Raw genomic sequence first — 72,089 nt, 5'->3', positions numbered from 1 at the left:
CTGACCAACGTGTCTCGGGACGCCTTTTCTGGTGCTGCTTTAGATTTGGGTAATCTGTGAGCCCGATCTATTATCAGATCCAGTTCTGAAAGTGATGGTATTATGGCAAGGAATAGTTTGCTCAAATAGGGAGCCAATTCTGTAGCTGATATCTCCTCTGCTATGCCTCGTATTAAAATATTGTTACGCCTTGATCGATCCTCGGTATCTGTAACTTTATGTTTAAGCCAAACAACCTCATTTTCCAAGGCGTTGTGGGCATCCACCAACTCGTTATGGCCGGTTGTAAAATCTCCCATCTTGCGTTCTATTAGATCAGTGCGCTCACCTAGAGCGTTAACATTAGACTGTAATTTGCTCACCAGGGATGACACACTTTTGTCTATGCCCTTTTGTAACAAGATTAGCATTCCTTTTAATGTGTCTACAGTAATGGGAGCGTCAGAGGAGGGAAACTGGTTAATATCACAAGATTCATCCGTTATTGATTGTGGCAGCGTAAATTCTTCCACCCTTGAAGACTTTTTGCGGGCAGGACTTTTAGTTGCTGGAGAAACCAAGGGGGAGAACGTATATCCCCACATGAGGCCCTGTCCCCATTTGTTGTTGAGGGAGAACCAGAGGCCCCATCTTCAAGTGAGGCTTCATCTTGTGTAAGAGCTCGTATAAATATGCTTACGGGCTGGCTCACCTCCTCTTGTAAAACGCCAGTGATTCCTGGCACTGAATCAGCTTCTTGAGAGAGGGCTGAGTTCGCAAAGTATTCTGTCAGCTTCCTAGGAGCAGTTCTACCCTTACATTTAGTCATCTTGACTGCTCTTATATTAACAGAAAAGCTGGGTGAGAAAAACACAAATCCAACCAGTGAAACCTTCCAGACCTCTAATCTCCAGACACATATAATTCAATACGATGGGGCACAGTTAAGTACAATTCGTCACAGTTCGTCGCGGCTAAGCACAGTTTAAACGGACAATTTGCAAGATACAGTCACTTAATTAGACCTTAGAGCATATTACCAGATCTCTAGAATTAATCCCTCCTGGAGTGGAACATTACAGGAATGCAGGGCACAGCACAACAAGGCACAGCACGGCACCACAAGGCACAGCACGGCATCACAAGGCACAGCACGGCACAGCACTGCACCACAAGGCACAGCACGGCACCACAAGGCACAGCACGGCACCACAAGGCACAGCACGGCACCACAAGGCACAGCACGGCGCAGCAAGACTCAGCAAGGCACAGCAAGACAACACAGCACAACTGTAGGTAAGAACCCTTCTGGCGCCAAGACACACCGAGACACGTGGTATCGAAAGTCCAGCCCTCCCTGTCAGTAAGCAGCTCATCGCTGGAGCTGGATCTTGCGCCGACTTCCTTAGCGACAAGACCCTCCACACCTGGGAGACCCAGCAGCAAGGACACAGCAGCGAGCCCCAGCAGATCCCAGCACAGCACAGCAGCAAAACTCAGCACAGTTGGAAGCTCTCAGCTGGAAGCTCTCAGCCCGTCAAACTCAGCAGGCTCAGCAGCAGTGTATGCAGCATGTACAGCAAGAAGAGACCGGCTGACGTCCGACAGGTCAAATCAATCCTCCAAATCCTCCAAACCTCCAACAGACAGACGGGCAAATGGACATATGGTAAGTTGCTGCCTTGTAGGTCTTCACATCGGTTTTGCTTATTCCTCCCCAGTGAAGAGCTATCAATTCAGGTCGGATAACATCATTTTATGCCGCTCGGAGCAGAGGTAGTTGCAGCTAACTCATTCAGCAGCCATGACCTCGGCGGCTAGGTTCCACCCCCTCCCGGCGGCTAGTCCTTATAATATGTAATCGTTTGATTCCTTATGTTTGACTAGGCTCTAATTCACATATATTGCTGTACTCTTAAAAAGTATTTCTCTATTTTATAATTTGGTGCTCCTGTATACATACCGTGTTTCATTGTTGGATATGGGCAAAAGCGACGGCTTTGCCCTTCTCCAAGATGGATACGGTGGTCCCTGGTTGTTGTGCGCATGCGCGGGGTGAGGGGCCATTCATGACGTAGTTCACGGCGCAAAATGGACTTGAGTTCTGTGCGGCTGCGCACTACTCACTTCCGGAAGCCGTGAACTGCGTGATCGAGGTGCCGCCTCTCCTCGTGCATGTGCCAGTAAACATCCTCTGGACAAGTAAGTGAGGTACACTCTCAGCTGTGTACTGCCTATATAAGTCCTCCTGTCATATTCATTGAGCACCCCCTGACGAAGCCATGTGCGAAACGCTCGTTGGGGTGTTTTGACAGTGTTGTGGCAGTGGAATGGCTCATGGTGGGTTAAGTAGTGTGTGTCATGAGGTTTTCATGGTTTATTTATAACTATTACAATTTATGATATTGTGGCTCTACTATAGTTAGAGGTTGTGTAATGTTGGCATACATATAGTAATAGGCATGGAACATGGTTTATATACATTGATATTGCATGCATAGTACCACCATTATTTGCCCTGCCCCATGTTCAACACTGTCTATTTCTTGTACTGATTGTACATTGTTTTTCTGGGTGTAAATTTTTAAAGTCTTGACTAACTGTGTTGTTTGTCTTCAATAAAAAACATTTTTGTATCTTTCTATAATACGATTGATTTGGTCTTATTGTAGCATTTAGGGACAATTTTTTGGTGTTTATTCTATGTATGGGTTCCCATATGCTAATTTATATACATTGATTATATGACCTTTAAATAAATAGGTATTCTTTTTTTGTTTAACTGTTGGTAACAGCGTGGGCACTGGGCTGTGTGCAGGTGATTGCATGCACACTGTATTTTACATAGAAATGCATGTGATCGCTATGATTGGTTGTCACAGCGATCACATGTTCAGGGACCAAAAGTACAATTTTTTTTATTAAATATATATTTCCATCTCTTTACTCTATTTTGGCAGCACTTTTGAAAAAATTTTGAGCAATTTAGAAGACTTACAAGTTTAGTAATAATTTTATACATTTTGAAGTACATTTGGTTTTCCTGCACCAAGCTAGGTTTTCAGAGGCTCATAGGTGTCAGAATGGTGGAAACCCCCACAAGTGACCCCATTTTGCAAATTACACCCCTTAAGGTATTTATTAAGGGGTGTTGTAAGTATTTTGACCCCACAGTTTTTTTGTAAGAATTCATGCAAAGCAGGCGTAAAAAAATATAATCTCACTTTTTTCATAAAAGTATAACTTTGAAGACCGATTTCTTTGTAAAGCGACCATGAGAATGAAGAAACACACCCCAAAATCTATCACCCTGTTTCTCCTGTTTTCAAAAATGCCCCCATTGTGACCCTAATGCATTGCCTGGACACACGGCAGGGCCCGAAAGGAAGGGAACACCCGGAGACTTTCAGGTCTCATATTTTGCTTGAAAATGTTTTAGGCCCCACTGTATATTTGGAGAGGTTTTGAGCTACCAGAACGATAGAAACTCCCCATAAACGACCCCATTAAGAAAACTAGACCCCTTAAGGTATTTATCTAGGGGTGTAGTGAGTATTTTGACCCCACAGTTTTTTGCTAAATTTAATGCATAGCAGGTGAAAAAAAATAAAAAATCACTTTTTCCATAAAAATATCACTTTGAAGACCGATTTCTGTGTAAAGCGACCATAAGACTGAAGAAACACACCCCAAAATCTATCACCCTGTTTCTCCTGTTTTCAAAAATGCCCCCATTGTGACTCTAATGCATTGCCTGGACACACAGCAGGGCTTGAAAGGAAGGGAGCACCCCGGAGGCTTTCAGGACTCATATTTTGCTTGAAAATGTTTTAGGCCTCACTGTATATTTGGAGAGGTTTTGAGCTACCAGAACGATAGAAACTCCCCATAAACGACCCCATTTAGAAAACTAGACCCCTTAAGGTATTTATCTAGGGGTGTACTGAGTATTTTTACCCCACAGTTTTTTGCTAAATTTAATGCATAGCAGGTGAAAAAAACAAACAAACACTTTTTCCATAAAAATATCACTTTGAAGACCGATTTCTGTGTAAAGCGACCATAAGAATGAAGAAACACACCCCAAAATCTATCACCCGGTTTCTCCTGTTTTCAAAAATACTCTCATTGTTGCCCCAATCTGCTTATTAGACGTGTGGCTGGGCCAAAAAGAGAGGGAGCACCCTTTGGCTTTCAGGGCACAATTGAATAAATTCTAGGCCCCATATCAGAGGCATTGAGCTGCCTGAACAAACAAAAAAAAACCACGCAGAAATGACCCCATTTTAAAAACGAAACCCCTAAAGGTATTCATCTAGTGGTGTAGTGGGCATGCGGACCAAAAATTTTTTAAAGGAGGAAATAATGGGTATCATTTCAGACACTATGGGTATATAATGTTTTCTTCAAACTCTTACTACATTTCCACATGAAATAGAGGAGACGTGGTAGAAGGTTATTTTGTTAGAAATACGCCACATTAATAAATTTGTGCGGCATACAGAAGAGAAGTGAAGCCGTGTATTCATAACGGATACATGTCGCTATAGACGTATTTGCATGTACTTATGACTATGTCTTGCTGAAGAAGCAGTTGGTGCCATTATGATGTCATTGTGGACAGAATTCTGTCCTAATATAAAATCAGTCAGAGAGGAAAAAATAAACTGTACTGGAGTGACGGGCAATATCTTCAAACAAATGGAGGAAAATGTATCCAACTATGTTGCAAACTCGAGTCTGTTCATTAGATAGAAGAACACCTGCAGGGCTGTCAAGACAAGGATTTTTTTTTCAGTGACTGGTTGTACAACATCTCTTTAGCTCCATCAATCCTTATGAGGGACGAATGTGCCAAGTGACGCGGTACACCATAACAGGCCCCTGCCCGGCAAGGTAGGAACCGCTATGTGCACAAAACAACCAATCACCTACAGAATATATAGAGGGGCAATGTCCAAAACCATCTATAGGAACAGTAAAGGATCACTAATCCCCAAAATGATGTCAGTATTTCCAGAAGAACCGTAACAAAGACCATGGTGTATTGATAAGGAACAGCTCGATTATTAGAGATCCTCCAAAAAAAAATATCATGCCCGTATCACGGCACAGAATTAGGAATGTAACCGCTGTATGTGGCAGGACATAGTCATAAGAAAAAGGAAATACATCCCCAATTTATTCTTGTAACCATTTCTAAAATGCACGACTTCCACTAATTCAGGGGCGGCACGGGCAATGCCCACATTTATTTTTTATTTCAAGAACGCTTGTGGGGGTCCATGTTCTGAATAGACAGATGTGGGCTCCTGCACAATAAACTGTATTCATTTGTGAGTGATCAAGTCCTGGATTTAATTGTCCAAGAATTGTATAAAAAAAATCATAAAGGGGAAATTTAGTTTTACAGTCTGAAATAAATAAACCTCCCCATGAGAATCCCTCCCTCCCTTGGAAAGCCCAGAAACTAAACAAAAAAATATGCATAAATGAAAATGACTCCCTAAAAAGAATCCCCCCCCCCACCCTACCCTTTTTGGTTTTCCCTAAATTATAGATAAAATTAATAATTAGAAACGGTGTGGTAGGTCTCAAAAGAGGGGTAGTTGCACAGGCCTGGATTTGAAGGGCACATGGGGCAGTAAAACCGGGTATCCCTCCTCCTTCCGTGTTTACTGCACACCCGGCATCTCTTTTGGGGGTATCTTTGGTTCACAGAGGCAGGGACGGGGTGAAGGAAGTGGCGCTCAGTGAGCCTTTTGACATCCTCTGACTGGAAGGAGTCTCTAGGTGCGGGGGAGTCAAACAGGAGGTGCTCTATAATTTTCTCCTGATACTGGAGGAAACTGAGCTTTCCCTGGGTCTTGTACAGCACATAGCTGTTGTAAGTGGCCATCTGGATAAGGTAGATCGCTACCTTTTTATACCAGGCCTTAGTTTTGCGCTTGACCAGGTACGGTTGTAGGACCTGGTCAGATAGATCGACTCCACCCATGAACTTGTTATAGTCCACCACGCAGACCGGTTTCCTCTTATCAGAGGTAGCGCCCCTCTCTCTCACTACCACTGTGGTGTCCTCATGCACGGTGGAGAGCATGTACACGTCCTTTTTGTCACTCCATTTGACAGCGAGCAACTGGTCACTTGCAAATGAGAGTGACGCACCCCTTTCTAGTCGCCTGGACACCAGTCGTTGAGGGAAGCCGACTCTATTTTTTCGTACCGTCCCACAGGCCCCTGTATTCGCAGCATGGAGGGACTTATACAGGGGGACACTGGTGTAGTAATTGTCGGTGTACACATGGTACCCTTTTTGTAGGAATGGCACCATGAGTTCCCAGACAATTTTCCCACTAATGCCAATATCCTCTGGGCATCCTGGGGGATTAAGGTGGCGGTCCCTGCCCTCATAAATGAAAAAGCCACAGGTGTAGCCCGTTGTGCTCTCGCACACCTTATAGAGTTTCACTCCATATCGGGCTCTTTTGGAGGGGATGTATTGTCGAAACGATAGACGGCCCTTGAAGGACATAAGGGACTCATCTACCGCTAGTTTTTGGCCTGGGGTGTATAAATTGAAAAATGAGTCACTTAGGAGGGAGATTAGGGGTCTCAGTTTGTTGAGGCGATCATAGGCTGGGTCACTTCTTGGGGGGATTTGTGTATTGTCAGAAAAATGCATGAAACGCATTAGAGTCTCATAGCGTGTTCGGTCCATAACGGCTGCAAATACAGGCGTTCTATGGATAGCGCTGGTAGCCCAATAGGAGCGGATAGAGGGTTTTTTTACTATCCCCATGTTTAGGGTTATTCCCCAAAAAATTTTTATTTCAGAAACTGTTGTGGGGATCCATCCTCTGGCATAGCAAGACCTGGGATTTTGGGTGCCAAATTGCCTGGCGTATAAATTCGTCTGCTGGACAATTAGTTCCAGGACCTGATCGCCTATAAACAAATGAAAAAAATTATAGGGACTAAAATTTGAGACATCTGCGTTGATGCCTGGAGTCGCTGTAAATGGCAAAACTTGGGGGGAGAAAGCAATTGCAGGATCCCAAATTGCGGAAGGGACTGCAGTACTAGGCCCGTTTCCTGACGCTTCACCGCTGACCGCTGCGTCCACCACCATAGGGCTGGGGGGTCCAGTGGCAGAAGCAGAACTTGTTTCGCTTTCTGAGCCAAGTTCTGCTTCTGACGCAGTGTCCGTATCACTGCCGGAACCGCTAGAGCACAGCATGGCGTATGCCTGCTCTGCAGAGAACATTCTGCGGCTTCAGCGGTTCATGTTCACCACACTAATAATTGTTTTATTTTTTGTTTTTTTAGAAGACAAACAAAAAAACGGGGGTGATTACGTGTAATCTGGGGTGATTACTGGTAATCTGGGGTAATTACGGGTAATCTGGGGTAATTACGGGTAATCTGGGGTAATTACGGGTAATCTGGGGTGATTACGGGTAATCTGGGGTGATTACAGGTAATCTGGGGTAAATTATGGACAATATTCGGATAATATCGGAACACTGGCGAGTAAGTATGTGGTGTATTTCACAGTATAATACAGCACAAGATTTGTATAGTATTTCTCTCTCTCCTCTCACAGATCAACTACAGTGAGAGGAGGGAGGGAAAGAACACAAATCTTGTGCTGTATTTTGAAAATATGGGACTATGGTCACTGTGATAGGTATATCACAGTGACCATCTGATCAGGGACCAATTATAACGGTCCCTGATCAGTTTCTATTTACAGGCAGAATAGCTGCCTTTCACTGACAGCGCATGCGTGCGCCATTTTTATTTTTTTCCGGCGGTTGGGGGGAGGGGGGCACGATCGGAGGCCTAACAAATAGTTTTTTATCTCCTCTCACCAAACATTCATGGTGAGAGGAGATAAAAAGTCAGATTTCAATGCTGCATTAATTGTAACGGCGATCGCCGGTATTCGTTGAATACCGGCGATCGCCGGTTTGGGGACCGCAAACAACGGTCCCCAGACTGTGCTCCAAGCCCTCAGCTACCTCTGGTAGCTGAGGGCAGGGAGCTATCCCTCTGCACAGCGCCGCAATCTTAATTAGATTGTGTGCGCATGCGCGGGCGCCATTTTTTTTCTTTTCCCGGCAGCTGCGGGAGGAGAAGAGAAGGGGGACACGATCGCGGGCATCGGAGGCCCTTCAGGTTAGTTTTTTTAACTCCTCTCACCAAACATTCATGGTGAGAGGAGATAAAAATGTCCATTTTCCACCGCTGCACTAGTTGTAACGGCGGTCGCCGGTATTCGTTGAATACCGGCGATCGCCGGTTTGGGGACCGCAAACAACGGTCCCCAGAGTGTGCTCCAAGCCCTCAGCTACCTCCGGTAGCTGAGAGCAGGGAGCTATCTCCTTTCACGGCGCCGCAATTTTATTCTGATGCAGCGCCGTGAAAAGGCGTATGTATCAGAATAAAGCCCGTTAGTGGCCGCCGTTAAAAGGCGTATTGGCGGTCGCTAACGGGTTAAAATGAATCCCAAAAATATTTATAACTATTAATGGAAAAAAGAAAACACATAAGATTGTCCCTCTTAAAGATGAGCATGGGAATATAATTGTAGAGGACAAAGGGAGGGCTGAGATAATAAACACATATTTTTCCTCCGTGTTCACTGATGAGCTGCCAGTACAAGATATTCAGGGGTACAGTGATAAAGGTTCCCCACCCAATATTACCTGCTTATCACAGGAGGAATTACAGCTGCGTCTGAGCAAATGAAATCTTGATAAATCCCCTGGCCCAGACGGCATTCATCCGCGGATAGTAAGGGAATTGAGCTCAGTATTGGACCGACCATTGTATCTTATCTTCTTAGACTCACTTGTAACAGGATCAGTGCCACAGGATTGGAGGACGGCTGATGTACCAATATTTAAGAAGGATAATAAGGTGGAACCGAGTAACTACCGTCCAGTAAGTTTGACATCTGTGGTATGTAAAGGATTTTTGGCCATTCTAAGAGATGAACTACAAAAGTATATAGCAAAGAAAAGTCTAATTACTGATAATCAGAATGGATTCATGAAAAACAGGTCGTGTCTAACCAACATGCTCGTTTTCTATAAGGAGGAGGAAGTGCAGATCTGGATGTTGGTCATGTGACTGATGTAATGGATTTTGCAAAAGCATTTGATACTGTTCCACACAACAGTCTTGTTCTGAAGCTACAGACACAGGGACTGGGGGAATCTGTATACATGTGGGTAAAGAATTGGTTAAGGGACAGAAAACAAAGTCGTTATAAATGGAACTTACTCAAAATCGGCTGAAGTCAGCAGTGGGGACCACAAGGATCGGTGTTAGGCCCAATTCTTGTTAATCTCTTTATTAATGACATTGTGGATGGGATTAATAGCAAGGTGTTAGTGTTTGCTGATGATGCAAAACTTTCTAGGATACTTAAAACTCAGCTTGACTATAAAATATTACAGAAAGATCTAGATAAGCTGGCAGCATGGGCAAAAAGGTGGCAGATGAAATTTAATGTTGATAAATGTAAAGTAATGCATCTAGGACACAATATTAGTATTAATTATTAGTACAAAGGACCAGGGGACATTCATTGCGTGTGGAAGAAAGAAGTTTCAGACATCAATATAGGAAAGGGTTCGTTACAGTTAGAGTGGTCAAGCTATGGAATGCCCTACCCCAAGAGGTAGTGATGGCCGATACTATGTCAGCATTTAACCCCTTAGTGACCACTAATACGCCTTTTTACGTCGGTCACTAATGGGCTTTAGGCTAGGCTGACGCCTTTTCACGTCAGCCTAGTCTAAGTCCTGCACGGGTCTCCCGTGCAGGCAGGAGCCGGGGCTCTGCTGTCTAATGACAGCTGAGCTCCTGCTCCAACGCCCGCGATCGAAGTTTACTTCGATCGCGGCCGTTTAACCCGTTAAATGCCGTCGTCAATAGCGACCGCGGCATTTAACTTTGCTTACAGAGGGAGTGAGCTTCCTCTGTCACCCATCGGCGGCCCGCGAATGCAATCGCGGGTCTCCGATGGGGTGTCATGGCAGCCGGGGGCTTGATAAAAGCCCCCAGGTCTGCCCTGGACATATGCCTGTTAGGACGCGCCGGAGGCACGTCCTAACAGATTGCCTGTCAGATTTATACCAGAGCATTATAGCAGCGATCGGAATATCGCACAGTAAAGTCCCCTAGTGGGACTAATAAAATAAGTCATCAAAGTGAAATAAAGATTATTAATAAAAAGTACAGTAAAAAAATAAATAAAATCATTTTTTTTCCATAAAAAGTGGTTTTATTTAGTAAAAGTGTAAAAAAAGTACACATATGTGGTATCGCCGCGACCGTAATGACTCCATTAATAAAGTTTATATGTAATTTAAACCGCAAAGTGAACACCGTAAAAAAAAAAATGCAAAAAACCATGGCGAAATTGCAATTATTTTCCATTTCCCCCCAAAAAAGTCATAATAAAAATGAATCAATAAGTCCCATGCACCCCAAAACAGTACCATTCAAAAGTACGTCTTGTCCCGCAAAAAACAAGCCCAAAAAATCACTACATTGATGGAAAAATAAAAAAATTACGGCTCTTGGAATGCGACGATGCAAAAGCAAATAATTTTAGTTCAAAAGTGTTTTTATTGTGCAAAAGTCGTAAAACATAAAAAACCTCTACATATGTGGTATCGCCGTAATCGTACCGACCCATAGAATAAAGGTAACCTGTTATTTACGTCGCATAGTGAACGGCGTCAATTTAAAAACGCATAGAACAATGGCGGAATTTCAGTTTTTTTTTATAATCCCACCCAAAAAGGTTAATAAAAGTTAATATAAAAATTATATGTACCCAAAAATGGTGCTATTAAAAAGCACAACTAATCCCGCAAAAAACAAGTCCTCATACAGCTATGTAGACGAAAAAATAAAAAAGTTATAGCTCTTTGAATGCGACTATAGAAAAACAAATAAAATAGCTTGGTCATTAGGGCCTAAAATGGGCTGGTCACTAAGGGCTTAAAAAAAGGCGAGATGATAATTTACTAACAAATAGTATTTCGGGTTATAATTAATCAAGCAATGAATGACATTTAATTGATTGAGAAAGGTTGGACTTGATGGACCTTTGTGTTTTTTTCAATCTATGTATGGACCTGAGTGACTTTTAAAGGGCCAAATTGTGATGTCTAGACGACTGGGTCAGAGCATCTCCAAAATGGCAGGTATTGCGGGGTGTTCCTGGTATGCAGTTGTCAGCGGTACAAGGAAGGACAACTGGTGAACCGGCGACAGGGTCATAGGCGCCCAAAACTTATTGATGTGCAAGGGTCGAGAAAGCTAGCCCATCTGGTCCGATTCCACAGAAGAGCTACTGTAGCACAAATTGCTGAAAAAGTTAATGCAGGTTATGATGGAAAGGTGTCAGAACACACAGAGCATCGCTGCTTGCTGCATATATGGCTGCCTAGCCGCAGATCGGTCAGAGTGCTAATGCTGACCCTTATCCACAGTTGAAGGCGCCTATAATGGGCACATAAGCATCAAAACTGGACCATGGAGCAATAGAAGTAGGTGGCCTGGTCTGATGAATCATGTTTTCTTATACATCATGTAGATGGCCAGGTGCAGGTGTATCGCTTACCTGCGGAAGAGATGGCCCCAGGATGGACTATGAGAAGACAAGCCAGGGGGGAGGGGCAGTGTGATGCTCTGGGCAATGTTCTGCTGGGAAACCTTGGTTCCTGGCATTCATGTGACTGTTACTTTGACACATAGCGCCTACCTATACATCGTTACAGACAAGTACACCCATTCAAGGCAATGGCATTCCCTATTGGCAGTGGCCTGTTTCAGCAGGATAATGCGCCTGCCACAGTTCAAGGTGTTGATGTTGCCTCCAAATTCCTTCGATATCAATCAAGCATCTGTGAGAAGTGTTGGAAAAACAAGGACATGTGGCATTATATACCAACTACTCAAATGAAGGTCCCTCTATGTAATGTATGGACGCCTCGGGTCCACCAGAGTGGCTTTATATTTTGGCTTATAGTGGTGCTAGTGGTGATGGTGAACTGGAGTCTCCCTCTCGAACGTTCATATGGCCTAAGGGGGGATTCACACGAGCGTGTATTCGGTCCGTGCGGGCCGCGTGGTTTTCACGTGGCACGCATGGACCAATACAAGTCTATGGGGCAGTACAGACAGTCCGTGCTTTTTGCGCAGCGTTTGTCTGCTGCGCAAAAAGCGCGACAGGTTCAATAACTCTGCGTATTTCGCGCATCACGCACCCATTGAAGTCAATGGGTGCGTTAAAATCACGCGCACCACACGGAAGCACTTCCGTGGGACGAGCGTGATTCGCGCAACAGCAGTGAAAAGGATGAATGAAAACAGAAAAGCACCACGTGCTTTTCTATTTCCGAACATCCAAACGGAGTGTCTTTGCGATGAGCGAAGCCGGACAAGCGAACCGAACTTCACCGGGTTCGGCCGAACTCGTTTTGGCCGAACCCGGCAAAAAAATTATCGGTACGCGACGTCAGGAGATAGTCACTGTCCATGGTGCTGAAAGAGTTAAACTGTTTCAGCACCATGGACCGTGACTTCCGATCCCAATATACATGAGCCTGTAGAAAAAAAAACGAAGTTCTGACTTACCGCTAACTCCCGTCTTCTTCCTCCAGTCTGACCTCCCGGGATGACAATTAAGTCCAAGTGACAGCTCCAGCCAATCACAGGCCAAGCACAGGCTGCAGCGGTCACATGGACTGGCGCGTCATCCAGGGAGGTGGGGCCCGATGTCAAGAGAGGCGCGTCACCAAGGACGCGTCACCAAGGACGCGTCACCAAGGCAACGGCCGGGAAGTTCTCAGTAAGTACGAACTTTTTCTTTTTTTTCTACAGGTTTTGCGATATTGTGTTCGGCATTCACTGTCGAGGGTGCTGAAAGAGTTAGCTCTTTCAGCACCTTGGACAGTGACGGCCGTCGACTAGCCTCATCTCTATGATGGCGGCTGCGCGAAAATCACGCAGCCGCGCATCAGACACGGATGACACACGCAGCTGTCAAATGGTTTTTGCGCGCGCAAAACGCAGCGTTGTTTGCGCGCGCAAAAACGCAACGTTCGTGTGTATCTGCCCTAATAGAGCATATGGACAGAGGTTGTATTAATGAGACAACCCCTTTTTGCTCCCAATTCTGTAAATCAGAAATACCATTTAGTGGCTACTCAAAAAACATGCCTCAACCTAATGAAGAAATAGTATTTGCCTCCTTAATTATTATGTTTAAAGGGATTGTCTTGTTTAGAAAATCCATTTTCAAATAGCCTATTAAGATATTCTGAGGTGATTTCCCCCGTTCAAGAACCTGCTTAATTAGTGGAAAGCAGCAACAAAGAGGGTCTCACGCTGAAAGACCTGGCACGTCTGTTTATTAGAAGGACAGCCCATTAAAGGGGTTGTGCAGGTTCGGGGCTGGTTTTTATACTGATGACCTATCCACAGGATAGGTCATCAGTATATGATCGGTGGGGCTTCGACCCAAACCCTGCATCAATGAGCTGCTTCGGCAGACTCCGGGCGCTGGTAGCTATGCAGTGGTTGGGGCCAGAAGCAGAAACCTCCGACCACAGTATGGTGGCCATGCGGCGTTACTGCAACTCTGCTCCTATTCAAGTGAATAGGAGCAGAGTTGCAGCACAGCACCCAATACAGTGGTTGGAGCCTTTTGCTTCGGACACCGACCCTGCATAACTTTTGGTTCCCGGAGGCACCCGTAACAGCTGATCAGTATCAGACCCCCACAGATCATATACCAATGACCAAATTTGTGGATAGGTCATTAGTATAAAAAATAGCCCCCAACCTCGACAACCCCTTTAATTTCAATGAAAACTATCGCTGGGGAAAATAGGGACCAATCATACATTTTCTCTGCCCAAATCAATGGCTGACCATGTAATACATTGACAGCTTATGTATGCCAAAGTGAGAGTTTCTATTTGTTGGCTCATAGAGATGGTCCCTGAGCTGGGTCCACCTTTACAAGGTCAAAATTGTGAACCTTTGTCCACCGCTGAAGGCGCCTACAATGGGCACGCGAGCATCAGAACTGGACCATGGACCGTGTAGCGCCCATGGCCGTGGGCCGTCGGGTTTACTCACCTCCCGACGCCCGCAGCCATGGATCTGTGAGCGCTGGCCTCCGTCTCCCTCCTAGGAGATGCCAGTGCTCACTTCCGCTCAGTTCGGCTGGGTCCCGTAGGGTGCGCGCGCACGCTTGCGCCCGGCCTTAAAGGGCAAGCGCGCGCAATTAGGAAATCGTCATCACTATCAACTGCCACGATTTCCTGGTCTATAAGAAGGCCCCTGGCCTTCTAATCCTTGCCTGAGCGTTGCTAGTCTTTCCCAGTCTGTCTCACAAATGGTCCCTTAGTTTCTCCCGTTCCAGCTGTTACCCGTGCCCTGTTACCGTTCCTGTATTCCGTATAGTTCCTGTGCCTACCAGCGTTCAAGCGTCTTCCGCCACGTCAAGTGTCATCTGCCATGACAAGTGTCATCTGCCACGTCAAATGCCATCTGCCACGTCAAGTGTCTTCTGCCACGCCAAGTGCCATCTGCCACATCAAGTGTCTTCTGCCACGCCAAGTGCCATCTGCCACATCAAGTGCCATCTGCCACGTCAAGTGCCATCTGCCACATCAAGTGTCTTCTGCCACCCAAGTGTCATCTGCCACATCAAGTGTCTACCGCTTCATCGGATACTGCCCGCCACGTCTGGCGCCACTTGCCGCACCTGCCTCCATCCGTGCTGAAGCCACAGCCACCGCCCGGACTATTTCAGGTACCCAAGCATACTGTCTGCCATTTACTTCCGCATAGACTGTGACCTGGTCAGCTGCCTCCCCGCTACGGTGGAGCGGCCTAGTGGGTCCACATACCCTGTGCCCGTGACAGACCGATTGAAGAAAGTGGACTGGTCTAATGGCAATTATGTTTTCTTTACCTCATAGGGGCAGCCGGGTGCACGTGCGTCATTTACATGGGGATGAGATGTTACCGGGATGCACTATGAGAATAAGTCAAGCCGGCGGAAGCAGTGTGATGCTCTGGGCAATGTTCTAATGGGAAATCTTGAGTCCTGGCACTGCTGTCAATGTTATTTTGACATGTACCACCACGAGCATCTGTGGGATGTGCTGGAAAAGAGTCTGAGGAGGCCTCGACTCGCAAATTTCAGGACTTAAAAGTAAAGTTAAACGCCACACACCTTCTGAAATCTTGTGGAGTCTACGTCTTGATGCGTCAGACCTATTTTGGTGGCACGAGGGAGACCTGCACAGTATTAGGCAGGTGGATTTAATGCTAGGGCTGAATGATGAATATTATGAGTAATTAGTTCTTTATCATCTTAAAAAGGAGTCTATGGGGTATTATCTGATCCCTCCTAATTGACTGAGAGGACTCATTGAGAAAGAGCATGCCCTATGTTGATGTTATATTTCAGCTTCCCCCCAAAAAAACCTCCTAGTGAATAACCCCCTACAATTGCATCTTGTTAATGGACTCATTGGAACAGATGACCTAAAACATAAGTTAACAGGGGCTTTGCTGTATTCTTAAAGGGGTTGTGCATAAGACGGCGCCACAATTTTCCATTATTGTGTCTGGTATTTCAGCATTAACAGGTTCCCGACCGCTGGCCGTATTTATACGGCCAGCGGTCAGGGTCTCTGAAGTCCGCCGTATAGACTATTTACGGCGGCACTTCAGAGACTGTGCACGCGCGATCGCGTGCACACAGCTCTGTGCCCTGGCTGTTGCTAACAGCCATGGGCACTGGGCAGAATGTCAGGGGTCAATCTTTTGGCCCCTGAACATGTGATCGCTGTGACAACCAATCACAGCGATCACATGCATTTCTGCATAGAAAACAGTGTGCACGCGATCGCGTGAACACAGCCCTGTGCCCACGCTGTTACCAACAGCTCTGGGCACTGGGCAGAGTATCAGGGACCAATCTGATGGTCCCTGAACATGTGGTCGCTGTGAAAACCTATCACAGCGACCACATTTGTTTTATTTTGACTTTTCTGGCAGTAAATCTCCTGCCTCTTTTCTTCTCCTCAAACATTGTTTCAGTTTGAGGAGAAGAAGAGACTCGGGAGAATTGCTGCCAGAAGATTACAGTTACAGTTACACAAAAAATACAGTTACACTCTAAAACATTCTCTGTATAGATAGATTTCTATCTATCTATACAATCTATCTATCCATCTATCTTTTTTTCTATATATCTACCTTTCATTCTATTAGAATAGGCAGGTAGGGAGTATATACTTATATATATATCCACATATATATAATATATAGAGCAATAGCGGTTTATTTTTTTGTTAGCGGTAGTGTAGATATATATAGCAGTTAGTTTGTGTGTTTTATATAAAAAAATAAATAAAAAAAAAACAATTTGTTTAGTTAGTGTTAGTGTTAGTTACGTTATGGCGAGGAAGTTGTTTAGCGCCGAGGAGGCATACGCCATGCTGTGGTCTGAGTCAGAGACCGCATCAGAGATGGCGTCCGAGATGGAACCTGTTTTAGGTAGTGATGATGACAGCGTCACTTCAGGTTCATCTTCAGGGGACATTGTCCCTGATGCAGTTGAAACTGCAGAACTTGAAAGCGCAGGGCCAAGTAGCGCTGTAGCACGGGACAGCCTGGTCCCTTCAGTCCAGGCTCTTGTATGGGCACCTGCCCCATCTTTTGGGCCTAGAATCCACGGATTTACTGCCACTCCTGGCATAACCGTGGACAATACAAATTTTGTCCAAATGGATTACTTCCATTTATTTATAACGGACGACATCCTAAATCAGATTGTCCACGAAAAAAATTTATATGCCACTCAATATATAAGGCAGAAACCTTCATCCACCCATGCCAGAGATTGGACGCCCACCAATTTGCTGGAATTAAAAAACAATTTGGGGCTCACCCTAAATATGGGTATTGTCAAAAAGCCCTCCATTAGGTCTTACTGGTCAACAAGACCCGCCCAAGCCACCCCAGTATATTCTGCAGTAATGCCCAGGTCTCGTTATGAGACAATAATGAGGTTCCTCCACTTCAATGACAACGCACAGGCCCCCCCCAAGTACCGATGCAAACCGGGATCGGTTGTTCAAAATAAGACCGCTAATAAATTCCCTGAATAATTTATTTCTGCAACTCTACACCCCTGAGCAGAATGTAAGTGTGGACGAATCCCTCCTCAACTTTCATGGCAGACTTAGCTTTCGCCAATATCTACCTTCAAAAAGGGCAAGATATGGCGTTAAGCTCTACAAATTGTGTGAAAGCGGGTCAGGATATACCACCGCCTTCAGAATTTATGAAGGGCGGGACCGCACAATAAATGTTCCTGGATGCCCCCCTGATCTTTCCACCAGCAGTAAGATCGTGTGGGAGATAATGCAGCCTCTGCTTCACAAGGGGTACCACCTGTACTGTGATAACTTTTATTCGAGTGTGCCCTTGTTTAGGCATTTGCATGCTGCAAGGACTGGGGCATGTGGTACCATGCGCAAAAACAGAATTGGTTTTCCACAGCAATTAGTGGGGAAGCGCATGGTAAAGGGGGACTCCTGTGCTTATGCATCTGAAGAATTGCTGGCGGTCAAGTTCAGGGATCGCAAAGATGTGTATGTGCTAAGCACGATTCATACCGCAGGAACAGTGGCAGTGAGGGAAAGGGGGGCAACATCGGACAAGCACAAACCAGTGAGCGTGTCCGAATATAACAAGTACATGGGGGGGGGGGGGTGGATTTAAGCGACCAGGTTTTACAGCCCTATTTAGTAAAACGCAAAACTAAAACCTGGTACAAAAAAGTGGCCATTTATTTGTTACAGGTGGCCATCCACAACTCATTTGTGCTCTACAAAAAAAACAGAGGCAGAGACACATATCTGGATTTCCAGGGAAAAATTATTGAAGGCCTCATTTTTGATGTTCAGGACACCCGAGAATGCCCGAAGTCTGAGGATGTCACGCGACTGACTGAAAGACACTTCATCAGTCGGATTCCCCCAACACCAACCAGAAGCAACCCTCAGAAAAAGTGCTGCGTCTGCAGAAAAGACGGGCACCGCAAAGATTCCCGATATTTCTGTCCCTCATGTCCCTCACAACCAGGCCTGTGCATTGAGCCATGTTTTAAAAAATACCACACTGTTCTGAATTATTAGATTTTAGTTAATTCGTTGAAAATATATTTGCCCTACATTACGTTTTTATTTTTCCCCTGATTTTACTCCAAGGGTGAGGGAGGGAATGGGTGGGTGGGGGGGTGGATGTCATGTTTGCATATTCTCTAAAGTTCATCTGCTGGAGAGCTCCATTTGCATAAACCTGCAATTTCTTATTTTAGAAAACCCCAAAAAATAAATTCCCATTATACCCCTAGATGAATATTTTGGGATTTCTGCTTCAAGAGCAGATATTTTGGAAGTGTTATAGAAACTCTGTTGAGTTTTGTAAAACCAGCTTTGAAAAAAAGCGATTTGTGAAATAAGCTTCTTCTATCGTCCGCCCTCCTACTTCTCTATGTGATAAATAAGACACACATATTTGGTATCCCCATGCTCAGGAGAAGTGGAAGAATGTGAAAGGAGATGAATTTTGGCCGTGGTCTATGCCGTGTGTGAAAAATGCTGCTAAAAAATTGCTAATTTTATTTTGATCCATCTTATTCAAGAAACTTTCAGAAGAAAACTGGACTGTCTAAAAATATGATAAACCCCTTGAAGAAAACCTTGTGGGGTCTACTTGTGTGAATGAAGTAATTTATGGGGTGATTCTAATCTTTCAGCAGCATTAGGCCCCCCAGAAAACAGTATGCGGCTATAAAATCAAGTGCAGAATTCCTGGACCGAAAAGGCCAAAAAGCCTCATTTTATGCCAAGCCCTGGCACATGCCCGTGAATAAAGCACACATATTTGGTATCCCCATGCACAGGAGAAGTGGAAGAATGTGAAATGCGATGAATTTTGTCCGTGGTCCATTTTGTGTGTGAAAAAGCTAGCATAAACTGACGCATTTGTTAAAAAAAAAGGTAATTTTATTTTGTTCCATCTTATTCAAGAAACTTTCAGAAGAAAACTGGACTGTCTAAAAATATGATAAACCCCTTGAAGGAAACCTTGTGGGGTCTACTTGTGTGAATGAAGTCATTTATGGGGTGATTCTAATGTTTCAGCAGCATTACGCCCACCAGAAAACAGTATGCTGCTATAAAATCAAATGCAAAATTCCTGGACCGAAAAGCCTCCTTTTATGCCAAGCCCTGGCACATGCCCGCACAGTGAATAAGGCACACATATTTGGTATCCCCATGCACGGGAGAAGTGGAAGAATGTGAAAGGAGATGAATTTTGTCCGTGGTCTATGCCGTATGTGAAAAATACTAGCCTAAACTGACGCATTTGCTAAAAAATAGCTGAATTTTTTTTGTTCCATCTTATTCAAGAAACTTTCAGAAGAAAACTGGACTTGCTAAAAATATGATAAACCCCTTGAAGGAAACCTTGTGGGGTCTACTTGTGTGAATGAAGTCATTTATGGGGTGATTCTAATGTTTCAGCAGCATTACGCCCCCAGAAAACAGTATGCGGCTATAAAATCAAATGCAAAATTCCTGGACGGAAAAGCCTCCTTTCATGCCAAGCCCTGGCACATGCCCGCACAGTGAATAAGGCACACATATTTGGTATCCCCATGCACGGCAGAAGTGGAAGAATGTGAAAGGAGATTAATTTTGTCCGTGGTCTATGCCGTATGTGAAAAATACTAGCCTAAACTGACGCATTTGCTAAAAAATAGCTGATTTTTTTTTGTTCCATCTTATTCAAGAAACTTTCAGAAGAAAACTGGACTTGCTAAAAATATGATAAACACCTTGAAGGAAACCTTGTGGGGTCTACTTCTGTGAATGAAGTCATTTATGGGGTGATTCTAATGTTTCAGCAGCATTACGCCCCCCAGAAAACAGTATGCGGCTATAAAATCAAATGCAAAATTCCTGGACCGAAAAGCCTCCTTTTATGCCAAGCCCTGGCACATGCCCGCACAGTGAATAAGGCACACATATTTGGTATCCCCATGCACGGGAGAAGTGGAAGAATGTGAAAGGAGATGAATTTTGTCCGTGGTCTATACCGTGTGTGAAAAATACTAGCCTAAACTGACGCATTTGCTAAAAAATAGCTGTTTTTTTTTTGTTCCATCTTATTCAAGAAACTTTCAGAAGAAAACTGGACTTGCTAAAAATATGATAAACCCCTTGAAGGAAACCTTGTGGGGTCTACTTGTGTGAATGAAGTAATTTATGGGGTAATTCTAATGTTTCAGCAGCATTACGCCCCCCAGAAAACAGTATGCTGCTATAAAATCAAATTCAAAATTCCTGGACCGAAAAGCCTCCTTTTATGCCAAGCCCTGGCACATGCCCGCACAGTGAATAAGGCACACATATTTGGTATCCCCATGCACGGGAGAAGTGGAAGAATGTGAAAGGAGATTAATTTTGTCCGTGGTCCATACCGGGTGTGAAAAATGCTAGCATAAACTGGCGCAATTGCTAAATTCTTGCATTTTTTTCCAATTTTGCCCACTTTAGAGAAAAAAATAAAAATGATATATACTGACAAATGCCACTAAAACAAAGCCCTATCTGTCCTTTAAAAAGAGTGTAAAATTCAAAGATGAACTTTATTCACCTGCTGAGTTATAGTCATCTAAAGAAGCGCATAGCAAAATTGTGAAATTTGCTCTGGTCATTTAGCTGTAAAACAGCCTAGTCCTTAACTGGTTAATGTAAATGGGACTGAGCTATAATAACAGACACAGCCATGGATAAGAGTGGTGCGGTTTCTTAAACAGAGGAAGGTTTTTTTTTTCTAATCTTAGTAGCCCCTTTTAGAGACTGGAAGGCTGGTTCAGTCCACAAAAAAACACGAGTGCTGCAGTCACAGCCACCATTCATCACCTCTCAGCCAGTCACCTGTAACCAACTGCTAAGTTATTCAGGTATTTGATATACTTTAGAAGTTAATATTTTGGAAGACAAAAGTTCTAAAATCCTAAAAGGGTCTGTTCCCATGGGTCCAGTGGCTGAAGCTGTGGACAGTGACATTGAATTTAGCGGATATATTTTAGTCTATAGAGGCCATGTATTATAAGGTTGTACTGAGTAGGAACCAAATCTTTCATTTGAAGTTTTCTTTAAAACCTAGGCCGAGGTTTAAGGGTCCGGTAGCTCCTCGTAGAAAGGGGGGTACTGTTAGGAAACATCCGTCCCTTTAAGATTTCCATGACTACTAGTCTAGCTTCTGGACAGTCCTGGATTTAATTGTTGAGTCTATCCCTTTTCTCTGTCTTTCTTCCTATTAGGTGTAATGATATACTATTTCACCATATTATATATTGTGTATTTCCCTGTCTTTTAGTATTTTGTTGCATAACATTTTGTACTGACATGTGGATAAAAAGGCAGGTAGAGGAAGTGACGCCAAGGCCTTGAGGAAGCGTGTACGCACGTGAAACGTCCGTAGACTAATTCCACATCCTGACCGAGATCCAGAAATAAAGAAGTTTGTTGAATATCTGGTGAGTGCCTCGATATCTTCTATCTCGTTTTATTCAAGCTATATTGTGCTGTGCTAATCGATGAGCACCTCCGGGCAACTTGGCTGCTATAATCAGCAAAGATAAGAAAAACCATTTGATATACTCCGTTTACACAAGTGATTCTGGTTCAGCAGTGGCAGCCGTTTTTTTCCATCTTCCTATTCATGATCCGTCCCTTTAAGATTACCATGACTACTAGTCTAGCTTCTGGACGGTCCTGGTTTTAATTGTGGAGTCTATCCCTTTTCTCTGTCTTTCTTCCTATTAGGTGTAAGGGTGGAGTACTTACACCTGGGTTGCTTTTGTGTCCTTTGCTTGTGAATTTCCTGGTTTCCCTGTGTTTGATCAAGCTCTGACTATACCCTGTACCTTTTGGGTTTTGACTTCCTGGAACTGACCTCAGCTTGTCTCTGGATTACCCCTTGCTTTCTAATTTGGACTTTCTGCTCTGGGCTGGTTCTGACCTCTACTATTCCTGACATCCCCAAGCTTTGTAGGTTGGATTTTCTGTTTACTGTCTGGCTGTCTTGTTACCTGTTCTGGTATTGTCTGCATTGCACCTCTTATCCAACACCGAACTCTGTTAAGACAACCTAAGTTCTATGCAGAAAAACCATAGTACCTTTATGTGGGCTCTGGCAAAAACCAGAGTAGCCTTAGACTCTGTTGATCAAAGTTGTGACGGATTTGGGGTTGTGGATTTATTTGCACGCTCAATCCTGACAATCTCCCGCAGCCTTTGGGGAATCGCTCACACCAACTCCATAAATTCCATCCTGGGAATTGCTCAACCAGTGATCCATAACAGAGAGACACCCAAGATGTTCTTAAAGTGTCTAAGGCCCCTGGAAAGTGGTTTTGTATTAGGTGTAAGTATAACAAAGAGATGGAGCCTCCTCTGGACAGTATGTAATATAGTATTAGTTTCAGGTATTAGGGAGCATTCTAATAGGGACTGAGATTTCATACGTCTGCAGGATACACTACAATGCTATGACAATTCCATCAAGTGAGGGGAATGATCAGAAATAAAACACTTTCTTTAAAGATTTACTAATGCCTGATGAAGTGTACTGACCCTTGTGCGTTTGCGGTATGTTCCAGCAGGTGGTGTTAGAAATTTATTTAAAGCAGGATCAATATACAGTAGTGTTTAAAAAAGCAAATAAAGTGCAAAATCATTATAATAACTTGTATTTGCCTAAATGCAAATGCAGTAGAAATACCATACATACAATTCTAAATCAAAACAATAACAACATTTATCAGTTTGTGTTAATCCTTTACAGAAATGAAAGAAAAAGGAATATTAAGCTGTTCAGAATAATAGCAGTGGCAGCATTTTTCTTTAAAAACTCAAAAATGTCATGTAAACTGAAAAAAAAATTCCGATTTCACTTTACTGAACTAATATTTAGTGGCATAACCATTGTTTCTGAGAAGTGCTTGACATCTGTGTTGCATGGAGTCTAGCAACTTTTTACCCCTCTGAACAGGTATTCCAGTCCAGGAAGATTGGACTACATTCCTGTAAAGGATTTGCCAGACACAGCTTCTGTGTCAACGCCCGTGGTTAATCAGCCTGCATCTGTTCCTTGGTGCGCTAGAGTGACTCGTTCTGCTACCACTCAGTCTAGTAGGCTGAGGAGTGGGAGAACATATCACAGCCTAGCCAGACGGTCCTAGCTTTGCCCTTGGTCTACTTATACCTTCATTTGCTGCTTGTCCTTTGCCTGTGATTCTATTGCTTCCTGGCTCTGCTGTTTCTACTATTTCCATTGACCTCTGCTTCATATTGACCCTGGCTTTACGGACTACTCTCCTGCTCTGCGTTTGGCACCAGGTACACTCCTGGTTTGACTCGGCTCATTCACTACTCTTGTTGCTCACGGTGTTGCCGTGGGCAACTGCCTTTTCCCTTAGCTTCTGTGTACCCTTGTATGTTTGTCTGTCATGCACATATTTAGCGTAGGGACCCTCGCCCAGTTGTACGCCGTCGCCTAGGACGGGCCGTGCAAATAGGCAGGGACTGAGTTGCGGGTAGATTAGGGCTCATCGGTCTGTCTCCCTACCTAGACATTACAATTCCACAGTTGTTTTGCATTTTTGGGTTTTGCCTCATAAAAATATTTATTTCATCCCACAAGTTAGCTATGGGATTGAGGTCAGGGCTGGGCTGGCCACTCCATTACCTCAATCCTGTTTGTCTGTAACCAAGATGTTGTTCGCTTACCGGTGTGTTTTGGGTCATTGTCGTGTTGAAACATCCATTTCAAGGGCATTTCTTCTTCGTGATAGGGCAACATGATTTCAAGTATTTTGATATATTCAAACGTATCCATGATCCCTGGTATGAGATAAATAGGCCCAACACTATAGTATGAGACAAATCCCCATATCATGATTTTTGCACCACCATACCTTCACAGTGTACTGTGACTTGAATTCAGTGATCCGGGTCATCTGAAATACTGTCTTGACCCAAAAGAAACACTTTTGCTTTCATTAGTCCACAAAATGTTGCGCCATTTCTCTTTGGGCATTCAATGTGTTCCTTGGCAAATTTTAACCTATTCAGAACATATCTTTTTATCAACAATGGGACTTGACAGGATGTTCTTGCTGGTAACTTGGCTTCACTTAATCGTCTTCTGAATGTAGCAGTACTCACTGGTAACTTCAGATCTTCTTTGATCTTTTTCTGGAGGTGATCATTGGCTGAACCTTTGGCATTTTGTCTATTCTTCGATCCATTCGAACAGTAGTTCCCCGCTTCCTTCCTTTTAGGGTTTGGTTGCCGTTTCAAGGCATTTGAGATAATTTTAGCTGAGCAGCCTATAATTTGCTGCACTTCTCTACATGTTTTTCCACCGTATTTCAGAAGGCAATGCACTAACCAACATGTGCAACCCTCCTACCTTGAATAAGGGCCAAAATTGACACCTGATTCCACAGAATGAATGATTATACCAATTTAACTCCTCACTGCTATTGTTTTGAACAAGCCCCTTTCAATTAATGATTTAATTATTCAGAATGAGCGGCATGCATGTCCTAATTGTTGGGTCTGGTTTTCTCTACTACACTTACAAGTCAATTATTTGCTATGTAGAAAGATCACTTGGTACCAAAAACATTGATTTATCAGGTAAATGATGTTAGATTGCTATTTTTTGTAACACTACTGTAGGTGAGAAAATGGACATACGATTTAGCCAGTAAATACTGTGGTATTACCGGAAAAATCATGTGGGCATTTGCCACCACATGTGGGCGTGATTTTGAGTGCCACCCCTGATTCTAATTCTAGGTCTTTAAGGTAGTGATAAATAAACTTATGACTTTTCCTTTTATGAAAAAACAACTATTTGCGATTTTTTTAATTTATTCAATTGCAAAGTTAATTTGTTAGTTTTTTTTTGTTCAAATACATAATTTTCATCTGTTTATTCTGTTTTAATTAAAGTCAAATATAAATATGTCCATATATGTTAAAAACAAAAGTTTACATTGTCCTTACTGTCCATCTGGTTTCTCCTGCAGTGTGGGTGAATTTATGAATACAGTAAAAAGAAGCAAGGTTCATGGTTACAATTCAGCTTCTATGCATGGTAAGTAAACAAGGCTATTCGTTTCTTCCTTATATCCACAATACTTTTCCTCAGGTAAATATGATTTGTTTTTTTTGTTTTTGCAGATCCAGGCCAATTTTACCCGAAAAATTAACAAACACTCTTATTAGCCATTTAATGTCTGTGAATAACCTGATATGTTTAAAATATATATATTTTTTTGCTCTTATAGCAATTCCCACATTCTAAATGAGAATATGGCTTCTTCTCTATGTGAGTTCTCTGAGGTGTTCCAAAATTTGATTTCTTTGTAAAACATCTTCCACATATAGAACATCAAAATAGCTTCTCTCCTGTGTGGATTTTCTGATAAGCCCTAAGTTTGCCTTTAGTAGTAGAACATTAATATGGCTTCTCTCCTATGTGACTTCTCTGATGAACACTAAGTTTATGTTTAGTGATGAAACATTTCCCACATTCTGAACAGGAGTACGGTTTCTCTCCTGAGTGAATTATCTTATGTCTAACAAGACTTGATTTATCTGAAAAACATTTCCCACATTCTGAACATGAATATGGCTTCTCTCCTGTGTGACTTCTCACATGTTTAACAAGACTTGATTTATCTGTAAAACATTTCCCACATTCTGAACATGAATATGGTTTCTCTCCTGTGTGAATTATCTCATGTCTAACAAGAGTTGATTTATCTGAAAAACATTTCCCACATTCTGAACATGAATATGGCTTCTCTCCTGTATGAATTCTCTCATGTATAACAAGACTTGATTTAACTTTAAAACAATTCCCACATTCTGAACATGAATATGGTTTCTCTCCTGTGTGAATTCTCTCATGTCTAACAAGATGCGAGTTTTTCGAAAAACATTTTCCACATTCTGAACAAAAATATGGCTTCTCTCCTGTGTGAATTAGCTCATGTTTAACAAGACTTGATTTTTCTGTAAACCATTTCCCACATTCTGAACATGAATATGGCTTCTCCCCTGTGTGACTTCTCTGATGAACACTAAGTTTATGTTTAGTGATGAAACATTTCCCACATTCTGAACATGAGTACGGTTTCTCTCCTGAGTGAATTATCTTATGTCTAACAAGACTTGATTTATCTGTAAAACATTTCCCACATTCTGAACATGAATACGGTTTCTCTCCTGTGTGAATTATCTCATGTCTAACAAGAGTTGATTTATCTGAAAAACATTTCCCACATTCTGAACATGAATATGGCTTCTCTCCTGTATGAATTCTCTCATGTATAACAAGACTTGATTTAACTTTAAAACAATTCCCACATTCTGAACATGAATATGGTTTCTCTCCTGTGTGAATTCTCTCATGTCTAACAAGATGTGAGTTTTTCGAAAAACATTTTCCACATTCTGAACAAAAATATGGCTTCTCTCCTGTGTGAATTAGCTCATGTTTAACAAGACTTGATTTTTCTGTAAACCATTTCCCACATTCTGAACATGAATATGGCTTCTCCCCTGTGTGACTTCTCTGATGAACACTAAGTTTATGTTTAGTGATGAAACATTTCCCACATTCTGAACATGAGTACGGTTTCTCTCCTGAGTGAATTATCTTATGTCTAACAAGACTTGATTTATCTGTAAAACATTTCCCACATTCTGAACATGAATACGGTTTCTCTCCTGTGTGAATTATCTCATGTCTAACAAGAGTTGATTTATCTGAAAAACATTTCCCACATTCTGAACATGAATATGGCTTCTCTCCTGTATGAATTCTCTCATGTATAACAAGACTTGATTTAACTTTAAAACAATTCCCACATTCTGAACATGAATATGGTTTCTCTCCTGTGTGAATTCTCTCATGTCTAACAAGATGTGAGTTTTTCGAAAAACATTTTCCACATTCTGAACATAAATATGGCTTCTCTCCTGTGTGAATTATCTCATGTCTAACAAGAGTTGATTTATCTGTAAAACATTTCCCACATTCTGAACATGAATATGGCTTCTCTCCTGTGTGAATTCTCTGATGAATAACAAGACTTGATTTAACTTTAAAACAATTCCCACATTCTGAACATGAATATGGCTTCTCTCCTGTGTGAATTATCTCATGTTTAACAAGACTTGATTTATCTGTAAAACATTTCCCACATTCTGAACATGAATATGGTTTCTCTCCTGTATGAATTCTCTCATGTATAACAAGACGTGAGTTTTTCGAAAAACATTTTCCACATTCTGAACATGAATACGACTTCTCCCCTGTGTGAACTCTTCGGTTTGTAAAAAGACCTAACATTTTTGTGAACTGTTCACCACATTGAAACCTTTTACCAACTTTCTCAGCTGTACCGGTGGTAACAATCTGTGATTTGTCAGTAGAAGGTTTCTCATGATTGTGGGAATTGAATGATAGATCTGTACTCCGAAGCCCAGGCTGTACATTAAGGGTGATGACGTTTTCTTCTGAAGACTGCTGCATGATATCTTCATCTTCTACTTTATCCCAGTTCTTACTGGGATTTTCTGTTAGGATTAAAAACAAATTTTGGGATTTTGTTTCAAAACAGAACAGTTGACAATTTTATAACATTCATATTAGGCAGGACACACAGATGCAGTGTTTTGAGCCAAAGTTATAAGTTGATTAAGTTGCAAGAAGTTTAAGCCATGCATTTTGAGTCCACTCCTGGCTTCAGGTCAAAAACGAGTGTTATTTCGACCTTATGATCTGTATAACACTTTAAAATATATTGATGACAAAGTCCAGGATACTGGTCTATACCCAGTCCTCCACTTTTCTAACAAAGCTTAACTTGCTCAAAAATTTTTTTGGGGCGAGAAAAAGGACCTTCTCTGGCAATACCAACACATTTAGCCCTTCAATCAGGGAGTTGCTAGGGTCTTAAAAGATCAGAGGCATAAGCCCAGAGACATATGTTTACCCCTCCCACCCAAAAAAAGATATATATTTTTGCATACATATCGGAGATAGCAAAGTCCTCTATAGCTACACCACTGGATAGAATTGGATGCATTGTATCAGCAGACTTTATCACATATGATAGGCTTTGCTATAGGGCCCAGCTCACTGACATTGCGTCTCCAGCGCTGGACATGGGAAAGGTAAGATAATAATTGCTTTACTTATGTGTTACTAATTTTTTTTGGGTGTGTGTGTTTTGTTACAGGTTCGGTGGTTGGACTACTTTGGATTCTAGGACTACTTTAATGACGGCGTTTTTTTATTTTCAATAAAATTATTAACGACGATTGTGTTTTTTAATTTCAAAAAATATTTTTTCTATGTCCTTGTATTTGTTTAAAACTATTACTACCGCCTTAGTAATGGCTGCTGGCTGATTGGCAGCATCCATAACTAAGGTGGGGTTTAATGTTAGCCAGTGAAAAGGCTAGCACTAACCCCCATTATTACACCGCACCCACCACCATCACGGGTGGCGGGAAGAGCTGGGTATGATCCAGTATCTGATCTTTAGTGATGGTCGGGTACTGGGGCGGCCGCAGGCTGGTGTGATTAGGCTGGGAAAGCCCTAAAACAGTGAGTCTTCCCATCCTAGTAGTGCTAGCCAGCTGCTGCTATATTGTAGCTGGCTGGTTATGAAAAATGGGTGGACCCCACATTGTTTTTTCTCATTTAAAAAGATAATGTGTCATAAGACCAAGTACACATCTCAGGTTGAATTCACAGACATGACAATGGGATCTGTATATTCTAATGGCTGCATAGTCACCGGATCTTTTTTTATAGAATATCTTTAGGATGTAGTGGAATAGACAGAGTGAGGTTATCAGAATCTCTAATAAAAGTTTCCAGCACATGGTTATATCATTCCACTAAGAATTCAGGCTGTTCTAAGGGGAAAGAGGGTCCTTTCAAGTACTAATAAGGTGGACCTAATGAAGTGGCCTCATTCAAGTTTTAGCCATGTGCCAATTTAATAGCAAGTTGTTGTTCTATTCCTTTGCCAACCTATATTTATTTGGACATAAAGGGCTTCGATCTTGTGTAAAAAAAAGAAGTGATATATTTAACTCTGAGGGAGTGGGAGAGGCGTATAGGGGAAAACTCTGCTGCACATTTGAAAACGTCCCTACAGAGATAGGTGAGGGCCAACAGGATGTTTATAGTCTATGGGCAGTTAGTAACTGGTTAAAATAGGTGCTTCCTAATAATCATGGATCTGTTTTTTTTAATACAATATAAAAAAAAAACAACATCTTTAAAGAGGCTCTGTCACCACATTATAAGTGCCCTACGTCCTATATAAGGAGATGGGCGCTATAATGTAGGTGACAGTTTTCTAAATAAAAAGCATCACTATCTATTTTAAACCACTTTATAAGCGATTTTTAGATTTATGCTAATGAGCTTCTTAATGCCCAAGTGGGTGTGTTTCACTTTCGACCAAGTGGGCGTTGTACAGAGGAGCGTATGACGCTGACCAATCAGTGACCAGTCAGCGTCATACACTCCTCTCTATTCATTTACACAGCAGCATCGCGTTCTTACTAGAACACGATGTGCAGCCACATACACAGACATTAACGTTAATCAAGTGTCCTGATAATGAATATACATGACCTCCAGCCTGGACGTCATGTGTATTCAGAATCCAGACACTTCTGAATCTTTTCTGTGAGATTCCAGCAAGCCACGCGTAATCTCGTGAGATTACGATGTAAACGAGATTTCGTTTCCCTTGCTGGAAATCTCACAGAAAAGATTCAGAAGTGTCAGGATTCTGAATACACAGAACGCTCAGGCTGGAGGTCATGTATATTCATGATCAGGACACTTGATTAACATTAATGTCTGTGTATGTGGCTGCACATCGTGTTCTAGTAAAAACGCGATGCTGCTGTGTAAATGAATGGAGAGGAGTGCATGACGCTGATTGGTCAGCGTCATACACTCCTCTGTACAACGCCCACTTGGTCGAAAGTAAAAACACGCCCACTTGGGCATTAAGAAACTCATTAGCATAAAGCTAAAAATCGCTAATAAAGTGGTTTAAAATAGATCGCATTTCTAAATAAAAAGCATCACCGTCAGCTACATTATAGCGACGATCTCCTTATATAGGAGAGAGGGCACTTATAATGTGGAAACAGAGCCTCTTTAAACTCACTTTTAAAACTTCTTAAAGACCCTTAAAGCGTACCAAATTTTTAGATGACTTCTCTGAATAATCTGTCATATGTGTGTACAGGAAGAATACAACTATTTCTGGCCATTATATGATTTGTATATGGCATTCTATTAGTAGTTTTCCCTCTGCAGGCTCTCTCTCCAATTCTCAGGTTTTCCATGAGATATTGGGTGGAGCCTAACTGCAAATATCTCTTCTTCACATTGCACACACAGAGAACCAGCTTGGTCTACTATCTCTGTGTAGCACATCTTTAGAAGCTGCAGCAGCATGGAGCATATCATACAGCAGTAAGAAGTGCAGTGGAAAATCCTGCACTGGGGTGACATATAGGTTGCTGGTAATAGTTATGTCTCCTCTCTCTACTCCCACTCTACTCTTCAAGGACTTCTATAGGCAACAGCATCTGTGTCTTTGTGCTCCTGCTCCCCCTATCCTCTCCTATGACTTATACAAGCAAAAGCGTCTGTGTGTCTCTCACCTAGTGTCACGAACACAATTTGCATGGATAAAACAGCTAAATTTTAACTTTAAGTAAATTACAAAGTTGATATATATCAGGTATACTATTAAATTAGCATAAGTTGTTTGAAAAGTTAATGTTAAAGAAGATATGTTCCAAAAGAGCTATTTAGTCTACGGCAGTGAAGAGGAAAATTAGATTTTAGCCGCCTGTTATGTGATGTATTACATTCTCAGGTTACATAGGCAATCAGCCACATTCCAAGATAGGGGGTAGACTACTCCAATAAGAATGATTAGTTCGAATTCGGAAAGGGCACAGGGGTTTGTTTTACGGAGACTAATGTGAACCATATATGGATCATAAGAAGACCACTAGAGAATCTCGAGCTATGCATGCAACTATGTGTCCAAAAAAAACTGCCCCTTGATAAAGCCATCCACGCGAAATGCGCGTCGGGGTTTCCCCTTACCTTGGAGCCACTGGACCTTTGGAGCGACATGGGTTAGTTACTCATTCACTTTCTTTCACAAACCTATATTATACAGGGTGGGCCATTTATATGGATACACCTAAATAAAATGGGAATGGTTGGTGATATTAACTTCCTGTTTGTGGCACATTAGTATATGGGAGGGAGGAAACTTTTCAAGCTGGGTGTTGAACATGGCGGCCATTTTGAAGTCGGCCATTTTGTATCCAACTTTAGTTTTTTCAATGGGAAGAGGGTCATGTAACACATCAAACTTATCGAGAATTTCACAAGAAAAACAATGGTGTGCTTGGTTTTAACGTTACTTTATTCTTTCATGAGTTATTTACAAGTTTCTGACCATTTATAAAATGTGTTCAAAGTGCTGCCCATTGTGTTGGATTGTCAATGCAACCCTCTTCTCCCACTCGTCACACACTGAAAGCAATACCGCAGACAAATGCCTCCCGATCTGACCCACTTAGACTTTTATCTTTGGGGTCATCTGAAGGCAATCATCTATGCTGTGAAGATACGAGATGTGCAGCAACTGAAACTACGGATACTGGAAGCCTGTGCTAGCATTTCTTCTGCGGTGTTGCTATCAGTGTGTGAAGAGTGGGAGAAGAGGGTTGCATTGACAATCCAACACAATGGGCAGCACTTTGAACACATTTTATAAGTGGTCAAAAACTTGTAAATAACTCATGAAAGACTAAAGTAATGTTAAAACCAAGCACAGCATTGTTTTTCTTGTGAAATTCTCGATAAGTTTGATGTGTCACATGACCCTCTTCCCATTGAAAAAACTAAAGTTGGATACAAAATGTCCGACTTCAAAATGGCCACCATGGTTAACACCCAGCTTGAAAAGTTTTCCCCCTCCCATATACTAATGTGCCACAAACAGGAAGTTAATATCACCAACCATTCCCATTTTATTTAGGTGTATCCATATAAATAACCCACCCTGTAATTATACAGGGTGTCCAAAAGGGTCTACAGTTAAACGGATTTCAAAATTATTGAAACGTTTTATCTCCTTCCCATATCTTTCTCCTTTTGATCTCCCTGAACCTACTACATCAAGGCAGGTGGGTGAAAGGGAGCTTGAGCAGTAAGAGGAGGCAGGGGGGGGGGGAGTTAACCAGTTAGTGGCTATAGTAGCTGCAAGTAATCAGACTCCCAGACAGATAATTGCAGAGAAAGAGGGGTATTATTATTGCAAACCTTTCTGTGATAATCTTGCTGGGTGGACTGGAAAATTAACACAATTCCCACATACCTGGCCTAGGAAAGGGTCTTATGAACATACGAACATACAGGCAGAAAAAGATTGCATTTTTGGACTGTGGGGTGACCCAGGATGGGATTATCAGTATATAAAGGAATGAATGAGAATATGGGAAAAATATCAAAATAAAATTGATTGCTGGTTTCTACCCTGTGTTGAGAGCAGGGAGAAAGGGGACTAAATATAGGCCCTGGCAAAATACAAATAAAGAAAATCTGAAGCGAAGCTTACCTTCCCTTTCAGCAGGGGCTAGTAAATGGATCTAGGATTTTGAACAGAAAACCTCAGGTCAAACACTAGCACTTGGGGACGTTAAAGCTGTGCTATCTGATATCACAGGGGAAAAGACTAATCAGATATTTAATCATCATTTGGACATGATCGGGTAACAACTAGAGAAGATGCATACGATAGGGCTTTGTTAAATCCCTATCGAAACATAATTTGGACAGCACTGAGACAGATGTATCCAGATAGGAGAGATTTGGGGAAGAGTACAGCTAGTTCTATGGGTAATGAGGAAGAACCTATAGTATACATTGAGAAAATACAGAAAAAAAAAAAATGGAGAGAGGAGGTAGGACAGGAATGGGATGAGACAGGAAGTGGGCATGTTTTATTTTACCAAATTACTACTAAAGGGTTTGCCTGTATAATTGCAGCAAAAGTTAAATCAAATAGCTGCATTGGAAAGCAAACCATGGACAGAAATGTAGGCCCATATAGTACTTTTCTGGAGACAGTTCGAGGAAGTGGAGGACAGAAAAACAAGCAAAAACAGATGACACAGCTGCCTATTGTGGAAGCTGCTGTTGTGACATCCCCACAAACTAACAATAACTTCACCAATAATAATCTTACAACAAATACACCACATATACCCCACCTTATGGAACCACAATATTGAAGGAATCAAAAGAGGTTAATTGCCTACAAGGGGATGGCTTAGAGGTCCCATCGGGGGGGGGGGGGGGTGACAGGTCCACCTAGAGCACAGTATTGGAACTGCGGCAGAATGGGCCACTTTGCTAGATACGGTCCAAAAACTTTCCGGGCTCCCCCTCAGCAGACTTGTAGCCAGAATCTAATGAGGAGAGGTTATTAACAACATTTTTACGGATGCCCAGAGACGATATGAGTTTTCAGTAGTAACTTCCACTAGTTCATCCAGACAGGAACCCATGGGTACGTTACTAGTGGAAGGTAAACCAGTTAGATATCTTATTGATACGGGAGCAACATTTATCTGTATAGGCAAAGATGCCCCAATGGTCTTTGTCAGCCCAAACTATTGAAACTCAAGTCTTCTCTGGGGAATTATTAACTACACCTTTCACCTAACCTGTACGGGTTACATTGGGTTCCACTACTGTGACCCAACCAATAATGTTGGCCCCACATACCCCTATCAATCTTTAGGAAGAGATTTGCTGAAAAAACCTGAATATGACAATATCTTGTACTGATAATAGTCTCGAATGTGAGGTTAGATCAGGAGCAGGCCAATGTATAATGATGAACCTGGATACTGAACTACATCTGTGTCCTATCTACCCTACAGCTCTTAAAGTAGCAAAAAAATAGGTATGATCCAGAACTTCATGAAGAAATCTCAGGACTTTATTTTATAAATATTAAACATTTTCCTTTTCCTATCTGCATATCTCTTCGTGCGATCAACTGCTTGAGGGATCGCAGACTTAGTTTGTAGCCAGATGTGAAGGAAACTTCTGAATGAAAAATTGGCTGCAGGCACTTGAGACGTAGCTGGCACAGGAAGAGGAACACGTGGATGTTGACTGTACACAATGAAGAACGGAGAAGAAGCAGCACGCTCACTAGTATGATTGTTGTTAGAGAATTCGGCCCATGGCAGAAGCTGTACCCAATTGTCTTGTTGAGCTGAAATAAAAAGACAAAAAGGTAGTTTTCAAGTACCTGGTTGATCCCCTCAATTTGGCCGTTGGACTGTGGGTGATAAGCAGAAGAAAAGTCTAATTTCACATCCAAAAGTCCATGCAGGGCTCTCCAGAACCTAGATGTGAACCGTACACCCCAATCCGACACAATATGGAGGGGGGAGGCCGTGCAGACGAAAGATAGGTTGGATAAAAAAAACTTGCCAGGTGAGGAGTAGATTGAAGACCAACCAGTTAAAGGGACAAAATGTGCCTTCTTGGAGAAGGGATCCACCACCATCCAGACAGTTGTACATCTAGCAGAAGGATGAATGTCAGTAACAAAGTCCATAATGATATGTTGCCAGGGGGTAATCAGGAAATGGCAGAGGTAGGAGCAGGCCTGCAGGCTTAGAATGGGTAGCCTTGTTTTGGGCACAGTTCGTACAGGAAGAAGCATAGTTCACGACATCTTTGGGTAGCTGGGGCCACTAGTGATGAGCAATAAAGTCCAGAGTCTTACACCAGAATGCCCAGCCATTTTGGAATTATGCCCCCAGCAGGGAAATCTTTTCCGGTCAGCAGAATGGACAAACATTTTTCCCGGAGGAATGTCCGTGATGTAGAGGGTTCACGGTAATAATCCTATAGGGATCAATGATGTGTTGAGGACTTTCTTCAGAGTCATCAGTCTCTAATGAGCGGGACAGGGCATCGGCCTAAATGTTTTTGTCCGCAGGGCGGAAGTGAAGAAGGAATTTAAATCTTGCAAAGAACAGCGACCATCTGGCTTGACGAGGATTTAGTCACTGTGCGAACTGGAAATATGTAAGATTCTTGTGATCTGTGTAGATGATGATGGGATGAGTAGCCCCCTCCAGCAGGTGTCTCCACTCTTCCAAGGCCAACTTGACAGCGAGCAATTCTCTGTCCCCGATGGAGTAGTTGCACTCGGGGAGAAAAATCTGCATGATACTGCCTTACCCGTGGTATTCTTTTGAAACAGGAGTGCTCAAGCACCAATGAATGAGGCATCAACCTCCAAGAAAAACTGAATGATGATGATGAACAGAGGCAGTGAAGGCACTCTTGCAGTTGAAGAATGCCGACTGCCTCTGGGGTCCAGTCCTTGGCGTTCACTCCCTTCTTGATAAGGTCAGAGATGAGGGCAGTAAAAGACGAGAAATTTGGGATGGACGGACGATAGAATTTAGAGAATCCGAGGAATTTTTGTATAGTTCGGAAACCTTGAGGATATGGCCATTCCAAGACGGACTTCAAATGGATCCAGAAATGGTGAAGGCCACGATCAGAAATAATATACCCCAGGAAGGGCAAGGATTTTTATTCAAAAACACACTTCGAGTTTCGCGTTTAGGTTATTCCACCTTAAATCGCAACAAGATGTCTTCCAGATATACCACCACACAGACATACAGAAGATCATGAAAGATGTCATTTACAAGTTCTTGGAACACAATTGGAGCATTACAAAGGCCAAAGGGCATTACGAGAAACTCGTAGTGAGAGTATCGGGTTTTAAATGCGGTTTTCAAATAGTCAACCTTGGGATACGGATCAGGTTATAGGCCCCACGTAGATCCAGCTTAGTGAACAACTTAGCTCCACGAATCCTGTTAAAGAGCTCAGAGATAAGCGGCAAGGGGTACTTGCTTTTGATTGTAATTTGGTTTAACCCACAGTAGTCAATGCATGGTCGAAGTGATCCATCCTTTTCTCCACAAAGAAGAGTCAAGCTCCGGCTGGCGAAGTAGACTTCCCGATGAACCCTCTCTCTAGGTTCTCCCTGACATACTCCAACATGTCCTGGGTTTCCGGCAAGGAGAGGTTAAACCCGTCCACGAGGGGGGAGAGGCTTCAGGAAGCAGCTCGATAGGACAGTCATAAGGACAATGAGGAAGGATCTCTGCCTCTTTTTTGCTAAAAATATCTGTGTAACCAGCATATTGTGGAGGTAGTCCAGAGAGATATTGAGACAGAGGAATGATGACAGGTCAAACCTGAGGCAGACAGCAGTGAAGACATCTGGGGTCCCCACTGAAGGACCTCTCCGGAATTAAAATAGGGCACTGGAGCATGCTGGCGAAGCCATGGCAATCCCAGTAAGGAAAGGGGGGGGGGGTTAATAGCTTTGGTTAGGACATAGAAAGTTATTGACTCATAATGGAGGACTCCTATCTGTAGTCTCAGAGGTTTGCTGATAGACAGGATAGGATCCGACGGAGGTTGTGCATCCACGGAAGCGACTGCCAGAGGCTTCTACAGAGGAACAGTAGCCAAGTGGAGACGGTCTACCAAGTCCTGCTGGATACAATTTTCAGCCGCTCCAGAATCCAAGTAGGCAGGCACAGAGTGTGATCCTTCTCCTGTGACAATAGACACAGGAATAGAAAGTCTGGGAGAGAATTTAGTTGTACAGTTAGATTCACTTAGAGTTGTCTCTTCAATCAACCCTATGCGCTGGAGTTTCCCGGCTTCTGAGGGAATTGACGCACGAAATGGCCCTTGTGACCACAGTATAGGCACAACCCAGTTGATCATCTGCGTTGCCATTCTTGGTCGGTCAGCCTGAGTCTGTCTACCTGCAAGGGCTCCTCCGGGGGTACAAAAGAAATAGGCAGAAGAGGTATTTGAAACTTTGGTGCCAATAGATAAGATCTCTTCTCCCGGCGTACTTCCAAAATGTGCTCTTGGATCATCATGTCGATCCGGGTTGCGAGAAGTATCAGGGCATCCAAAGTGGAGGGAAGATCACGGGCTGCTAGTTCAGCCTTTATACGTGCGGCTAGACCCTGCCAGAAGGTTGCCACTAGTGCCTCATTACTCCAGGCTAGCTCCGCTGCCAACGTACGGAAGAGAATAGAAGACTCCCCTAAATTAGATTCCCCTTGTTTGAGGCCGCTGTAGATAATGTTCGACCCGGTTCCTCAAAACACAGTGTGGAATGTCTCTAGAAAGAATGGTAAATTAGAGGATTCCAGGCCCTCTCGTTCCAAAATGGGTTCCGCCCATGCCAGGGCCTTGTCAGAGAGAAGAGAAATCATAAAAGCAATCTTGGCCTCATCAGAGAGGAAGAGATGAGCCTGTAATTTGAAGTGGATCTTACACTGATTAATGCAGCCTCTACAGGTCTTAGCATCCCCGTCGTAGCAAGGAGGGAGAGGCAGCAAAATTCCAGACCCAGAACAAGCAGGTGGATTGACAGAAGGTGAAGTAGGAGGAGCAGGCACGGGTGGAGAATCCAAACGGGCACCTATGTTGTTAACAGCGAGTAGAAGCTAATCTTGTCGTGCTCAGAGTTCACACATGTCTACTTGCAACAATTGGACCGCAGACTTGGGCTGACCAGCGAGATCGTGAGGTATGTAGACTCACTAGGCCGCTCCACCGTGGCAAAGTAGCAGCTGGTCAAACAAAAAGTCAGTGAAAGTCTTAAGACAAGAGTTCCTGGACAGGAGATTTGGTAGACTTGGCACAGATGACACTTGGCACAGAAGTGTAGTCGTCCAGGCCCATGGGCCGGCAGACAAGGTACAGATGGTAAACACGACTCCAACACTAGACTTTTGCACTGGAACAAAACACAATTACTGGATACGGGAATACAGAATACAACGAAGGCACCATTTGCTAAACGAACATGGGAAGACACAACAATGCTCAGGCAAGACGGAAGAGGGCAGAGTCCTTTTTGTAGTCCAGGGTGCGTTGGGATTGGATGGGGTTGATTTTCCTGGCAGAAGCCGAGGCAGTATAGTGTGCCAGCGTCTCAGAGGAGGGAAAAACCGGCACGAGCTCGCGGGTCCGTGGTCGCGGCCATTGGAGGGTACGTAATGCCGGCGGTCCGCCACTGCGGCCATTACAATAGTGAAGATGTAGGCCTTATAAACTTTATGGGACCTGTACAGACAAAATTAAAACTAGGCACCATCCTTCCTTAGATTAAACAATATCCTCTATACAAAGAAGCAGAGGACGGCATAGCCCCAGTTATAAATCTGGAGAAGAGAGGTGTTATTTACCAAACTAGCAGTCCCTGTAACACCCCTATACTTCCTGTAAAGAAGCGCACCATGGGGAAATGGAGAATGGTGGAAGATGAGACAAATTAATCAGATAGTGGAGGCTTTATTTCCTGTAGTGCCAAACCCTGCCATTATTCTATCCAACATCCCACCTTCAGCTAAATATTTTTACATTATTACTTACCTGTGGTAACACCTCCTGGAATTTCCTCCTCCACTTCACTCTTACACCGTTGATCATCCCTCACCCGCTCTTCTTCTGCTTCATCCTCCTCTTTAATATTAGTCAGATCTTCCCCAATTTCACATATGTAACAATTCAGTACAATAAAGCAGAGTGCGCAGAATCGAACAGATCAACATAAGAAGCCACCAAAATCTATGACCACATCTATGGCCACAGGACCAAAAAGATCCACCCCCCTCCCCCTATATAGATCTGGTATAGGGCTCAGCTTCATCTACCAGAAGATTCTCCGGGACATTTTGATTTTCCTCTGGAGAGTCCTGGGAATACAGAGGACTGGGACATCTCTCTGGTGGATTTCTCCTACTGGATCCATCTGTAGTAAACACAGTGACTGAATACATAACTACTGTATATCTGTCCATATATCAGACACTTCTCTCAACACCTGAAATTACATGTTTATTTTTGGAGCGTAAATTATAGCATTTGGGTCCTCACCAACCGTGCTTGGGTCCTAGCACTTGGTAGTGCGTAGGCCTAATATGGCCAATGGGCAAACGAGATCCAATTGCGGCGCAGGGGAAAGACGGCTTTATACGCCGCTATAATATTCAACGTACACACTTGAAAACGGGAGGGCACATCTATTTTAAGAGTGCCCTGCTAGACCAAAAAATGCCAAGGCGTTACCTGCTTATTAGCCCCTTAAGCACCGAGCCATTTTTTGCCATAAGGACCAAGACCATTTTTTTTGTTTTTGCCTCCTCATATTACATCAGCCATAACTTTTTATTTTTAAGGCTACACAGTAATGCTCCCCAGAATCAGATGTGAAAAAGGCACAACGTCAGGATAAAATTCGTTTGTGAATTCAAGTCTGCGACCGATGCTCCACCCTGCAGGCATCTAGCCTCAGGTACAATACCTGAGGAAGAGCTCAGATCGACCTTGAAATGCATTGTGCGTTCCTAATGAATCTTTTTATACTTATTCACACAACGGTGACAGCGCCTATTCTATTCCTGCTTTCTTCCGATCACTCTGGATATCGTACATAGTTATTTGACGCCTTGTTGTTTGCTGGACGAGTCAAATATATATTTTAGGAATCATTTTCGGTGAAATACATCCTGGTGCTTTCTCTTTTCTAGGTAAGTGATGCACACGCACCCGGCCTGATGTGAGTCATCAGACCAGGTCAACTGCTATTGCTCCATGCTCCAGTTCTGATGCATGTGCCCATTGTAGGCAGGGCCAGCAAACTGGGCAATTGCCAAGGGCCCCCTGGCCACTATAGCAGCCACGGGGCATGTGGGGGCCCGCGCCACCCTGCACATAACATTTATGGGCTGGGCGGCAAGGCCCACTCATGCCAGGTGGAGTCACTAACACCGGAGGGTGTCCCGGTGCTAGCGACAGCCACACTCAATTATACTTGTGTCCTCAGGACACAGATACAATTGAATACTAAAGGCTGCAGGCCACGTAAGGCCTGTAGCCTATAACGCGCTGCGAAGACTCCCTGCGCAGTCCGGCGTGATGATGTCACTGCATCATGCTGGCCTGCGCAAGCGTCACGCCTGGAGGCTGTGCAGAGCTCTGTCAGTCGTGGAAACACAGTCCAATTTTTTTTTGGGGAGGGGGGACGACGACTGTGTGGCACTATATACAAGGGAAGGGGGCTGTGTGGCACTATATACAAGGGAGGGGGTGCTGTGTGGCACTATACAGTGGTCTGGGCCAGAAGGAGGAAAAAAAGTAAAGTGAACGACTAATCAGAGAAAACATCACCTGTGAGTCACTGGATATAAATGTGCTGTAATCACTTATATCTAATGCAGAACTCCTGTGTATTACTTGAATTTACCACTATATGGTCACTACATGGTGGTAATATTGATCTTTGTATAAAAGTTTTTATTCAGTAACAGTATGTGGGTATTATTCAGTCACTATGTGGTTATGGTGTGGCAGTATTATTTGGACCTTATATTGTATTATTATCCGTAATATTGGTCTTATAATAGTGTGTTGTGTTCAGTAATAGTATGCAGGTAATACCTAAAGGGATATTCCAGCCAATCAAAATTGATGGGTCGGGGTCCGACTATCGGGACCCCTGCCGGTCAGCGGAAGCACCACTTCCCCATCATTTCTTCTTGCTCACTATGAATCTTCGACATGCATTTAGCTGTGATTCACAGGTATTGCAGCCTTTTCTCCCATTGAAGTGAATAGTGAATGTTTCAGATTTCACTTTACTGAACTAATATTTCGTGGCATAACCATGGCTTCTGAGAACTGCGTCACATCTGTGTTTGTCACGTAGGGTACGTGGACCCACTGGGCCATACTACCTTGACGGTATGGCAGTTGGCCAACAGGACAAAGTCAATAGTTCAATAGGTGTAGCTGTGGTAACTTTAGACAGTAGCTGGACAGGCTCAGACGGGACTTTGACAGCAGGCAGGCACCTGGCTTGGTGTAGCGGAGCAGGCGTAGACTCAGCGCAGCACCACTCCAATACTGCATGGCACTTGGACCAGGATAACATGGGATACAGGTTACAGGAAGCAGGAATGGGAACTGGAAGACACTTAAGGGACCATTTGCATAGACGAACGTAGGTAATGACAACAAAGCTCAGGCCAGGTAGAAAGGAGCAGGGCCCTTCTTATAGTCCAGGATCATGGGCTAATTAACAACGGATTCTGGTGCACACGCTAGCCCTTTAAGACCGGGCACGTGCCTGCGGGCGCACCCTACGGGACACAGCATAGCAAAGCAGAAGTGAGCGCTGGAGTCTGAGGAGATGCGGGTCAGCGCTCACAGGACCATGGCTCCGGCCGTCAGGGGGTGAGTAAATCCGACGATCCGCGGTCATGGATGTTAATCAAAAAATAGAAATTCCTTTTTTTTAATGCGGCGTTCACTGTTCTGTATACATTTTATTCTGCGGGTCAGTACGATTATGGCTAGACCAAATTGATATATTTTTTATATGTTTTACTACTTTTACATAATACATTTTTTTTTCAATAAAATTATATTTCTGGGTCGTCAAATTCTAAGACCCAAAACTTTTTTGCTTTTCCGTCGACGGAGCTGAGAGGGCTTATGTTTTGCAGGACGAGCTCTAGTCTTTATTGGTACCATTTTTGAGTACGTGACTTTTTTGATCCCTTTTTAATCTAATAATTATTTTCTGTAAGGCAAGGCGATCACCGTGCGTTATAAATGGCATGTTAACTCTAGTCTACGGGTCAGTATGATTCCGGCGAAAGAAAATTTATATAGTTTTATACAACTTTACGCACAATAAAATAAGTTTTCTGTAAAAACCATGTATTTTTGGTTTCGCCATGTTCGGAGAACCAAAATGTTTTAATTTTTCCGTTTGAGGAGCTGTATGAGGGGAGTTTTTTGCGGGACTTTTGTTTTTTGTCCCATTAGGGGACTTGAAGACCTGTTTTTTTAAAAAGCTATTCTAATACATTGCAGTACCTATGTAGTGAAATGCATTAACATGGTTAGTTTTACACGGACAGCAACCTATTAGGCTCCGTCTCTGGCATGGCCTTCCATATAGGGCAGACCTGGAGGTTATTGTAGGCCGTTAGTTGCCATAGCAACTCTGCCTATGGGCTGCAAACCAATTAAATACTGCGGCTGCTATTGACCATAGCATCTAAGGAGTTATTGGCAGGAATCGGAACTAGCTCTGGTCCCTGCCGTTACAGCAGGGTGTTGGCTGTAATATACAGCTGACACCCACAGCTGATAGCGCGGGTCAGCTTCTGAGCCCACGCCATCAGCTTGCCATAACTGTACGACAAAATGTGGCAACACCTTGCTGCTCATACAGTTAAACATTTGTTAACTCCTTCTTGACATTGGTTGTTGTATCTACAAACATGGTATGATGAATATGTCATATTCTGATGTTATATTTAACTTTTAAAGGGTGTTTTCAGATGTTGCGGTCGAGGTGGACATGAAAAAGGTTTTTGATACGGTTGTGATTTTTACAGGTGAAACTGCAACCGCATAGAAAACCGCAGAAAATCGCAGTAAAAACAGATGCGTTTTTTTTAAAGTATTTTATGTTTTTTGATGCGGTTTCAACCACAATGTTTGTATACACCCTAAGACTACGTAGATATATAAAGGTCTTGTTTTTTGTGTGATTAGTTTTTTTAGGGGTAGCATTTCACATTGATAAAAATAACTTTATATGTATTGTTGGCATTCCCATATTAAAAACAAAGTATGTGCATGTTCTCTACCGTTTACTGCAGTGATTTCCAACCAGGGTGCCGCGACACTCCTCTAATTCACTGCCACAAGAAGTGGAATCCCCAACGCTCTGGCCGGGAATTCCGCTCCTAGAGGGAAACCGTGACATCACTGTAGAGACATGTGCCTGTACTCTGCACTTCATGGCAATAAACGGGATCGGAGAGGACTCCGATCCCGCTCGCTTAACCCCTTAGATGCCGTGGTCAATAGCGACCACAGCATCTAAGCTGTTAGAAAGAGGGGGGAGCACCAATGGTTGTCATGGCAGCCTAGGGAGACTAAAAAATAAATAAAAGGAAAACACAATTAAACCCTTAAAGAGAACCTTCACCTGCCCAAAAACTGCATCTGACATCTCAGTTAGATTGCATGCGCCTCAAAAATTCTGCAGCTTTACATTTTTTTCTTCTAGCCCCAACCGTTGCGGAGATATCGGTGCCGTTAGTTTTGGTGCTCGATATGCAAATGAGGCCTTTGACTGGCAAGTGGGCGGGTAACACCTGTCAAATGATAAGGGGTAACTACCCACTTGACAGTAAGAGGCCTCATTTGCATATCGGACACTAGAACTAATGGTCCCAATATCTCAGGAACGGTGGGGGCTGCAGGAAAAAAACTAAATAGCATCAGAATCTGTAAAGCGCCTTCAATCTAACTCAGCTGCAGTTTTTTTGGCAGGTAAAAGGTTCTCTTTAACGCATTATGACGTGCCCATACATCATAGTGCAGGGGCAGAATTATGGAGCGGGCCCACGTGCTGAGCCTACTCCATACGCTGCGGGTATCAGCTGTGTATTACTGCTGACACCTGGGACTAACGGCCAGGAACAGCGATCGCTGAAAACTTTATGTAACTGTATTAAACACTTTTTTTAAATAATCTTTTAGCGCTGCAATCAGAAGGACGCCAGGAATAAGAGGTATAAACCTTGACAGGTCCTCCTTAAGAAACCTCCCAATTCACTTTCTAAATTCATTATTACTTACCTGTGGTAACACCTTCTGGAATTTCCTCCTCCACTTCACTCTTACACAATTGATCGCCCCTCACCCACTCTTCTTCTTCATCCTCCACTTTAATATTAGTCAGATCTTCCCCCTGATTTCACATATGTAACAATTCAGTACAATACAGCAGAGACTGCGAAGAATCTAACAGATCAACATAAGAAACCACCAAAATCTATGACCACATCTATGACCGCAGGACCAAAAAGCTCCACACCCCCCTATATAGATCTGGTATAGGGCTCAGCTTCATCTACCTGATGATTCTCTGGGACATTGTGATTTTCCTCTGGACAGTCCTGGGAATACAGAGGACTGGGACATCTCTCTGGTGGATTTCTCCTACTGGATCCATCTGTAGGAAACACAGTGACTGAATACATGACTACTGTATACAGGGCCGCCATCAGGGGGCTATTAGGGGTAGTGGTGTGAGGGGCCCGGCCAAACCTAATTGAAAGGGGGGCCCGGCAACTGCCTCGACATTCTTTTGGTAGGAAAAAACGGGCCCCTGCAATGGGGCCCGTTTTTTTCACCAAAAGAATGTCGTGAGCTGCTGCTGCGGGCCCCCTCCCCTCGTCATGGGGGGCCGTCAAACCGTCCGCCCGCGCGCACCCGATCGCGCGCACAAGGAAACTCCCGCGCGTGCGCACTCGCGAGCGCGCATCCACGAACGCCCGCATTGGAGACCGCCCGCGCGCGCACCCGCGATCGGCCGCGCGCACCCGCAAACGAAGCGCGCGCACCCGCGAACGAAGCGCGCGCACCCGCGGACACACATGGACAAAACTTACCTGGAGCCTGGCTGGAGGTGAAGGACTGGACGTCTGGACCGAAGACCTCCCCTGGAAGACATCGCCGGAAGAGGACTGGAGTGGGAGCAGCTCTTCTGACACAGTGAGTAAATTATCTCAAAGTGTTGTTTATGTATGGCCCTGTTCACACAGTATTTTGCAGGCAAAAAAAAATCTGCCTCAAAATTCCTTAAAGAATTTTGAGGCAGATTTTGACCTGCCCACACTATCTTGCCGCGTTTTTTTGCTGCGTTTTTTGCTCGCGGCGATTGAGGACAGCAGACAAAAAACGCAGCATTTTCTGCCTCCCATTGATTTCGATGGGAGGTCAGAGGCGGAACCGCGGCAAGGAAGGACGTGCTGCTTTTTCTTTTTTCCGCGACTGGCTCCCATTGATTTCAGATTAAATCAATGGGAGGCGGTTTTGGAAGTTGTTTGGTGCTGATTCTGACGCAGTGTCCGAGTCAATATCAAGGCCCAAATACTCTGCGAACTGGGCCTTATTGTTAGGGCTTATTCAGACGAACGTGTAATACATCCGTGCAACGTGCGTGATTTTCACGCGCCTCGCACGGACCTATGTTACTCTATGGGGCCGTGCAGACTGTCAGTGATTTTCACGCAGCGTGTGTCCATGTGTCCGCTGCGTAAAACTCACGACATGTCCGATATTTGTGCATTGTTCGCGCATCACGCACCCATTGAAGTCAATGGGTGCGTGAAAATCACGCCCAGCACTCCCGCAGCCGTATAAACTATGAATGAACGCAGAAAAGCACCACGTGCTACAAACATACAAACAGAGTGTCATAATGATGGCGGCTGCGCGAAAATCACGCAGCCACGCATCATACGCTGCTGACACACGGAGCTGTTATGGACCTTTTGCATGCGCAAAACGCCACGTTTTTTGCGCGTGCAAAAAGCACACGCTTGTGTAAATCCGGCCTTAGGGTAGGAACACACTAGGCATGAACACTGCGGATTTTATGCAACACATTTTATTGTGGAAAATCCGTAGCGTATTACAGTCGCAGCAGAGTGGATGAGGTTTGAACAAATCTCATTCACACGCTGCAAAAATAATGGACCTGCAGTGTGGCTTTTTAAGCCGCAGCGTGTCAATGTATTCTGTGGAATCGCCGCTCCTCTGTTGCGGAAATGCTGCGGTTCTGCCGCAAAAATCACAAAAGAGAAGAAAAAAAAGGTACTTTTTTAAATTGATAAAGTTTAGACTTGCCCCGGCCGTAGTCCTGGTGACGCGATCCTCTATTCTTAGTGCAGCTCGGCCTCCTGTCATGACGTTTCATCCCATGTGACTGCTGCAGCGGTCACATGGTCTACAGCGTCATCCCAGGAGGCGGGGCTACGTTCAGAAGAGAGAGATGCGTCACCTAAACTACGGCCGGGGCAAGTCTAAACTTTTTTTTCCCTGCAGGATTCCCGCAGCGGACATGTCTCACCAAACCTGCGCCACTATTTGGTGCGGTTTTGCTGGCAGAATTCCCTGCGGCTACCGGGGCGGATAAGCTGTGTAGTTTTACTCAGCGTATCCGCCTAGTGTGTCCCTTATGATGTCGCTCCTGGAGCTGCTGCCGGTCTCTAAATAGGCAGTTGGTTCAGTAGAATTTGGAATTATTTTTTTTTGTGAACCAGCTTAAAAAAATACAAAACTTTTGTGTTAGGGCCTGTTCACATCACCGTTCGCTTCCGCTCCGGGGTTCCGTCTGAGGTTTCTGTCGGGTGAACCCCGCAACGGAAAGTGAAAGTGATAGCACAGCTTCCGTTTCCATCACCATTAGCGCAGTCGACTGCGCTATTGATTCCGTCCGAAAACCAGCCGGAATGGTGACGAACCACCGCTCCGGGGTTCCGTCTGAGGTTTCTGTCGGGTGAACCCCGCAACGGAAAGTGAAAGTGACAGCACAGCTTCCGTTTCAGTCACCATTGATCTCAATGGTGACGCAAACATCGCTAATGGTTTCCGTTCGTCACCATTCCGGCTGGTTTTCGGACGGAATCAATAGCGCAGTCGACTGAAACGGAAGCTGTGCTATCACTTTCACTTTCCGTTGCGGGGTTCACCCGACAGAAACCTCAGAAGGAACCCCGGAGCGGAAGCGAACGGTGATGTGAACAGGCCCTAACACAAAAGTTTTGTATTTTTTTAAGCTGGTTCACAAAAAAAAATAATTCCAAATTCTACTGCACCAACTGCCTATTTAGAGAGCGGCAGCAGCTCCAGGAGCGACATCATAAGGGACACACTAGGCGGATATGCTGAGTAAAACTACACAGCTTATCCGCCCCGGTAGCCGCAGGGAATTCCGCCAGCAAAACCGCACCAAATAGTGGCGCAGGTTTGGTGAGGCATGTCCGCTGCGGGAATCCTGCAGGGAAAAAAAAGTTTAGACTTGCCCCGGCCGTAGTTTAAGTGACGCATCTCTCTCTTCTGAACGTAGCCCCGCCTCCTGGGATGACGCTGTAGACCATGTGACCGCTGCAGCAGTCACATGGGATGAAACGTTATGACAGGAGGCCGGGCTGCGCTAAGAATAGAGGATCGCGTCACCAGGACTACGGCCGGGGCAAGTCTAAACTTTTTTATAAATTTAAAAAAGTGCCTTTTTTTTTTTTTCTCATTTGTGATTTTTGCGGCAGAACCGCAGCATTTCTGCAACAGGAGCAGCGATTCCACAGAATACATTGACACGCTGCGGCTTAAAAAGCCAAAAAGTCACACTGCAGGTCTATTATTTTTGCAGCGTGTGGATGAGATTTGTTCATATCTCACCCACTCTGCTGCGACTGTAATACGCTGTGGATTTTCCACAATAAAATGTGTTGCATAAAATCCGCAGCGTTCATGCCTAGTGTGTTCCTACCCTAAGGCCGGATTTACACAAGCGTGTGCTTTTTGCGCGCGCAAAAACGTGGCGTTTTGCGCTTGCAAAAGGTCCATAACAGCTCCGTGTGTCAGCAGCGTATGATGCGCGGCTGCGTGATTTTCCCGCAGCCGCCATCATTATGACACTCTGTTTGTATGTTTGTAGCACGTGGTGCTTTTCTGTTTTCATTCATAGTTTACACGGCTGCGGAAGTGCTGGGCGTGATTTTCACGCACCCATTGACTTCAATGGGTGCGTGATGCGCGAACAATGCACAAATATCGGACATGTCGTGAGTTTTACGCAGCGGACTCGCGCTGCGTGAAAATCACTGACAGTCTGCACGGCCCCATAGAGTAACATAGGTCCGTGCGAGCCACGTGAAAATCACGCACGTTGCACGGATGTATTACACGTTCGTCTGAATAAGCCCTAACAATAAGGCCCAGTTCACAGAGTTTTTGGGCCTTGATATTGACTCGGACACTGCGTCAGAATCAGCACCAAACAACTTCCAAAACCGCCTCCCATTGATTTAATCTGAAATCAATGGGAGCCAGTCGCGGAAAAAAGAAAAAGCAGCACGTCCTTTCTTGCCGCGGTTCCGCCTCTGACCTGCCATCGAAATCAATGGGAGGCAGAAAATGCATTTTTCGCTGCGTTTTCTGTCTGCTGTCCTCAATCGCCGCGGGCAAAAAACGCGGCAAGATAGTGTGGGCAGGTCAAAATCTGCCTCAAAATTCGGTGCGCGGTTCCAGGCGGTCGCCGGTGCGCATGCGCGGGAGCTTGCGGGTGCGCGTGATCGGTCGCACGGGCGGCGGTGTTTGACGGCCCCCATGCTACCCAGGGCCGCCATCAGGGGGGGTATTAGGGGTACTGATGTGAGAGGCCCGGCCAAACCTAATTGAAAGGGGGGCCCGCAGCTCATGACATTCTTTTGGTGAAAAAAACGGGCGACATTGCAGGGGCCTGGTTTTTTTCTACCAAAGGCAAGTCGCGGCAGTTTGCCGGGCCCCCCTTTCAATTAGGTTTGGCCGGGCCTCTCACATCAGTACCCCTAATACCCCCCCTGATGGCGGCCCTGGGTACCATGATATAGTACTGGACGGAGTACCGTTAACAGGCGGTGCCACGGTAGGGGGGCCCAGAAAATGTAGCTGTAGGGGGCCCTGAAATTCCTGATGGCGGCCCTGACTGTATATCTGTCTATATATCAGACACTTCTCTCTACACTTCTAGGTTTACTGATCAGAGCCGGAATTACAATGTTGAGGCCCTTTCTCCCTGTGCGGATGTTCCTGCACCTTGTAAGCCGCAGGCCTAAAGTAGACTGTGGCCTACCAGAGTGAATAGCGGGGTGCCAACAGCTCCCTGCTCCGCCATAGTATTCAACTGTATCGGCATTCTGTGGACGCAGATACACTTGAAAGTAGCGGGACAACAGGTCGCCTCTATTTTAAGAGTTCCCTGCCAACCCCCAAAAAAGTATTAGGACATCTCCTGTATACTAGCGTCTTAAAGGCGGTGTACACCTTTATAAGCAATATTTATATTGCTTTTAGGTGATTATACACGTCTTTTTAAAGTGACTTTTAGTAAAAACTTTTTTTTTTCCAGTTCCTACGATGCAGCGGTTATGTCTCCTCTATACACAAAAGCTGGATCATTCACTATGAGTCGAATCCGGTAGTGAAGTGAACTGACGACTCGACTGAGAGCGGGTCCTGTGTCTCTAACACACAGAATCATAGTAATTACCATCACATCTAAGATGAAGAACATGGATACACAGGACCCGCTCTCAGCCGAGTCATCAGGTCACTTCACTTATGGATTTGGCTTATAGTGAATGATCCAGCTTCTGTGTATGGAGGAGACATAACGGCTGTATCATAAAAACTATAAAACAAAAGAAATAAAAGTTTGTAATCACCTGAACTAAATTTGTAATAAAAAATTTTTGGTCCTATAATAAGGTGTACATAGTCCTTAAAGGGAAGGTATCAGTATTTTTTTATTATTATTAGATTGCTTTTAATATGATATTAACAAATTTTATTTGTGTTCTCATGTTCTACTTTTTACTGTGTTTTTACTTTTACGTCTCTATGGGGGCTGCCATTTTTTTTTTATCTCTGTATGTGTCGATTAACGACACATACAGAGATGGAATACGGCCCATACAACCCCACAGAGAATGCGAACGGGAGCCGTTCCATTCTCTGAAGCGTACGCCGTCTGTATGGGAACGGTGAATGCGCCGCTCCCACACAGACCAAAACGAAGCTCGTTCGCAGAGCGAAATCCGGCGCCATTTTCATGTGGACCGGAAGCCGCTGCCGAACAATAAGATGACGACTTCCGGCCGCGGCTTCCGGTCATATGTTCAAGGAAGCGAAGGCGCAACGAATAGGAGCGGAGGCGGCGGCGGCAGAAGCAGGTAATTTATGTTCGTGTATGTGATGTGTGTATAATGTTCGTGTTCTACTGTCTGCTGAGCCCTGTATCTAATCCTCCTACACTGTGCAGTAGCTCAGAAAATGGCGGCACACAGTGTAGGAGGTTTGAAGATTAAAACCCCTCCTTCTCATGGCACTAGCGAGAAAAAGGGAGGGGGGATTGTGTGAGGACACTAGAGGAGAGTGTTTGCACCCCAAATTTGCAGCATAAATCAATGAGGTTGCTTTACCACAGTGACCATGCTGCAATTTTTGGAACTGCTCCCTCTAGTGTCCAGCACATGGAAATGTTATAAATTAGAATCTAAATAATATTTCCTGACTTGTGAAAAAATTAAAACAATGTGTAATCACTCAAACACTAATTGTTTAACTGAAAAAAAAATAAAACATTTCTAGCGACACATTCTCTTTAAGGACAGAACCATTTCTGGCTTTAAATAATTACTGCCGCAGCCAGTTTTGACTTGAGAGAACCATTTCTAAAATCGGACGTGTCAATTTAAGGGTATGTGCACAACGTGCAGATTAGCTGCTGATTTTCTGCAATGGATTATATTGCGGAAAGTCTGCAGCGTATTACAGTAGCAGAAATAACAAGGTGTATAAAAGAAACTCCTTTCTGGGGCGCTCCTGTGCTGGTACTCAGATAAATTTGTAGTCGGCTTTCAAAGAATAGGAATTTAACAGTCGCCGGTTCCCGGGTGCATACAGTCTTGCGGAAATGCAAGTTTAGCAGAAGCACTCAGGAACAGTTGCCAGTTCCCGTGTGCAGGCGGGGATTTGGACAGCGCTACTGCTGTACATGAGCAGTAGCAGCTACAGGATTGTAGTCACACCAAGCAATCGGGAATAATCGGAAGTTCCTGAGTGCAAACTAAATAAAGCGCGTTCATGAGAACATTGAAAGCGACCACAAAGCCATACCATGGTCGGGATGTGTCTTTTCCCGACCATAGCCAGAGGAATGGGTTATGGTCGGATCCAAGGGCAACCAGTAACACAACAAAACTTCTAACAGAGGCATGGTAATAATATATCTTTATACCAGGACATTTTATAAAATAATGCAGTTAAATGTCTCTATAAATGGCAGTTATACATTTGTGCAATTATAGGTTAAGACCTAAATCTAAAATAAAATGAAACAGCTCAAAACAAACATTGTAAAACACTCCCACAATGAACTTTTACCCCTTAGTGTATGTTCACACGCCCTATTTTCAGGCTGTAAACGGCTAATAATGCGAGGGCTGAATGCCTCCAAACGTCTGCCCATTGATTTCAATGGGAAAAACGGCATTCCATTCCCATGTGCAGCGCGAAACACGGGCAAATATAGGACATGTCGTGCGTTTCACGCAGCGCACATACGCTGCGTGAAATTCACTGACAGTCCGAACGGCCCCATTCAGTAACATAGGTCCGTGCGACGCTCGTGATTTCCACTCGCGTAGCACGGACGTATTATACGTTTGTGTGAATAAGGCCTTAGGATTTTAAGTGATGTTTTCTGCCTGATGAAGACCTCTGTACGAGGTTGAAGCGCGTTGCATTAGTATTTGTTTTTACACGCTTGTGTGAATAAATTCCTATTCTTTGAAAGCCGACTACAAATTTATCATTTGTACCAGCACAGGAGCGCCCCAGAAAGGAGTTTCTTTTATACACCTTGTCATTGATTACCTGACTACGGGAGGACCTCAAGCATTGGAGCTACACGCCCAGATTCAACTCCGGAGGCCCGCACACTATGCCGACATCGGGGGCTGATTACGCCCGACACATTCTAAAGTGGAGTCGTGCCGATAATCCTGAAAAACTCCACCAGGTAAGTCTACCTAGATTCACTGCACATATATTGTACATATCTTTTTTTGTTCTTTTTCTTATAAGTAAATCTGGATGAGATTTCAACAGATCTCAACCACACACTGCGGAAAATACACAGAAAAGAAGTGCGGTGCAGATTCTCAATCTACAACATGTCAATATCTCTTGTGAAAATGCTGCAGAATTTCCACACAGAAAATCCAAAATAAGATTTTACTTTTGTGAGAACACATTGTACTTTATATTAGTGGGAAATTTTGCTCTATACATTCTTAGTTACTGTAAAGAGAAGTGTCCCCTAAAATATAGAGACACAGCCCTGGTCATGAGCAACGGCTTCACTACAAGGCAGGACAATAAGTTATTGTCCTGCTCTGTTTGGAGGCGATGGAGACAGGAGATACTGCTTTGATCTCCGGTCTCCATTTTAAACTTTGCGCGATCTCGCGGGATTTCGCGCGGGCACTGATGAGTCGGCTGGTGATATGTTATCACCATGTTAGCCCTGTGTCGGTACGCTCAAAATGGCAGACTACCTCACCACTCCACCGACGAGGAGCAGCTGGGACCTGCCTGCCTCCCACATCAGCTCACCTGTCCTGCCGCCTGTCTCCGGCTCCTGCTCCCCTGCTACACCAACGCTAAGCATCATAGTGAAGCAACAGCTACACTTTAACTCTCTCTCTCTCCCTGTCTGCCCCTGAGTTTACCCTTGCTGCCCCTGAGTCCCTAGTTAACCCTTGCCGCCCCTGAGTTAACCCTTGCTGACCTACACATCCCCTGGGAACCCTTTCCCACCTGCCTGCACATTTCCCTAGTTACACATCCCTGGTTAAGCCTTTCCCACCTGCCTGCACGTTCCCATTGTTAACCCTTTACCTGACTCCCCTGGTAAACCTTTTCCTCCACCTCTCTTGTTAACCCTTAGTGTACAGGGACAGTTATTTAGGAGGGAGTGAGACAGAAATAGTGAGCGTGTGAGAATTACAAGTAACTTATGGGTATGTATTGTAACGCAACGTGTGTATATATATATATATATATATATATATATATATATGTTTAGGTAAGTAGGTGGTGGTATAGATTAGGATTGTGATATCTTGTTTATACTGGGCCGTGTAGTGTCAGTGTATTCAATACATATTAAGTTGTATCAAAACCACAAAAAAGGCCATACTTACTAGGTAGGTGGGTGGGTGAAAACCCGTTCCCAGCAGGACGCAGACAGATCAAAAAATGCTGCAGAAGAGGTGTGCATTAAATAGTGATAGCCCCTCCCACTAGTCTTGAGGGGAGTGGCGAACGAAGTGCTCAAAGGTGTGCGATAAATGAGTGTCAGTGTTAGTGTAGTGCTAGGGTGTGAAATGTATGGTAAAAAATAAATGTGTATGTATGAAAGTGTCAGAACTGTGTGATAATGTAATAAAAATAAATAATAAATAAATGTGATGAATAGGGGTCAGTGCTGTGAATAGTACATGGGGTGTCAGTACTATGTGTAATACGTGGAGGGATAATGTGCTGGTCGTCAAGTCGTATTACACATAGTACTGACACCCCATGTACTATTCACAGCACTGACCCCTATTTATCACACATTTATTTATTATTTATTTTTATTACATTATTACACAGTTCTGACACTTTCATACATACACATTTATTTTTTACCATCCATTCACACCCCAGCACTACACTAACACTGACACTCATTTATCGCACACTTGTGAGCACTTAGTTCGCCACTCCCCTCAAGACTAGTGGGAGTGCCTATCACTATTTAATGCACCTTCTTTTGAATCATTTTTTGACCCGTCTGCGTCCTGCTGGAAACGGGTTTTCACCCACCCACCTACCTAGTAAGTATGGCCTTTTTTGTGGTTTTGATGTGATCTATGTCCCATTTTTTCTGCTTGTGATATTAAGTTGTTATGTGTATTGGGATGCAAGGTAGGGGAGCTAGACATAACCCTAGTGACCCTGATATAAAGGAGGCAGTAATGGTGGGTGACACTAGCCAGTGAACCCCACCATTACCCCAGCTCTTATACAGTTAGATAGTTAATAAGGATGAAAAAAGACACAAGTCCAACCTATAATCCCACCGTGTTGATCCAGAGGAAGACAAAACTCCCCATGAGGTGGATGACAATTGTCTCATTAAGAAAAAAACATATATATGTCTCTTCTCACCTTGTGATGTGCGGGGCCGGTAGTTCTCCATCATGACCTCCTCGTACAGATCCTTGTGTCCTTCTAGATACTCCCACTCCTCCATGGAGAGATAGACAGTGACATCCTGACACCTTATAGGAACCTGACACACACAATGATACAGTCATCACCCAGACACCTCCAGTGCTGTTACTGTAGAATTTCCCAGCATTCCCAGCAGTGTCACCTCTCCAGTCAGCAGCTGAGTCATCTTGTAGATCAGTTCTAAGATCTTCTTCTCATGTATCCGGGAGTGAGGGGGAGGCTCTGTGATGGGACTACTGCTCCATCCTCCTGACTCATGGATGATGGGAGTCGTACAGTCACCCGATGTCTTCTTCACTATTGTGTACTCCTGTGTATGGAGAGAGACACTTAGAGAACTGAACACAGTATTCCCCCCTCAGTAGAAAGAGGGAGATTGTGACCCCGCTGTATAGAGCTCTAGTGACCCCACATCTGTAATACTGGAGACCTCACCTACAAAAAGACAGAGAAAATAGAACGAGGCCAAAACTAAAAAGGAAATAATATTGGGGGGACTAGATGGACCATGTGCTCTCCTCCTGCCGTCATCTCCTATGTTTCTATATAGAGGTCATCCTGATCCTCCTGGTTCCTGGTCACTCATTGCTCTACAACATTACTATTGCTGCATTGGTGACATGACACATAACTGACCATATTGGTGGCTGATCTTCAGCTTCTTGACGTCACTTGGAAGGTCTGGACGCTGTTATACAGGACACGGGATTCTTCCTATTATGTATTGTCCCTTCCCTATGCGTGACTTGTTCTATAATGTAGTAAAGTTTACCTCTCCGCTCAACAAGTAGATGATCTCCAAGGTGAAGTCTAATATTCTTCTGCTCATCTCATTCCTGTGCTTGTCCATCCTTGGTGGGTCATTCAGGAGAAGGAACGTTGTGGAGGAGAAGATGAGAAAACTGGAGGATCTGGAGGATCTAGTACTGCAGATGTCTTTATGAAGGAAGGAGAAGATGGAAATCATACAGGGGACAACATCATGTGTGACATACAGAACCTCACTTATTGATCATTGAGAGAAACATCTTCTCAGAGCCGTCACCACATGGAATAAAGGGGTATTCTCAACACGGACATTTCTCCCCAGGATATGCCAGAAATGTCTGATAGATGCGGCTCCACCTCTGGCCGTGCTCGGCTGTTTCTGGACCTCCTATACAAGTGAATGGAGAGAGTCGTGCACATGTGTGGTCACCTCTCCATTCATTCTCCACCTGGATGTAGTCATCACCTCACCAGGCGGGTCGGGGGACCCCCGTTCTCCACATAGAGGTGGGACCCCCATATATCAGACATTTATGGCATATCTCTCAGGTGAGAAGAGTAAAATGAAGACATTTCCCCCCCCAGACAATGAAGACCTGACTCCTGACAACCTGACACATGGCGGATACTGGGGAGACATTGCTGACATCTCACAAGACACGGTGCACACTATGCAGTCAGCGTTTGATATGAACTGTGAGGTTCTGCAGCAGCTGAGGTGACATTATATATAAAGGAAACATGCAGTCTAATCTCTTATCTTCGTGTTATAGCGCAGGTGGAGCGGAGCAGAGTGATACATTGTTTTGTGGGATAAGATTCAGTACAAACTTGTATTTTACGCATTTAACCCCTTCCTGCACAGGAAATTTACCGCTCAGGAGTCGTTCACACGACATAGCGAAGACCTGACACCTGCTGCAAAGGCTGGAGACCTGCGATCACGGCCATTTAAGTAATTAGATGCCGTGGTCAATAGCGACTGCAGATTCTAAGCTGTAAGACAGACAGGGTGGTCCTCTCTGACAGCTTGTCATGGCAGCCCGGGGGAGGGGTCTAATGAAGGTCTGCCATCTTTCTGCTATTAACCCCATTCCTACAAAATCACGTGCCAGGTACGTCATGGTGCGGGGGGGGGTGATGTATGGAGAGGGCTCACGCGCTGAGTCTGCTGCATACGCTGCAGGTGTCAGCTTTGTATCACAGCAGACACCACGGACAAGAACAGCGATCGCTCTGTTCCTGGTCGTTTAACCACTTAAATGCCGTAGTCAATAGCGACCGTGGCATTTAAGCCATTAAAATAAGGGGGCAGTCTACTCTGACAGCCCATCGCACTCCCCCCGTGACACGATCACAGGGTGCCTATGGTTGTCATGGCAGCCCACGGGTCTAATGAAGGCCCCCAGATCTGCCTACTCTGCGTCTGGCAAGGCTTAATAGAAGCCTGTAAAAATGACAAAATACTGCAACATGTCAGCATTGTTGTGGTGCTGTGGGGTGGTATCTGTTGCTGTAGTGGGGGGACGTGGCCCAGAGCTAAAGACGCTTGGCATGGCCTGATAACATGGGTGCTTTTGGGCCTCTGGGTTGCTCAATCTGCAGGTGCGATGCTGCGGTGGCAGTGGCCGCCATGTGGTGCTGAAAACGATAGTGTCGGGACCCACATTAAAGAGGTTGTCGTGAAGTGGCAAGTGGCTCATACAGTGATCAGAATGTGAACAGAAAACCTCATGTTCATGTTTATAAATGATGCCCAGCGGCTCAGATCACAGGATACAGCGGATGTGCGGCCCAGGTACAGTCTCCCACTAAGTGACATTAGTATTGCAGTGTATTGTATAGTGTCTGATGATCACTGGATCACGTTCCACAGGGGACTAATAAAATTTGTAAAAAATAAGTTTTCAGTAGTAAATAAATAAAAAAATATTAACCCCTTCCCGCACACGGGCTTGACTGTACGTCCAAATAGCAAGTGATTTCCCGCACACTAGCGTGACTGTACGTCCAAATAGCAAGTGATTTCCCGCACTCGGGCGTACAGTTACGCCCGGCAGATAAAGCGAGCACAGGAGCTGTGCGCGCTTTATCTTCAGCGGCTGTCAGCTGTTATACACAGCTGACATGCCGCTGTGATGGCTGTTACCGCCGATCGCAGCCATTTAACCCCTTCAATGCGGCGGTCAATGACGTCCGCCGCATTTACATAGTTACATAGTTACATAGTTAGTACGGCTGAAAAGACACATGTCCATCAAGTTCAACCAAGGGAAGGGAAAAGGGAAGGAAAAATTTCTACACATAGGAGCTAATATTTTTTTGTTCTAGGAAATTATCTAACCCTTTTTTAAAGCCATCTCCTGTCCCTGCTGTGACCAGCTCCTGCGGTAGGCTATTCCATAGATTCACCGTTCTCACTGTAAAGAAGCCTTGTCGCCTCTGCAGCTTGAACCTTTTTTTCTCCAGACGGAGGGATTGCCCCCTTGTTTTTTGAGGGGGTTTTACAAGGAACAGGATTTCACCATATTTTTTGTATGTGCCATTAATATATTTATATAAGTTAATCATGTCCCCCCTTAGTCGTCTTTTTTCAAGGCTAAATAGGTTTAATTCTTTCAATCTTTCCTCATAACTTAAATTCTCCATGCCCCTAATTAGCTTCGTTGCTCTTCTTTGTATTTTTTCCAACTCCAGGGCATCCTTTCTATGAACTGGAGCCCAGAACTGGACTGCATATTCTAGATGAGGCCTCACTAATGCTTTGTAAAGTGGTAATATTACATCCCTGTCCCGCGAGTCCATGCCTCTTTTAATACACGACAATATCCTGCTGGCCTTTGAAGCAGCTGATTGACACTGCATGCTGTTATTGAGTTTATGATTTACAAGTACACCCAGATCCTTCTCAACAAGTGACTCCACCAGTGTAGCTCCCCCTAGGACATATGATGCATGCAGGTTGTTGGTACCCAGATGCATAACTTTACATTTATCTACATTAAACTTCATTTGCCAAGTGGACGCCCAAACACTTAGTTTGTTTAAATCTGCCTGTAATTCATGAACATCTTCCATAGTCTGAACTATATTGCATAGCTTGGTGTCATCTGCAAAAATAGAAATAGTGCTATTAATCCCATCCTCTATATCATTAATAAATAAGTTGAATAATAGCGGTCCCAGCACTGAACCCTGGGGTACACCACTTATAACCGGGGACCATTCAGAGTAGGAATCATTGACCACAACTCTCTGGATACGGTCCTTGAGCCAATTCTCAATCCAATTACAAACTATATTTTCTAAACCTATAGTCCGTAATTTACCCATTAGGCGTCTATGGGGGACAGTGTCAAATGCCTTTGCAAAGTCCAAAAACACTAAATCCACAGCAGCCCCTCTGTCTAGACTTCTGCTCACCTCTTCATAAAAACAGATTAGGTTAGTTTGACAACTTCTGTCCTTAGTAAAACCGTGCTGGCTGTCACTTATAATGCTATTTATTGTCACATAATCCTGTATATAGTCCCTCAAACATTTTCCCCACGATGGATGTTAAGCTTACTGGTCTATAATTACCCGGGGAAGACATAGAGCCCTTTTTGAAAATAGGCACCACATTTGCCCTGCGCCAGTCCCTTGGCACTATACCAGTCACTAGAGATTCTCTGAATATTATGAAAAGGGGGACAGAAATAACTGAACTAAGCTCTTTAAGAACTCTAGGGTGTAACCCATCTGGTCCCGGGGCCTTGTGCACATTTATTTTATTTAATTTAGCTTGGACCATCTCTACATTCATCCAATTCAGTATATCAACTGATATATTAACAGCACTGGCACCGGCTACATCAGCTGCTCCTTCTTCAGTTGTATATACAGAGCTAAAGAACCCATTTAGTAACTCTGCCTTCTCTTGATCCCCTGTGATCAACTCCCCATTACCATTATCTAGGGGTCCCACATGTTCAGACCTGGGCTTTTTTGCATTTATATGCTTGAAGAATTTTTTGGGATTTGTTTTACTATCCTTGGCCACCTGCCTTTCATTTTGTATTTTTGCTAATTTTATTACATTTTTACAGATTTTATTAAGCTCCTTATATTTTACAAAGGCTACAGTTGTACCCTCAGATTTGTATTTTTTAAATGCCCTTTTTTTGTCATGTATTGCCCCTTTCACAGAATGTGTAAGCCATGTGGGGTTTAATTTGAGTCGTTTATACTTGTTACCTGTAGGAATAAATTTTGCACTATAATAACTCAAAGTAGATTTGAAAATCTCCCATTTATCATTTGTTCCATTATTTGACATTAGTTCTTCCCAGTCCATATCCTGAATTGCCGCCCTCATCTTGGGGAAATTGGCTTTCTTAAAATTAAATGTTTTTGCCCTCCCAGCCTGCGTTTGTTTTTTACAGTATAGGTAAAATGTAACTATATTATGATCACTGTTACCGAGGTTTTCACGAACATTGACATTCCCAACAAGATCTGCATTATTAGAAATGACCAGATCCAACAGAGCTTCACCTCTAGTCGGGTCTTCCACAAACTGGCCCATAAAATTTTCCTGCAACAGGTTGAGGAAATGTCTCCCCTTTGCAGTTGAAGCCGAACCATGACACCAATTAATATCCCGGAAATTAAAATCTCCCATTATCACTACAGTACCCGCCTGTGCAGCCCGCTCCATCTGTTTATATAGCTGAACTTCCATCTCCTCAGTTATATTGGGGGGTCTATAGATTACACCAAAAGTAATTTTTTCAGTGTTTACCTCCCTTTCTAGTTCCACCCACAAGGTTTCAACCTCCTCACAGTATTCACCCACTATTGTCTCTTTCACACTCGCCTTCATATCACTTCTCACATACAGACATACACCACCACCTTTCCTATTTGTCCTGTCTTTCCGAAAAAGTGTAAAACCCTGTAGATTTACAGCCCAGTCATGTGAAGAGTCCAGCCATGTTTCAGCAACACCAACTATATCTATATTTTCTTCCAGTATCAAGGCCTCCAGCTCCCCCATTTTGCTTGCTAGACTTCTGGCATTTGTGAACACACTTTAACTTGCCTGTCAGTTTTTCACTTTTATTATCAGACCATTGAAGTGGTTTACAGAGGGAGGGAGCTCCCTCTGTACCCCCCGGGCCCCCCGCAATGGATCGCGGGTGGCGATTGTTGCTATGGCAACCAGGAAGCCGTTACTAGGCTTCCTGGTTGCCAAGGTACGGTAGCCTAATAGGTCCTGCCCGAGGCAGGACCTAATACGCTAACTGTCAAATGAAGAATGACAGTTACGAAGCTCTGAACTACATAAGTACATACATAAGTAGTGCAGTGCATCGTAGCGGGGATCAGAAGACCAGATCTTCAAGTCCCCAGGTCAGTGTAAAAGAAAAAGTAAAAAATGTAAAAAAAAATGTGAAACAAAAATAAATAAATAATAAAAACAACACTTGCCCTGTTTCCTGATCAACTCCTTTATTATTAAAAAAACATGAAAATATGAAAAAAAAACTATACATAATAGGTATCGCCGCGTTCGGAACGGCCTGATCTATAAAAATATCACATTATTTTTACCGCACGGTGAACACCGTAAAAATATTTTTTTTTAAATAAAAAACAATGACAGCATTTTATTTTTTGGTCGTCTTGTCTAAAAAAAAATTTACTAAAAAGTGATCAAAAAGTTGCAAGTAACGCAAAATGGTACCAATATAAACTACAGTTCGTCGCGCATAAAACAAGCCGTCCCGCAGCGATATCAACGAAAAAATAAAAAAGTTATGGCTGTCAGAAAATGGCGACACTAAAACATGATGTTTTTTAGAAAAGAGTATTATTATTGTGGGAACGCAGTGAAACGTAAAAAAAATGGAATAAATTTGGTGTCGCTGTAATCGTATTGACCCGCAGAATAAAGTTAACATGTTGCTTATACTGCACGGTGAACACTGTAAAAAAAAAAAAAAAAAAAAAAAAAAAAAAAACACGTGCTAGCATTGCTGATTTTTTGGTTTCCTCATCTCCCAAAAAAAGGAATAAATAGTGATAAAAAAAAAAATAAAAAAAAACACATGTACCCCAAAATGGAACCAATAAAAATTACAGCTCGTTACACTAAAAACGCGCCCGAACACAGCTCCGTCACCGGAAATATAACACGTTATGACTCTCAAAACGCAATGATGCTAAATGACGGCCCAGACTCATTTTTAGTTCCAGTAGAATTTCACTAAATACCCCACATCGTCATTTGCTGGACCCCACAAGTGGACCCTGTAGATGCAGCGGAGATGAGGAAACTTTAGGGCCTTGTGCGGCTTATAGGTCTAGTGAAGAAGTCAAATATAAGGCAAAACTGGAGCGCAGATATTCTGTATAATACCCAATAATCCCGGCCTGTGTATAAAGGATTGGTTCAAAGCCACACCAATCCATGGAGTATTCATTCACCGCATTATTACATCATCCCATTATGCCCTGATGTACTCCGCCCATCTTACATATACTCTGATGTACTCCTCACATATTACATATACCCTGATGTACTCCACACAGCTTACATATACCCTGATGTACTCCTCACATATTACATATACCCTGATGTACTCCTCACAGATTACATATATCCTGATGTACTCCTCACATATTACATATACCCTGATGTACTCCTCACATATTACATATACCCTGATGTACTCCTCACATATTACATATACCCTGATGTACTCCTCACAGATTACATATACCCTGATGTACTCCACACAGCTTACATATACCCTGATGTACTCCTCACATATTACATATACCCTGATGTACTCCTCACATATTACATATACCCTGATGTACTCCTCACATATTACATATACCCTGATGTACTCCTCACAGATTACATATACCCTGATGTACTCCTCACATATTACATATACCGTGATGTACTCCTCACAGATTACATATATCCTGATGTTCTCCTCACAGATTACATATACCCTGATGTACTCCTCACAGTTTACATGTACCCTGATGTACTCCTCACATATTACATATACCCTGATGTACTCCTCACATATTACATATACCCTGATGTACTCCTCACATATTACATATACCCTGATGTACTCCTCACAGATTACATATACCCTGATGTACTCCTCACATATTACATATACCCTGATGTACTCCTCACAGATTACATATACCCTGATGTACTCCTCACATATTACATATACCCTGATGTACTCCTCACATATTACATATACCCTGATGTACTCCTCACATATTACATATACCCTGATGTACTCCTCACAGCTTACATATACCCTGATGTACTCCTCACATCTTACATATACCCTGATGTACGTACTCCTCACATATTACATATACCCTGATGTACTCCTCACATATTACATATATCCTGATGTACTCCTCACATATTACATATACCCTGATGTACTCTGCCCAGCTTACATATATCCTGATGTACTCCTCACAGATTACATATACCCTGATGTACTCCTCACAGATTACATATACCCTGATGTACTCCTCACATATTACATATACCCTGATGTACTCCTTACAGATTACATATACCCTGATGTACTCCTCACAGATTACATATACCCTGATGTACTCCGCACATCTTACATATACCCTGATGTACTCCTCACATATTACATATACCCTGATGTACTCCTCACATCTTACATATATCCTGATGTACTCCTCACATCTTACATATATCCTGATGTACTCCTCACATACTACATATACCCTGATGTACTCCTCACATACTACATATACCCTGATGTACTCCTCACATACTACATATACCCTGATGTACTCCTCACAGATTACATATACCCTGATGTACTCCTCACAGATTACATATACCCTGATGTACTCCTCACAGATTACATATACCCTGATGTACTCCGCACAGATTACATATACCCTGATGTACTCCTCACAGATTACATATACCCTGATGTACTCCTCACAGATTACATATACCCTGATGTACTCCTCACAGATTACATATACCCTGATGTACTCCGCACAGCTTACATATACCCTGATGTACTCCGCCCAGCTTACATATACCCTGATGTACTCCTCACAGCTTACATATAGTCTGATGTACTCCGCCCAGTTTACATATACCCTGATGTACTCCTCACAGCTTACATATATCCTGATGTATTCCGCCCAGCTTACATATACCCTGATGTACTCCTCACATATTACATATACCCTGATGTACTCCTCACATATTACATATACCCTGATGTACTCCTCACAGCTTACATATACCCTGATGTACTCCTCACATATTACATATATCCTGATGTACTCCTCACAGATTACATATACCCGGATGTACGCCTCACAGATTACATATACCCTGATGTACTCCGCCCAGCTTACATATGCCCTGATGTACTCCTCACATCTTACATATACCTTGATGTACTCCGCCCAGTTTACATATACCCTGATGTACTCCGCCCAGCTTACATATACCCTGATGTACTCCGCCCAGCTTACATATACCCTGATGTACTCCGCACAGATTACACATACCCTGATGTACTCCTCACATATTACATATATCCTGATGTACTCCTCACAGATTACATATACCCTGATGTACTCCGCACAGCTTACATATACCCTGATGTACTCCGCACATATTACATATACCCTGATGTACTCCTCACATATTACATATACCCTGATGTACTCCTCACATATTACATATACCCTGATGTACTCCTCACAGATTACATATACCCTGATGTACTCCTCACAGATTACATATACCCTGATGTACTCCTCACATATTACATATACCCTGATGTACTCCTCACAGATTACATATACCCTGATGTACTCCTCACATATTACATATACCCTGATGTACTCCTCACAGATTACATATACCCTGATGTACTCCTCACATATTACATATACCCTGATGTACTCCTCACAGATTACATATACCCTGATGTACTCCTCACAGATTACATATACCCTGATGTACTCCTCACATATTACATATACCCTGATGTACTCCTCACATATTACATATATCCTGATGTACTCCTCACATACTACATATACCCTGATGTACTCCTCACAGATTACATATACCCTGATGTACTCCTCACAGATTACATATACCCTGATGTACTCCTCACAGATTACATATACCCTGATGTACTCCGCACAGATTACACATACCCTGATGTACTCCGCACAGATTACACATACCCTGATGTACTCCGCACAGATTACACATACCCTGATGTACTCCGCACAGATTACACATACCCTGATGTACTCCTCACATATTACACATATCCTGATGTACTCCTCACAGATTACACATACCCTGATGTACTCCGCCCAGCTTACATATACCCTGATGTACTCCGCCCAGCTTACATATACCCTGATGTACTCCGCCCAGCTTACATATACCCTGATGTACTCCTCACATATTACATATACCCTGATGTACTCCTCACAGATTACATATATCCTGATGTACTCCTCACATATTACATATACCCTGATGTATTCCTCACATATTACATATATCCTGATGTACTCCTCACAGATTACATATACCCTGTTGTACCCGCACAGATTACATATACCCTGATGTACTCCGCACAGATTACATATACCCTGATGTACTCCGCACAGATTACATATACCCTGATGTACTCCTCACACATTACATATACCCTGATGTACTCCTCACAGCTTACATATACCCTGATGTACTCCTCACAGCTTACATATAGTCTGATGTACTCCGCCCAGCTTACATATACCCTGATGTACTCCGCCCAGATTACATATGCCCTGATGTACTCCTCACATATTACATATATCCTGATGTACTCCTCACAGATTACATATACCCTGATGTACGCCTCACAGATTACATATACCCTGATGTACTTCTCACAGCTTACATATACCCTGATGTACTCCTCACACATTACATATACCCTGATGTACTCCTCACACATTACATATACCCTGATGTACTCCTCACACATTACATATACCCTGATGTACTCCTCACACATTACATATATCCTGATGTACTCCTCACACATTACATATATCCTGATGTACTCCTCACATATTACATATACCCTGATGTACTCCTCACAGATTACATATATCCTGATGTACTCCTCACATATTACATATACCCTGATGTACTCCTCACAGATTACATATACCCTGATGTACTCCTCACAGATTATATATACCCTGATGTACTCCTCACAGATTACATATACCCTGATGTACTCCTCACAGATTACATATACCCTGATGTACTCCTCACAGATTACATATACCCTGATGTACTCCTCACAGCTTACATATACCCTGATGTACTCCTCACATATTACATATATCCTGATGTACTCCTCACATACTACATATACCCTGATGTACTCCTCACAGATTACATATACCCTGATGTACTCCTCACAGATTACATATACCCTGATGTACTCCTCACAGATTACATATACCCTGATGTACTCCGCACAGATTACACATACCCTGATGTACTCCGCACAGATTACACATACCCTGATGTACTCCGCACAGATTACACATACCCTGATGTACTCCTCACATATTACATATACCCTGATGTACTCCTCACAGATTACATATACCCTGATGTACTCCGCCCAGCTTACATATACCCTGATGTATTCCGCCCAGCTTACATATACCCTGATGTACTCCGCCCAGCTTACATATACCCTGATGTACTCCTCACATATTACATATACCCTGATGTACTCCTCACAGATTACATATACCCTGATGTACTCCTCACAGATTACATATACCCTGATGTACTCCTCACAGATTACATATACCCTGATGTACTCCTCACAGATTACATATACCCTGATGTACTCCTCACAGATTACATATACCCTGATGTACTCCTCACAGATTACATATACCCTGATGTACTCCTCACAGATTACATATACCCTGATGTACTCCTCACAGATTACATATACCCTGATGTACTCCTCACAGATTACATATACCCTGATGTACTCCTCACAGATTACATATACCCTGATGTACTCCTCACAGATTACATATACCCTGATGTACTCCTCACACATTACATATACCCTGATGTACTCCTCACACATTACATATACCCTGATGTACTCCTCACATATTACATATACCCTGATGTTCTCCGCACATATTACATATACCCTGATGTACTCCTCACATATTACATATACCCTGATGTACTCCTCACAGCTTACATATACCCTGATGTACTCCGCACATATTACATATACCCTGATGTACTCCGCACAGATTACATATACCCTGATGTACTCCTCACAGATTACATATACCCTGATGTACTCCTCACAGATTACACATACCCTGATGTACTCCTCACATATTACACATACTCTGATGTACTCCTCACATATTACATATACCCTGATGTACTCCTCACAGCTTACATATACCCTGATGTACTCCTCACAGATTACATATACCCGGATGTACGCCTCACAGATTACATATACCCTGATGTACTCCTCACATATTACATATATCCTGATGTACTCCTCACCGCTTACATATACCCTGATGTACTCCTCACATATTACATATATCCTGATGTACTCCTCACATACTACATATACCCTGATGTACTCCTCACAGATTACATATACCCTGATGTACTCCTCACAGATTACATATACCCTGATGTACTCCGCACAGATTACATATACCCTGATGTACTCCGCACAGATTACATATACCCTGATGTACTCCTCACAGATTACATATACCCTGATGTACTCCTCACAGATTACATATACCCTGATGTACTCCTCACAGATTACATATACCCTGATGTACTCCTCACAGATTACATATACCCTGATGTACTCCTCACAGATTACATATACCCTGATGTACTCCTCACACATTACATATACCCTGATGTACTCCTCACACATTACATATACCCTGATGTACTCCTCACATATTACATATACCCTGATGTTCTCCGCACATATTACATATACCCTGATGTACTCCTCACATATTACATATACCCTGATGTACTCCTCACAGCTTACATATACCCTGATGTACTCCGCACATATTACATATACCCTGATGTACTCCGCACAGATTACATATACCCTGATGTACTCCTCACAGATTACATATACCCTGATGTACTCCTCACAGATTACACATACCCTGATGTACTCCTCACATATTACACATACTCTGATGTACTCCTCACATATTACATATACCCTGATGTACTCCTCACAGCTTACATATACCCTGATGTACTCCTCACAGATTACATATACCCGGATGTACGCCTCACAGATTACATATACCCTGATGTACTCCTCACATATTACATATATCCTGATGTACTCCTCACCGCTTACATATACCCTGATGTACTCCTCACATATTACATATATCCTGATGTACTCCTCACATACTACATATACCCTGATGTACTCCTCACAGATTACATATACCCTGATGTACTCCTCACAGATTACATATACCCTGATGTACTCCGCACAGATTACATATACCCTGATGTACTCCGCACAGATTACATATACCCTGATGTACTCCGCACAGATTACATATACCCTGATGTACTCCTCACAGATTACACATACTCTGATGTACTCCTCACATATTACACATACCCTGATGTACTCCTCACATATTACATATACCCTGATGTACTCCTCACATATTACATATATCCTGATGTACTCCTCACAGATTACATATACCCTGATGTATTCCGCCCAGCTTACATATACCCTGATGTACTCCGCCCAGCTTAGGGTATGTGCACACACACTATTTACGTCCGTAATTGACGGACGTAATTCGGCCGCAAGTACCGGACCGAACACAGTGCAAGGAGCCGGGCTCCTAGCATCATAGTTATATACGATGCTAGGAGTCCCTGCCTCGCTGCAGGACAACTGTCACGTACTGAAAACATGATTACAGTACGGGACAGTTGTCCTGCAGCGAGGCAGGGACTCCTAGCATCGTACATAAGTATGATGCTAGGAGCCCGGCTCCTTGCACTGTGTTCGGTCCGGGACTTGCGGCCGAAATACGTCCGTCAATTACGGACGTAATTAGTGTGTGTGCACATACCCTTACATATACCCTGATGTACTCCTCACAGATTACATATACCCTGATGTACTCCTCACAGATTACATATACCCTGATGTACTCCTCACAGATTACATATACCCTGATGTACTCCTCACAGATTACATATACCCTGATGTACTCCTCACAGATTACATATACCCTGATGTACTCCGCACATATTACATATACCCTGATGTATTCCGCACATATTACATATACCCTGATGTACTCCGCACAGCTTACATATACCCTGATGTACTCCGCCCAGCTTACATATACCCTGATGTACTCCTCACAGCTTACATATACCCTGATGTACTCCTCACAGCTTACATATAGTCTGATGTACTCCGCCCAGCTTACATATACCCTGATGTACTCCTCACACATTACATATACCCTGATGTACTCCTCACACATTACATATACCCTGATGTACTCCTCACACATTACATATACCCTGATGTACTCCTCACACATTACATATATCCTGATGTACTCCTCACATATTACATATACCCTGATGTACTCCTCACAGATTACATATACCCTGATGTACTCCTCACAGATTACATATACCCTGATGTACTCCTCACAGATTATATATACCCTGATGTACTCCTCACATATTACATATACCCTGATGTACTCCTCACAGATTACATATACCCTGATGTACTCCTCACAGATTACATATACCCTGATGTACTCCTCACAGATTACATATACCCTGATGTACTCCTCACAGTTTACATATACCCTGATATACTCCTCACATATTACATATATCCTGATGTACTCCTCACATACTACATATACCCTGATGTACTCCTCACAGATTACATATACCCTGATGTACTCCTCACAGATTACATATACCCTGATGTACTCCGCACAGATTACACATACCCTGATGTACTCCGCACAGATTACACATACCCTGATGTACTCCGCACAGATTACACATACCCTGATGTACTCCTCACATATTACATATACCCTGATGTACTCCTCACAGATTACATATACCCTGATGTACTCCGCCCAGCTTACATATACCCTGATGTATTCCGCCCAGCTTACATATACCCTGATGTACTCCGCCCAGCTTACATATACCCTGATGTACTCCTCACATATTACATATACCCTGATGTACTCCTCACAGATTACATATACCCTGATGTACTCCTCACAGATTACATATACCCTGATGTACTCCTCACAGATTACATATACCCTGATGTACTCCTCACAGATTACATATACCCTGATGTACTCCTCACAGATTACATATACCCTGATGTACTCCTCACAGATTACATATACCCTGATGTACTCCTCACACATTACATATACCCTGATGTACTCCTCACACATTACATATACCCTGATGTACTCCTCACATATTACATATACCCTGATGTTCTCCGCACATATTACATATACCCTGATGTACTCCTCACATATTACATATACCCTGATGTACTCCTCACAGCTTACATATACCCTGATGTACTCCGCACATATTACATATACCCTGATGTACTCCGCACATATTACATATACCCTGATGTACTCCGCACACATTACATATATCCTGATGTACTCCGCACAGCTTACATATACTCTGATGTATTCCGCCCAGCTTACATATACCCTGATGTACTCCTCACAGCTTACATATACCCTGATGTACTCCTCACAGCTTACATATAGTCTGATGTACTCCGCCCAGTTTACATATACCCTGATGTACTCCTCACAGTTTACATATACCCTGATGTACTCCGCCCAGATTACATATGCCCTGATGTACTCCTCACAGCTTACATATACCCTGATGTATTCCGCCCAGCTTACATATACCCTGATGTACTCCGCCCAGCTTACATATACCCTGATGTACTCCTCACATATTACATATATCCTGATGTACTCCTCACAGATTACATATATCCTGATGTACTCCTCACAGATTACATATATCCTGATGTACTCCACACCGCTTACATATACCCTGATGTACTCCTCACATATTACATATATCCTGATGTACTCCTCACATACTACATATACCCTGATGTACTCCTCACATACTACATATACCCTGATGTACTCCTCACAGATTCCATATACCCTGATGTACTCCTCACAGATTCCATATACCCTGATGTACTCCTCACAGATTCCATATACCCTGATGTACTCCTCACAGATTACATATACCCTGATGTACTCCTCACAGATTACATATACCCTGATGTACTCCGCACAGATTACACATACCCTGATGTACTCCTCACAGATTACACATACCCTGATGTACTCCTCACATATTACACATACTCTGATGTACTCCTCACATATTACATATACCCTGATGTACTCCTCACAGCTTACATATACCCTGATGTACTCCTCACAGATTACATATACCCGGATGTACGCCTCACAGATTACATATACCCTGATGTACTCCTCACATATTACATATATCCTGATGTACTCCTCACCGCTTACATATACCCTGATGTACTCCTCACATATTACATATATCCTGATGTACTCCTCACATACTACATATACCCTGATGTACTCCTCACATACTACATATACCCTGATGTACTCCGCACAGCTTACATATACCCTGATGTACTCCGCCCAGCTTACATATACCCTGATGTACTCCTCACAGCTTACATATACCCTGATGTACTCCTCACAGCTTACATATAGTCTGATGTACTCCGCCCAGCTTACATATACCCTGATGTACTCCTCACACATTACATATACCCTGATGTACTCCTCACACATTACATATACCCTGATGTACTCCTCACACATTACATATACCCTGATGTACTCCTCACACATTACATATATCCTGATGTACTCCTCACAGCTTACATATACCCTGATGTACTCCTCACAGCTTACATATACCCTGATGTACTCCTCACAGATTACATATACCCTGATGTACTCCTCACAGATTACATATACCCTGATGTACTCCTCACAGATTACATATACCCTGATGTACTCCTCACAGCTTACATATACCCTGATGTACTCCTCACATATTACATATATCCTGATGTACTCCTCACATACTATATATACCCTGATGTACTCCTCACAGATTACATATACCCTGATGTACTCCTCACAGATTACATATACCCTGATGTACTACGCACAGATTACACATACCCTGATGTACTCCGCACAGATTACACATACCCTGATGTACTCCGCACAGATTACACATACCCTGATGTACTCCTCACATATTACACATACCCTGATGTACTCCTCACAGATTACATATACCCTGATGTACTCCGCCCAGCTTACATATACCCTGATGTACTCCGCCCAGCTTACATATACCCTGATGTATTCCGCCCAGCTTACATATACCCTGATGTACTCCGCCCAGCTTACATATACCCTGATGTACTCCTCACAGATTACATATACCCTGATGTACTCCTCACAGATTACATATACCCTGATGTACTCCTCACAGATTACATATACCCTGATGTACTCCTCACAGATTACATATACCCTGATGTACTCCTCACAGATTACATATACCCGGATGTACTCCTCACAGATTACATATACCCTGATGTACTCCTCACAGATTACATATACCCTGATGTACTCCTCACACATTACATATACCCTGATGTACTCCTCACACA

At 43.4% G+C, this 72,089-nt stretch overlaps 1 protein-coding gene across 1 annotated transcript; it reads right to left on the bottom strand.

Moving 5' to 3' along the window:
* Positions 1-25,559: 25,559 nt before the first annotated feature.
* Positions 25,560-44,151, bottom strand: LOC142659869 (uncharacterized). The gene is made up of 2 exons (XM_075836446.1): positions 44,074-44,151; positions 25,560-27,776 (listed from the first exon to the last, which is right to left on the bottom strand). Exon 2 carries the CDS (start codon positions 27,730-27,732, stop codon positions 25,648-25,650), a length of 2,085 nt encoding a protein of 694 aa, XP_075692561.1. The 5' UTR covers positions 27,733-27,776; positions 44,074-44,151; the 3' UTR covers positions 25,560-25,647.
* Between the last annotated feature and the right edge of the window lie 27,938 nt (positions 44,152-72,089).

This window comes from Rhinoderma darwinii, chromosome 1, assembly GCF_050947455.1.
Source record: "Rhinoderma darwinii isolate aRhiDar2 chromosome 1, aRhiDar2.hap1, whole genome shotgun sequence".
NCBI classification, from domain to species: domain Eukaryota; kingdom Metazoa; phylum Chordata; class Amphibia; order Anura; family Rhinodermatidae; genus Rhinoderma; species Rhinoderma darwinii.
This window is presented reverse-complemented; position numbering and strand designations above follow the sequence as displayed.

What these genes read in the sequence shown, in the direction of transcription:
- LOC142659869 (XM_075836446.1), bottom strand. Translation starts at nt 27,732, where the DNA reads ATGCAGCAGTCTTCAGAAGAAAACGTCATCACCCTTAATGTACAGCCT.